The sequence below is a fragment of the Pinus tabuliformis genome, chromosome 5_1 (genome assembly GCF_031772625.1).
Source record: "Pinus tabuliformis cultivar Carrire ecotype Pingquan chromosome 5_1, CPIR1, whole genome shotgun sequence".
NCBI classification, from domain to species: domain Eukaryota; kingdom Viridiplantae; phylum Streptophyta; class Pinopsida; order Pinales; family Pinaceae; genus Pinus; species Pinus tabuliformis.
The window spans coordinates 352628243-352700331 of NC_142305.1; the positions used below are offsets into that span (position 1 = coordinate 352628243).

The 72089-nt window shown below is 34.8% G+C and overlaps 1 protein-coding gene and 1 pseudogene across 1 annotated transcript; both read right to left on the minus strand.

The window, feature by feature from the left end:
- Positions 1-32138: 32138 nt before the first annotated feature.
- Positions 32139-33433, minus strand: LOC149164912 (protein EXORDIUM-like 2 pseudogene; annotated as a pseudogene).
- Positions 33434-34456: 1023 nt separating this feature from the next.
- Positions 34457-34994, minus strand: LOC149164913 (uncharacterized). The gene is made up of 3 exons (XM_089431031.1): positions 34923-34994; positions 34628-34750; positions 34457-34537 (listed from the first exon to the last, which is right to left on the minus strand). The coding sequence occupies exons 2-3, from the start codon at positions 34745-34747 to the stop codon at positions 34457-34459; spliced, it is 201 nt and encodes a 66-aa protein (XP_089287157.1). The 5' UTR covers positions 34748-34750; positions 34923-34994.
- Positions 34995-72089: the final 37095 nt, after the last annotated feature.

A 72089-nucleotide genomic window follows, 5' to 3' on the forward strand; every position in this document is an offset into this window, starting at 1 on the left:
TCCTGCATACGTTATAGTCATATCGTTTCAAATCATGTTTTATTTATGCACTTTATTAATGACGTATTCTTTCGAAGAGATTCCTACGCCTCTCTTTACAATTGTAATTACCAGTTCATCAACTACCGCCAAATGACTTTGAACATTAATAAATAAATGGGACACTCAATATATATATATGATTTTGTTTTTGATGATGTTGATAATGATTAATATCTATTAAAATTTATATAGTTTTTTTTTTTAATTTTAAAAAGATATTAATTTAATAATTTATTTCGATGTTAAAAATAAGTGAGAAAAACATTCTTATATTTCTATAGTTAAGAGAGTGTTTTTCATTTTCAACTTTTTTAGCATTATACAAGTGACAAACTCTTTCATCCTATGACTTTTTTGGAATTGACTAGTGCCAAGTTTCAGATCTGGATTAGATCATTATATTGTTTGCTTTCCATCTTGATGTTTTGAGGGTGTAAAACGTAGAGAATCATCTCACATAACCATTTTTACTGGTGAGGCCCAATTGAGAAATCCAGGTCTAAAACCTTTTGGGGATATTTTAGGCATAAAACAATGCTTTTTAGGGTAAAACTTTGCTACCTTAGTGCCACACTTTTTTTTCCTATTCTACACATGAATATTTCTCCAAAAGTAAGAAAATAGCCTCAATTGGAGTTTGTATGTGAAATTAATGCCACTCAAAAGTTGACCTACCTGTTTTGGCCATCATAATTCAAGAGGATCCCACGTTAGCTCCCATTATTCATGGAAAAGGGGCTATCCATATTATCCTTATGATAAATAATCTAGAAGAGTCCATATTGTAACTCTAATTAAGAGTTGAAGGAGTCACACCTAACCACTAGTAGGCTATCAGGTTGTGTTATAATTCGGCCATGATGAGGAAAAGGCGTTTCATTACTTTTGAGTGCATGCATTTCATAGATGAGTAGAGTAACCAAGAGGCATAGGGAGAGAGCACACAGATAGGATTTGTGCACTATAGTAGCCGACAGGCCATAGGCCTTACTTCTTTGTACTCAAATTCATTTTTTATTTAGAGAAAGAGATCAAACAACCTCTCCTTCTAGATGGGTTTTCTCCTCACAAGGTTTACCAAGTTATATCTTGTGCCACTCATGGTTTTTTGATTTTTTTTTTCATTTTTTTGCATAATTATAACTTGCATGCATACATAATAAATAGTAATTTACGTATTCAAAAATCTAAAGAGAAATAAACAGTCAAAGTGTTGATTTTAGACTTTTAAGTATAATTTTATTAGATCTTGTGATGAACTATCGAGTAGAATATCCACCAAAGTTTACCAATCATACTAGTATTAGAACAAATTAATTTGGGTAATTGTGGATATTTGCAAGGGATCTAGGTCAGTTGACCCAAAAGTCATAAAACCCCAGTCATGACTGACAAATCTCTAAATAACCCCGTGATCCTACAAAGGACAGGTTTTTGTGGTTGTAAGCACAAGTTGCAGATATACAGTATAACTTGAACCTCCTCATGGTAGACCTAACCAAGAAGCTTCAGTTATTCAAAGAATATGGGAATTCTAATGCAGTCGTACAATGGGAGGGAAGAATAGGAAATTGGGAAGAGGAGTCGAAGAAAAAAACACAAAAAAGATCAACCCATTTCGATTGTCGTGAACCATTGGTAGTCCGTATTCAAAATGGAAGTAAAGTTCAATATCAAGTTGTATTAAGGTGAAATTGATGCTTTAGTCACAATTATAAGATTATTTTGGTGTTCATCATATAGAGGAAGAACATAATATTAAATTTTTACGGTTGCAATTAGAAGGTTGTGCCCTGACCCAATGGGAAAGACACACGAAAACCTTGAATGTTATGTACCTCCAGTTATAACCAATTTGTTTTCTTGTTTTATGGACCTAATATCAATAGGATTTCAATATAACAATGTAGTGGAACTACTCTTAACCAAGTTTATTTTCTTATACACATCATCAACAAATACCTTCATACATTTTTTCTTCCTTTTCTAGTTCATCGTTAGCATTCAGAAATTAAACCTTGAGACTTGTTTGTAACACAACTTCCTCAGTGATTCACAAGATACATGATTCATTATATGCCTTTTGTTTGATAATTAGGACTCTAGAGTTAATGTGGTTGTTATGTATTTATACTTATTTTCTAATAAGGAGTAGCATGTTAAAAAGAGCTATATCTATACACATTGGAAAATGGAGTGGATTTGAAAACTTAACCGTGGTTCCCACTTTACTCAACAATTCCTTCGCTAACCACTATATTTTCTTGTGCCTCATTTAATAGATAACCTTGTATGTATTACAATGCAATTCTTCTCCACCATGACTCATGCCCTTGGACTTAGTTTATTTTACATAATGCTTATTCTTAGATCCAATCTGACCCTGCCCTTGCAACATAATACTCTGAGTACATACTAAATGGGACCTTATCCTAGGTGTCATGCATGTAATCTTGGTGTCACTCTATGATTACAGGTGGATGGCACAAATTTGGTAAGGCAAACATATTGTGATGATGGTTTATTGAATGTTTTGGATGGAATGACTACCTTTTCACATCTACCATTTAACATTGTATGCCTCCATAGACCTAGTTTTCCACTACCTCTGAGGGTTTTATTTGGTTAATTCCCTACTACTTTTCTATGTGAATCATGGGGTTTTTGCAATGTGGATAATGGCATTAATTACATAGTAGGTAATGACTATGTACCTATTTCGTTTGATATTGTTACTTAGGGTTTGAAAATTTTCTCTTAAGATTTCCATATTAACGCTAGAAATACAAGCTTGGCTAATCATGCATGTGTTTTTTTTTTATCTTCACATGCATTTTTCCATGGTAACCTGAGTGTATTATTCTTGTACCTCATTTTTTTCGTAGGATTCATAGTCTAATTGATTTACCTGAGATAGGTTTTATCTAAATTACCTTCCCTAATAGTAATTTTTTTATTCTCCTATTCAGTTCTTCTCTATACATAACACGCATTAAAGTTTTAGAGTAGTGTAGTCATAAAATAACCCCTTTTACGGTTAACCTTCTAGGGTTTCTTGACCATGAAAACCTGAGGGTTCATTTCTCAAACCTTTCTTGGTTTTAGTCACAGTTCCTTATTTAATTATTTTAGTATCATGATTATTTCCTTCCGTGTTCTTTTTTTTGTTATTCCATACTCTTTGAGTGAAATGGACTTGTGGGGTATCTGCATGAACATTGACAGGGGATTTACAAGCCCGAAACCCTCGACATTTAAGGTATTAGAATTAAACACATATGCCATTGCATACTTGGATAAATATTTTAGTTACAAAGTTCTATTATAAGATTGAGAGGAGTCATTTTTGGGTCTAATTAGAGTTATGTTCTTGCCACATATTTGTCTTTCCTCTCTTAGAATTTTCATGGTTATAATTCTAATAATTTACTGAAGGTTTTTTCTTCATAAGCACTATGGGTTTTCCCACACTTGAACTCTTTACAAGTTTCACTGGATTCGTAAAGTGATGGAGGAAACTCTTATAATATACTGAGTATTGTATCTTATTATCAGCTCAAATAGTGTGGCCAGCAGTTTCAGACTTTGCTCTAGGTGGAGGCGCACCCATATGCCTGTAGTGTAGGGGGGTACAAGCAATATGAAATCAATTCCCATCACCAACTCTGGCCTCTTGATTTTTGGTGTTTGGAATCGATTTGCAAGTGGTCCCACCCATTATATAGTTTTGATGCATGAAAATTTCAATAATTTTTTGTTGATATGGGTTAATGGTTAATTATTTATTTATTTCTAATTTCTAATTTTGTAACCCCTTCAAGATTATTATTGAAGAATTTCCTCAGAGGAGGAATACCTATTTACCACACAGTTTTAGGCATTGGTAAACACAACTTCATTAAGGTATTTTCACACATAATTCATATTCTCAGTTTCTCCTACTAAGGTTTTTAGGGTCTTCATAATGTTGTTCTATATTTATATAATATGTATTATTAAATGTTTGTTTAACTATTTGCATGTTACTGAAAGGATTTCAAGGCTATAACTAATAGATAATTGAAAAGGTAAGTTTACCTTTAATTTTGATATAATTCAAAATAAACATTGGAATCACATTTGCAACACACAAAATTTTGAGATAACAAATAAGAATCCATCTTTGCATACCACGCTCTAAGTCCCTGCTGAAGGCCATAGAGAGACTTCTTTAGTTTGCATACTAGAGATGAATTTTTCAACTATCCATATGGATGCTCCATGAATATTTCATTCTTGAGATCATCGTGAGAAAAGGAATTATTCACATCCATATGATGCACCTTCCATCCTCTTGATGCTGCAATGGAGAGAGTTAGCTGAATGCAATCCTTTTTGTCCATTCGAGCAAAAGTCTCATCATATTCAACACCATGTACATGTTTAAAACCTTTTGCCACCAACCATGCCTTACATCAACTAACTTGGCCATTGGCTACTTTCTTGGTCTAGTAAACCCACTTACACCTCACAAGTTTACGATTGGAAGGTAGTAGAACTAGGTCCCAAGTCTGGTTCTCAATGAGAGAGTTGTATTCCTCATCTATAGTTTCTTCCCATTTAGGATTCCCAACTTCTTCTCCATAAGTTTGTGGATCAGATGCATGCATCATATAAGCATGCATCGACATGTATTTCTCCATAGCTAAGAGTGCTTGTGGAGCTTCCTCAAACTGAGTTCTAGTGGTACGATCATCTAGGAGATCACTCATGCTGAGCCATTTTTGTTCTAAAGGTGGTCGATAATTTTCTGAAAGTACACAAGGAAATATTATCTCCATGTTCAACAAATAGTGGTCCAATAGGTGTCACAAGAAAGGACTCATCTAGGTCAGAGTAATGATCTGAAATATCATCTACATACTCATCCATTAGTGGTGAGGGTAACTTTGTAACATGCTCATCTGGTGGTTCATGAAAAGCATCTTCTTCAAACTTTACACTCCTTTCTATAAAGAGATATTAAGTGTTGATATCAAGTAATTTTCACCCTTTGAATTAATCAGAATATTCAACAAACATTCATGCCTTTCCCTGAGGCTCCAAAGCATTTCTCTTCTTTGTTGGAATGCGTAGCCATGCTTGAGATTTGAAAATGCATAAATTACTCACTTCAAATTGCATCCAATTCCAAGCCTCAAAAGGTGTTTTTCCAATAACAGATTTATGATGAGATATCTATGGATGTATGAGGCAAAATTGATAGCTTGAACCCATAGTTTTGATGGAACAGATCTTGCATCCAACATGCAATTGGTCCTCTCTTTCAAAGATGTATTCTTCCTCTCGACCTCCCCATTTTGTTGCAAAGTGTAAGGAAATGTATGTTGCAATTGTATTCGTAGTTCATTTCAAATATTTTGGATATATTTGTTGATATATTCTTTCCCATTATTTGTGCAAACGGTTTTGATGTGTTTTTGAGATTTATTTTCCACATGTGCTTTGAAAATACTTAGATGCTGAAAAACTTGAGACTTGTGTTTCAGGAAATATACCCAAGTGCATATAGTATAATAATCTATAAATGACAACACATATCTTACCTTTCTCATTGAGGATACTAGAAATGGACCCATGAGATCATTGTGTACAAGCTCCAAAGATGAAGAGGCTCTCCATTCATTCACCTTCTTGAAATTTTCTTTTGGATGCTTTCCAACACCACATCCATTGCAAACACCATTGGAAAATTCAATGGGAAACAATCATTTAACCATTCATTTCTTTCTAAGTTCTTGCATGTATTTAAAATTCATGCTTAAGTAGCAAAATACAATCTAATTAAGGGACAAAATCAGAAAATGTATATAGACTAGATTGATCGTTTACCTTGCTCGATGCAATTTTCAAGTTGGTTTGCATATGACAAATGCTCACAAAATATGGGGTAAATTCCACTTTCCTTCTAGTGCCTGTGTGTGTCATCTGATACACTGAAATAAGATTCACAAAAGGACTTGGAATATGCAAGACATTCTAAAAAATTCCATCTTCGAATTGCACGTTTCCTTCTGTAATTAATTGCTTCAACTGCATAATTTCCCCCAATGAGAATAGGAGGTCCCGAGTATGCATGTAAATAAGAAAAATATTCATTTGAAGAAGCCATATGATGTGAAGCTTCAGAATTGATACTCCATTCTTGCAATGTAGAATGAAGGACAATCAAACCATGACCATTACCCCTTGTTTCTGATATTTTTCTCTCGTCTTCTTCTTGGCACTTTCTAGAATGTGATGACCAAGATTATTTTGTTGAAGAGTAATTTCCATTAGATCAATAGTATTCTACATTCAAGACGATTTACGATGATAGCCTTCGTTACAATAAGGATACTTGGAGTTTCCTTTCTTTCCCTTCTTACCCTTAGAGATGGAAGAATTATTTGGAGGTTTTGGATTTCCTCCCTTTCCTAGATCTGGATCTCCTTCCTTTCCTTTGTTTTTAGATTGTTGATTTGGTTTCAAGCTTGACTTTCCTTTTTCATGCATGGAAAGTGCATGTGAACTTGAAGACTTTAGTGAACCCATCTTAATGAGCTTATCCTATTGATGAATAAGAGACTCAACAAATGCGTCAAGTTGGGGAATTGTCCATTTATCTACAATTGAAAATCTAACTGTATGAAATGTAGAAACAAAAACAGACTACTCAGGACATAATTTAGAGAAAATAGAAAGCATCAATTGACTTTCCTGTTTGGATTTATCAATCCCGCAATCCTGTAATTGTAGAAGAAATGATGTGAATTTTGTAAAGAAATCCTGAATGTTCTCAAAGTTGTTCAGATCTAAGTAATTTAGCTCATTTTCGAGAATATGAGCCTACGTCTCATCTTGGTTTCCAAATAATTTCTCCAAGGTTTTCTAGACCTAATTTAGAGTATTATATGTTTCGACATGGAAATGTAACACTCCAGATATGTACAACAATAGAAGACCAAAATCTTCGTCCATCTTGTTGTAGTATTTGGATTTGTCAATGGAAAAATTTGATTCATTTTCCGTATTCTCAACTATCTGATAAAAGCCTTTTCTTCTAAGTTGAGGAAAAATCTTTGGCTTCCATTGGAAGTAATTATATGAAGTGACAATAGATGAATATGGGAACTCCATTCTTTCACTTTGCAATTATAGGAACAATTGTAGCAATTCTCTAATATTCATATCCGCAAACCAAATCTCTGAATAATTTCCAATTATTTGATCTTCAAACCTGCAAAATATTGTTCATGCACCTTCTCCAGGCCTCTGTAGCTCCAATAACATGTAAAAGTATTAGATCACATATACAGATCTAGTTGAAGAATAATTGCACAAACTCACAAGAATTGAAAAAGAAAATTGGAATTGAGAAATAATTTGATTACCCAATATTGAATAGAGAATGAATACATAAAGAAACTAAGTTAATTTTAAGTGTATGTGCAATAACCAAGGCTAATTAGATCAAACATATGAATCTAGCTAAATAATAATTGCACAAACTCGCAAGAATTGAAAAAGAAAATTGGACTTGAGAATGAATTTGATTACTCAATATTGATTTGAGAATCAATACATAAAGAAACTAATTTAATCTTAGTTGTACATGCAATAACTAAGGCGAATTAAAGCTAACTAAAGCTAAGTGTGCTTTATGTTTTGTTAATGTGCACATGCACCACATGAAAGCACTAGTGTTAACTAACTAAAGCTAAGTGCACACCACATGTAAGAACTCGAGTTAAATAACTAAAGCCAAGTGCACACCACACGTAAGCACTAGATTTAACTAAATCTAACTAAGTGCACATCACATGCAAGAACTAGAGTTGAATTGAAGCTAATTAAGGCCAACTAGGTGCATGTACACCAACAATACAAAAACTACTTCTTCATATGTACTTCCGATTCATATATTAGACAACTAATGAATCTCCCTTTTATATAGACTGTAGAGGTTTCTAGTAAGAGAGCCAACCTTGATATTTGAACTTTAACTTAAATTTGGATCCAATTCGATCTTTCATGAGGGAAAGATAAATTTGGAAGTTTCTAAATTTTGGGCCAAACCCCCTTCTTCCATTTAGCTTGATTTAGATTTTAATTTATATTTCTTCCATAATTAATAGAACCACAACAAATATTAATTTATAAATTTAATAGAAAAACCCTTGTAGCTTCAAGATTGGACTAATATGCTAGCTAGTGAGCACTTATCATGTCATCTTCTTTTGGGGTTGTTAACCACAAGGCAGGGGAATTGGCCTTGCAAGAGACATATCTTGCAAATCGTGATGAACCACAAAATGTACCATCTACTATTGGAATTTAGTTGAAGAGGATAATCAAATGGAAATGGTTATGAAGGAATATTCACTAATATTCTCTCTCAAAATCTCCATCAAGTGCGTGGCTTGTGTAGTTTTCCACATGCTTTGACAAATCGAGCTTCTGATTTGATGAAAATCCAGAAAAAAATTAAGAGAGTTCAAGCGAAATGTTGGAAAAAATGAAAAAAACATTCAATGATCACCCACTTTGCCATTGGTGGAACCACATACTCCCCTTGTAATCATTTATCCTCTTGACTACATGCCTCCAAATGTTTCCCTATAATTCTCTCCCCATTTGACATCAATGGAAAAATTCCCCCTAAAGAAATGACTTCCTCTAACTACATACCTTTCTCGATTTGATGCTTCCTGCAATAGACTAGCTTAATTTCTCTTATTGGTTCTCTTCCCCTAGTGTGTTATGATCCCATGACTTAACACATATTTTTCTACCTTAATATTTCTACAATCCTCTCCATGACTTGTCAATTTGAAGTGGTTATTCTACTAAAGCTACCCATGATGCTAAATGATGCTCTCACTACTCATGCTATCTATCATTTTTCATGTGTCAACCTATCAAATGATATATCTATGAAGGTGAAATTACTGCTACATAGGCTCCCCTTGTTCGACATTCACCAGAAAGGGAGCCTTCAACAACAAGGCTTAGAACAAGATAGAAACTAGCTCTGTAACTGGATCATCATGAACCTTGACATCTTCTACTGTTGATTTATCAAATCCATTTTGACTTCAAAATCCTAATATCATAGTTACTATGGCATCTTTATTATCCTAATCTACTTGTTGTTTCATTCTTTTCCAAACTTTCTTATATCTGATCTTTGAATTCCCTTACCTAGATGATTCCATCATCTGTTTGCAATCATGAGAAATATTTCCATAGTGATGACATTTGAAGCATTCTATATTGGACTTGACTGACATATAATTTCTGCTGGTATAATTCTTTTTAAATCTATCCTTCGATCTTGCAAGCTTGCTTCTTGGTTTTTTATAATTGACCCTTTTATACATACTGCAATCCCTAGTCATATTCCCAAATTTAGAACATGAATAGAAATAAGCATTAAAATGTTAGGGTACCTAAGAGACATGCATTGTCGAGAATATTTTCTATAAATGTTCCTTCTGGGGGGGGGGGGGGGGGCAGGGAGGGCGGGGCGCAGTCCTTTAATGAATATGGATTTCTTTAGTATTTCTTCTTGGAGCCACAACCTTTTTAACTTTCTTTTGTTCTTGATTTAACCTTTGAGAAAGCTTGTTTTCTATGCTCTGCAAGGTATTGTATCTTACCTCTCCTTTGGATGACAATTATTTAGCATAAACAATACTTTTTTTGATATATGGTGATATTTGGCAACTGAGAATATCATCCAAGGTTTGTGTGCTCTTCATCCTCTTGTTTAGCTTCTCTACTTCAACTCTTAATGATACAATTTCATCTTCTCATTTCATGAAATCCTATTCTTTCTTGTAAATCTGAAACTTATTTTTTTCTTCAATTCTCACAGCCTCTTCAAGATGGATCATCGAACAAGTGTTCTCTTCTTTCAATTGGTGACAAAGGTCTTCTTCATCCTTATACTTTTCTACGAGATGACTCTTTAATTGTGCAATTTCTTATTCCTTTTAATTGATGATATGATCCTTCTTATCAACATCTTGCATTTGTTCCTTAAGCTTGTAAATCTCTACCATAGATACATTAAGTTTCTTTTACTTTTGATTGACTTCTTCCTCGAGCTTGCAATTTTATTCTTCTATGTTCTTCATCTCTTTCAAAGATTGATTAATACATTTTCCATGTCTACTTTCTCTTCCGTCTCTTCTTCCTCATTGTGTGAATCATGCATGTGAGAATCTGCTTGACTCAAATCATGATCATCATCATCTTTGTCTTGACCAACATGACCTTGACCTGCATGAAGATTTTGAATTCTCCCTCCAAGATGTTTGGCATATAAGCATCATCCTACGTTGGATTTCATATAATCTTGAAGGGCACTTAAGATGATACTCATGGATTTGGAATTGTATTTTCTTGATTCATTAGTAGATGTATTCCTAGAAATAACAGAATCCTATACATCATTTCTAATAGGTTGCAAATAGGTTTCTATTTTATCTTTCCAAAATGAAAAACTTGATTAATTCATCAGGGGAATTGGACCAACCTATTTCTCTTTGTCAATCGTAATAGTTTCTAATATAATTTCAATATGAAGAAATTCCTTTGGCTTCTTTAAACACTTGGTGGCTTTCTTCCTTGACTGTCCCATTGTGATTCACTTGAGATCTTCCTTCTAGCTTTTAAGTTGCTCTTTAAGGAACCAACACTGTTACCAATTGTTGGAAATATTGAGAGGGGGGTGCATCGGTATTTCTTACCTTAATTAGTATTTTTAACTTTTCAAAGCATTAAATAGTATTAAAATTAGTTAAACATAAACAATCATTAACACCATTCAACAATTCATAGAGTCAAAACAATAGACACCAGATATTTTTAGGTGGAATCCCTTTTGGGAGAAAAAACACCAAATGCTTCTTAATATTTTTCTTCAAAAGTACATCAATATTAAGCTCCAACTTCCATAATTTTCACCTAAAATTGAGGGAAGCTCCAAAGCCCTCGCTTACGGGCTACAACCTAATGGATGCACCGACGCCATGTTTACCAGCTGCTACTAGAAGGATGCTTCAATCTCATGAAGTTTATCAGGAATGAATCACAATTCATCTTGGTTTCAGCAAGCTTCTCAATGTACTGTCACTTCATACGTGGAAGTATGAAGTAGTGTTTAATTCATTTGAAGTCATCCATCGGTTTCGTGATGTCATCGCATTCGAAAAAATAAAAAACATCAAAACCTTATGTTACTTCAAGCAAAACAAAAAATTTTGTGTAATTTTTAGTACAGTCATGAATAATAGATAAAAATAAATACTATATGTCATTGCTCTGCAATGACATAATAATGGAGAAACGAAATTATGTATCCTGATTTCCGAATAATGGATAAATGAAACCCAAAACACCCCATGCAGATTCTACCAAATCATGGCAATCGATATTTTTTAATACTTTTTGTGCCTTAAAACAGTAAATGTTTAGAACCCCGTGGGCGTGGAGGGAACATGTGTTATTCACATGGTACAATCCACTTCCATTTACAATAAACTATGTTAAGAAACAAGATGCAGTCGCACATTTTTGATATATCACTTGATATCTTTATGACGAGTGAAGCGAAAATGGGTGGTAGACAAATTCCAAGTGGTTTTGTAACATTAAACTACATGACGTGATAGCGTATTTCTAACATAACCCTTTACGGTGTGCATGCAAGTGAATTACGTTTTATATTGGAAATGTCATGGAAGCGATTTTTCAAGGCATCAAAATTTGTTTACGGATAAATTAATATCATGCAATCCTTTACATTGAGTGTGATTTGTAGTGCATGACAAGTCTATGAGAACCTGTGCTTGACACGCGCAGATCTTAAAACTTAAACTCAGTGTACTTATGGCCTTTTGATCAATTTAATATATTTTTATTGCTTATGTGAAACTTCATTGTTGGAGGACCTTTGTACAATGAAGTTTCACACAAGCAACAAGTTCATTTGACATAAATTTCTACTTCCGTGAAATGTTTGTCGAAATTTAATTGAACGTTTGTATTTTCCCAATATCATGCAACCCTTTACATCGTGTGCACTATGTAGACATGTCTATGAGACTTTGTGCCTGACACATGTTGGGATTAAAACCTAAACTCAGTTTACATATGGCCTCTTAATGGGTTTGATACATTCTTATATCTTGTGTGGAAGTTCATTGTGCAGAAGACATCCTTATAATAAATTTCGCGCAAGGAAAACACAAATATTATTTTAAAAAGTGACTTAAAATAATGCAGGAGTTGTTCAACCAATCTCTAGCACAAATAAACATATTCGATGAAGAAAGAAGGCTTTCAATATTCGTTATGGATATTTAAAATAGTGCGGGAGAAGTATCAATTTACATAATTGTAGATTTAAGTGGCATCACATGCTCGTGATGGAAACGACAAAAATTTCACATTTTTTTTAATATCCTCTAATTTACATTTGCATATTACATCAATAATTGATAATTGTTTGCTAATATATAAGTCTGCTAAACTATTTGTTAGACAACTAATCCTTGGGATTAATGTGGGCTTAGTTTTTGTTTTGGTGAGTGGTTAATATAGGCCAAAAGACTCGGAAACTTATTCAACGGTTTCTTGTATGTATTTATATACACACAATGTACAACATTCATGAAATCATTTTTCTATACCATTTTATTTGGTTTCCAATTTTATGTCTAACCTCTTCCATCTGGTCAATGATCCTTGCACATTATTGTTTTCTCCTTATATAAGTCTAAGTTTGGCATGCATATGTATGTAGCACAATTGGATTCTCAATCGCTGAGATACAATAGGCTGACTTTGTCTACATCTAAAAGGAGCTAGAAACAATGGTCCCATCATGTTACTTCTATTGGGGACAAGAAGTGGAAAACCCATATGTTTTTACGGATACAAAATGTGTAATGTAACTTTGTCGGATGCACATGACCATGCACAATATGGCCTCCAAATTTTGGTACATGTATTTAGATTTCCCCTGCAACATGTGGAATAGATTGGTGTTTTGAGCGTGGAAGATATGCACGACTCGGAATCGGTCCTATTTTAAAGGATAAATGTTTGCAGGAACGGGCCGATGTACGCTTTACGTCATTAGGAGTGGAGTTGGTTGGGGTTTTCCTTGATTAATATGTTGAAGTTAATAGAACCAAGGCATATTCTCTCGAAAAGGAACTGCTATGTTAAATATTTCAATTTATCAATTAAATTAGTTTTCTAAACAACATGTTTGTTAAATCTTTAAAGTTGTCATGTTGAATCAAATTTTGTGAGAAACCCCCTCTATTAATTGTTTAATTTTTTATGTTAAATATTTTTTTTATCCAAAAAGGATGTCAGTTTCTGTCAAAGCCACGCGCTACGAACATAATGTTTACTAGTATATTTCTAGCAGGTAATTTCCTAGAGAGGAGTCTAGGATTACACGATATGCAAGCCTACACTGATGTGATAATTGCAATGAAGAAGCAGGAGGGAGTGTGGCTTAACGTATATAGACTCTAAGGGTGATTGTCCCTGGAAGTTGAGTAATGGGTACACCCATTTTCCTAAAAGAGGTCGCGAACTACATTGTGGTGCTTAAGATGCAAGCGTAGACATTACTCAAAGCAGAATAAAAATTATTTAAAATAAATACTGCTACTGGATACCCATTTTCCTAAAAGAGGTTGCATGCTACATCGTGGCGCTTAAGATGAAAGTACGGATAATTATAACACTAGCAGACTGTTACTGAAAGCATAATAAAAAATATTTAAACCAAATACAATGGTTTAACCCACTTTAATTTAACAACATGCAAATTAATTTAATGTGCACAGAGAACTAGGATAACATCTTACGGATCTATTTTCGATTAGGCAGCCCCCCTCGTCTATTGTGGCTGCGGTAGCCAACACCTACTGTGCGACCCAACCGGCTTGAGATAGCCGGATTTTCTAGACCATGCAAGTAATCACGATAATGGTGATTGTATAATGTTCAAGCCACGCACCTTTCGTATATGCTTGGAATGGAAAGATTATTTAGTTGTGCGACGGTATTTGTCCAGGAGTTCAATGTGTAGTACATTGAAATTCCACAGAAGCACTTCTGCACAATGAATGTTTGCAGAATAATTAGTAATTGGAGATTTGGTTGTCACATTTTTTTCATTATTCAGGGATTGCTGTTACACCAAAATTTGCAGGTGTTAGTACACAGATACATTGGTAGATTTAAGCACATGCCACGAAACACACTGGGAGCATTGGATTATCTTTTTATACCACTTGTTGGAGTCACGATTGCCACTACACCAAAACCAGTAGGTGTTAGTAAAGAGACACATCGATAGATTTAAGCACATGCCACTAAACACATGGGAGCGTTGGATTATCCTTCTACACCGCCATTAAAGAGGAGCACAACACGCTAGATTTAAGCACATGCCACGAAACACATGGAAAGCGTTGGATTATCCTTCTACACCGCCATTTAACAAGGAGCACAACACATTCGGCTGCGTAAATGACTTGGGTTGAAAGCTCCACACAAAGAAATATTAATTGGAGATTTTTTTTAGTGACCATGTTCCCCCGCCTAAGTAAATGACTCGCAACCCCGTTAGTTTTGGCATAATTGTGTAGAGCAATACCTTAACAGTGTCACAGCATTCACTAGCAAAATGGCCACTCATAAAATTAGTTTTTTTTTTCCTTTTTAAATAAATTGTTATGCAGTGACAAATACCAAAATTAAAACGTTCTCCACAACGGGAATTACGTCCCATTAGAGGTTGTTGAGCCAAATGAATATTAGAAATAAGATTTCTAGGAAAATAGAAAATCATTTTTGAATTTACGGAAAATAGAAATATTCAACGTTTTTGTGAAACTTTGGTTAAAATTGAAAAGATACACTTTGACCACCAGGCCAATGCTATAGTCCATGGGCATTTTCTCGAAACTTTGGTTAAAATTACAAAAAAAAATTAAAAAATTACAAAGTTAATACATTTTGACCATCAAGATAATACTATGGTCCATAGTTCAAAAATTAGGAAAAAGATTTCAAAAAACTTAGAAAATCATTTTTCAATTTACAAAAATAGAAATATTTAACTTTTTCGAACTTTGATTTAAAAAAAAATAATACAAAGTCAATACATTTGGAGCATAAAATAAATCATAAAACTAATAACCAACATAAATTTATTATAAAAATTGATTCTATTAAATATATATATATATATATATATAAAATTATGTTTCATAATTTTAATTTTAAATTAATAAAATTATTGAGTCCGTCGATTTAGATTTGATGATCTACTATGCCCGAGTTTTGCTCCACTATCCATGGGAACTCACGTTCGTCATATACCACGTGGCTTGCTATTTAACGGCTAGTAGAGAAGCAAGAAACGGCTAATGTTTTGACTGTGCAAACCCCCGCGCAAACGGATGGAATTTCAAATCTAAACCGCCTACTTTGGATGGTTTTTTAATTTTAACGAACAAAGTTTACACGTTAACAATATTTGACCGGCAGTTCACCCCATAACACACAATTTTGACCGGCAGTTCACCCTGTAACTGAAAATTTGTCCGTTTGACCAGCGACTTGAGGATTCACGAGATGCCACTATCTACATGAAAAACACTTTTTTCCGTCTCACTTTCAATCTGTTTCAATACCCAAATTCTAACTTATCGTAACCAAATTGTGGCCATGGAGCTTCGAACATGATATTATCTAAAATGTCGATTAATTTTTGTTGAGAAATCCATTTTTATAAGCGTTGTGCTTTAATAGTTATAATTTTAATATTTATTTTCAAATTGTTTATTAAATTTATCGTTTTATTAAATAAGATATCTTAACTTTTGGTTAAGTATTTTATATTAAATTTTAAAAAAATAAGTACATGAATGTTTTCTGTTTTTTTAGGGCAGTAGCTTGCGAATTGGAAAACCAAAACAATAATAGAGGTTGAAAATAATTTTATAATATTGATTGCAAATGTAATCATTTTTTCACTTAAATTCAAATGATAACTAATAGTAATATATTTTTAGAGATTAACAATCAAATAATGCTATTGTAAAAAATTTGAACAAAACATTGTTTCGTCTGATCATGCCTTGCTATGGGAGAGTCCATCTAGACTGGTGGGTGAGAGTCACATCCAACCATAGAGGGGGTACAAGTAATATTTGCTTGCTTATTGGCTCCAATAAAGACTTTTCTATCTAGCTTCTTCATTTTCTCTATGGAAATGCAAAAAAAAAAAACAAAAACCTCATGCTTAGTGTATGACCACTCAATAGGAACTCTTCTTATAAAAGTTTTGATGTGCCAATATAAGTTTCTTGCATGCATAAAAGAGATCTAGCCAGATAGAGTTGAAGTAACAATTTCAGGATCCCAAGCCTTGTTTCCTTTTCTACATGATGGTGAGGAATATGCCTACAACCCTGATGAACTTTATCTTTAGCCTTGACAATAGTGTGTCAAACCGCTTTTAGAATTACTTCTGCATAATAAGCCATGGCTCATCAGGCTACAACCTAAGCATAAGGTTTCAAGGAGGATGGAGTATGGGCATCTAAGTAGCTCTTTCCCTTATTCCACCTCTACCTCCAGTAGATATTCAATGTCTAGCCATAGAGGGCAGGGAGAGAGTAGAACCAAAGGGCACACTTTCAAACCCTAGAAAAGAGAAGCAAGATGAGTACCTAAACATAGGAAAAGTCACCGCCTTAAAAATGGAAAGTTTAGATTAAGTTGTCTCCCAGATTGAAAGGTTTTGTACTATTCTTAACCCGGGAAACCATATAGAGTTGGGGACATTACAGAAGTTCAGAAGTGGGAGAGGGAATAGGAGAATGACAAGAAGATAAAACCAAACACCAAAAAAAGACTAAGAGGGTGGAAAGGAGCAATCAAACTATAAAACGTAGTTGGTGTGGATTCTGGAAAAATATCAATGTAAAACCAATTGAGACTAGAATTACCTTGAGACCAAAGCATTGTATCTCTGAATTTCAAAGCTATGAACCAAAAAACTAGAATCCACAAAGCTCCATTTTTAACTTATACCTAAATTATACTCAAGAATAAAGACATTCCGTTTAGAGGAGATCCTTTGAGTTGGACACCAAAAGCATAATAACCACCCAAACAATAAAACTAGGAGGTTTGAGATACAATGCCAGAAAATATAAAAATAAAAATAGAAGACCACGTAACACTAAGTTACTTACATAAAACCTTTCATGTTGCATCTTCCATTTGACGATAGAAAAATTTAAATTATCCTTCCATATCCTCGAATTTATCCACCATTCTACATCACAATTCCTTCATTTTTCCATTAAGTCTGAAGCAATTATGCTAGCATTAGGATTGAATTCCATTTCCCTATCTACTTGTCCTTCAAGAGTTGCATTCTTATTGCATTCATGAAATAGACCTCATACACCATCACCTCACAATTTACGATCTAGATACATTGAACTTCACATGCATTTCTCTAGGTGGGTGGCTTACAACCCCCTTCTTTTAATGTCACGGATGTCATATCAAAATGGGGTTCCCACTCTACTTCTAAGCACCCATGGTGGCGAATTAACATTAAAAATAAATTGTTAAAATTTTTTAGGTTTAATAGTTGTAAGCCAATATGAAAGAAAATTTAATATATACTCCATGAGCTAATATAAAAGAAGAGAGATAATAGTGTTAGAATTTATCTATTACTAAATAATAACTAGTCAATGCCATTTATTAGATTTTATTCGTATTAAAAATAATTAATTTATTTTATATTTAACCTTAATTCATAATGTATATTAAATTTTCTATCTTTAATTTTATCAAATATAATTCGATATTATTTATAAAAAATTGTTTTTAATAAAGAATAAGAAGATGATAAAAAAATATTTTTAATAAAGAATAAGAAAATGATAAAAAAAAAAAAAAAAAAAATTAAAATATTTATAAAGCATATAGTGTAATTAATTAAAATAAATATTTAACAAATTAAAATAATTAGTTTAGACATTCATAAAATAAAAAATGTAAAATATATACCGGATTAATGTAGAAGTAAATTTTACAATTTTGAAATATGATAAAAATAATATTTATAATTTAATTTTGTTTTATTTTATTTTAATTAAAAAAAACATTAAATACATGTCTTACATTTTAACAATCATATTTACAATATAGATAATAATAAAAAATTAACATTTATTGTGATTACTTTTTATTATAAAATCTATAAAATAAAATCAATTTTTTTTAATTTGAAAATAAAATTTGCCTTTTTTTTATTCTGGTTAGTTAAAACATTTTGAAAAATAAACTTATTAAAATGCTCTGAAAATTGTATTTAAGATCTATGGAGTTTAAGTATTTCAAAACAAAAGCATTGCCATTTCTACTCCATTCGTGTCAAAATTTTATATATTTTTCCTGGCCAATTTATCATTGTATTTTAGGTTAGGTCCATTACCATGTTTGCTATGTGTTTATGACCATGTTTGCTATGTGTTTATGGGAATTTGTTGTACTTTTATAACTAAAAACGATCTACATAAAGTTTTAATATTTTTTTTTCTTGGGATTTGAATTATTTATAAAACGATATACATAAAGGTTTAATATTTTTTTTCTTCTGGGATTTGAATTATTTATAGTTTATCAATTTTCCCGTACTTGTAATTTATCATTTTATATTTTCTATTTAAAATGAACAATGATATACGTAATAGTATTGATATCTTGAATAGTGACTTATCTGAGTATCTTCGGTATCTTGAATAATGAGATTTTTGAGTATCCTCAATAATTAATGGAGAAATTTCATTTCTAATACATTTTATGTGTCATAGTTCCTTTTGCTATTGTTTGAATTGGGGATAAAAAACATCCTATTTTTGAAGATAATAAGTATATTATTTTAGATAAGTTTTTGACATAGCATTATTATTGGCTATTTGGGAATTAACAATCAGAAATAAATATAATTAAACAATTCCAAGCCATGGACACTAGGATTTTATAATCAAGAAAGTTTTGAAGAATAAATTCTATTCAATTAAATCTTTTTTCTATGTGTTTTTATTATATATAATTGGTCACTTTATATAATTGTAGATAACTATTAATAATTATTTCATAACTAGATATTTTGGTCAAATATCTCTATGAGCCTTTCGAATAATATCGTTATGAATCACTTAACTTGATTCTATGAAATCCTTATCCCTAAGGTCTCTCCTCACTTCCATTTCAAATGCATTCATAAAATTTTATGTGGTGTCTACATCATCAACACATCAAATTGTTTTGATCATATCCTAGAAGTATTTGTTAATCCTTCATACTCTTCCTTAACTATTTTTATTTTTTATTTTTTATTTTTTGTGTAAGGCTAATCTTATTAAAAGAAAAAAATATATATAATTACAAAGAGGCCTCAGCCTCAGCCGTTATCAACGAAGTTCACCAAGAGTATCTAAACTACCTCAAATTTGGGGAAACCAGTTTGCCATAGCAAAAAAAAACATACATATGACCTGGACCCAACACCGAAGAAACCAGAGGAAGTTTTGACACAACACAACTTGATACAACTGAAATTATGACATAACCGCCTATCGTTTAGACAAAAATAAAAAACAACAAGTGATTGGACCAAACCAGTCAGCAGCAGGGACCTGAGTTGGCACTTGGGTGGCAGCGAATGCCACGTGGCTTCACTTGGGTTCATCCTAGTCAGGATTCTCCTTGAAAATGCGACAAGCATATCGATACCAATCCTCGTCCGCCTCCGCCACTCCGCCTTCTGCCACGCCACCTGGTGGCTCCCTCGTAGGAAGAGTGTCGCTCGAACTCCTGGCCATAGCCATCGAAATAGATGCACCAACTAAGCTGCCACCTGGTTGCCTAATGTCTCTAGTGTGTCCTCCTTCGGCATGCAGTCCTCCACGTCGAATTTCCCGACATTCTTCCTTTGGGAGCAGCCCAGCGTCACAACCAATTCCATGATTGCGTTCCTCCTGAAGCTGCGTTTCAGAGTTTCTCACAGGAGCGATGTGCTGCTCATTTTCTTCAGAGAAGATAATGGTAACGTTGGCAGTGATTATAGGCTCGTTCAGGTTGCTTTGGAACCTGAATTGAGTCGAGTGAGGGATCGAGCTAGGGTGCAAAGGAAAAGTGGCTGTATGAAGCCTGAAATCTCTGTGCTCAGCAGATGAACCCTGCACACGACCCCGTCCACTGCGTGTTTGAGGATAATGTCTGTGAGGCGAGCTGGGAGGGGAAAAAATTTCATGGGGAGGAGGTGGTGAGGCAGGTGCGGAGCTCTACGCTACCTGTGGTCGAGCACTACCACCATGGGTACCACCTCTGCGGCTCCTCATTTGGTGACAGACCATATCAATGTGGTGGGAATGGAATTCAGCAGGATAGAATGCCAGGAAGGACATCAGACTATGAACAGAGGGTGACTGGGTAGGATTGAAAGGGCAATGCCTGGAATGGGAATAATGATGCCCATTTCCAAGGTCGATACAGCACAAAAGCCAGCAGCGTCTCTAGGTAACAATCTACTGCAGGGATTTCCAGCATATGGCGGGCAAATGCTGAGGGAAGGAGGGCAGAATGAGGGATTGAAAGGCTCCATGTCAAGGTAAATTGTTTCCGGGTCTCGGCCTGAGGGGCCATTAAATGTAGCATGCAGGCGGGCCTACGTTAGTTTCAGGTGGACTTGGGATGGTGCGCTGGCCACCATCTGGCTGGTCTGAACGCCGTCAATCCGTCGAGTATCCATTAAATGCCTCGGTGGTCACCCACATCCGGGTGTGCTTCTTCCTCCTGTGCCATTTCACTCTTCACCAATTCCTTATATTCCAATAACTGGTGTTTAGTGGCTAGCGTAGAAAGCGAACCTGTATGGAGATCCCTCCCACTTTCCACTCCTATATTAGCCAATAGGTCAGCCACTTTATTTCCATCCCGACGTATGTGCTTGAGATTGACCGCTCTGTTGGAAGAGAGCCAGATTTCAATAAGTTCTAGTCGACTCGCCAATCTCCAACTGTTGCTTACTTTGCTGGATGGTGTTCCCTGCAAAATTTTGTTGACCATATTTATAAGGATCTGCGAATCACCTTCTATAACAAGCGATAAAAAACCATGATTTTGAGCTAGAAGGAGTCCCTGCCATAATCCTTCTAATTGTGCCGAGTTATTAGTGTCCCATCCATTAGAGCCTAAGTAGGATAGAAGGCGAGCCCCCTTATGATCCCTGAATATTCCCCCAAATCCTGTTTTGCCTGGATTCCCTTTTGAGGCTCCATCAAAGTTTAGCTGGATCATGTGATGGGGAGGAGGAAGCCACTTCTCTGGTGTCCTGCTCTTAGCTGGAGTTTTTCCTTTGATTATAATCTCTTGATTCCAGTGAAGGTTCCAGTTTGCCCATATGTTCTATTCCTGAGGGAGGGAGGGAAAGTCCTCCTCATGCCATGTTTGAAGAAGTATTAAAGTTTCCCTGATATTTTGACATACAGTATTCCAAAGAGTTTCCAAGGGCAAGGATTGGTCCTTGAAGATTCGTCGGTTTCTCTCCTTCCATATTGTCCACATGAGAAAGCCCGGAATAAGATTCCATAAGGAGTTTAAAATCTTGCTTTTAAATGGGTTCCGAGCCCATTTACGAACAGTGGATATGATATCTCCTTGTATCTGTCCATCCTTTTGACATCTAAAACTGACTTTTTCCCAGAGCTTGAGCGCTAGTGGACAAGAATGCATAAGATGCTTAGTGGATTCCTCTTCTTGCCTACAGTTGGGACAAATGGAGGGGCTGTGGAAGTTTCTCTTCTAGAGATTATCCCACGTAAGGATTTTGTTTTGACATAAAAGCCATAGAAAGGTGGAAACTTTCGGCCAAAGACTGGGGTCCCAAACATTGTTATAGAGAGAATCTTTAATGGTTTGTTCCTTTATGATGATGTTGTAGGCCTCCCAGGTAGTGAAAGTTCCTTTTTCTTCATAGCCCCATCTAAGAACATTCGTTTTATCTGAATATTGTATTCTTCTTTTCGTTAGTTCTGTACCAAGAATCTGTTGAGTTGAATCCGTTCCATGTCTTAAGATGTGGTCTGTGCGAAGCCATTGCCTATACCCCTGTGTTGTGGAAGAGTGCCAAAAAAGCTTGACTTTGTCAGATCTCTGCATTTCCTGCTCCGGGATTTGATGAGGTAATATCAAGTCTTTTAACTTGGGTTGCTGCTTCCAGGAATCTTCCCAGAACCTTGCTGTGTTGCCATCCTTAACTTCCCAAAAACTGTGCTGTTGAATTAAGATCTTGTGTTGCTTGGCCGCATTTCAGATTAGAGAACCCGAACTAACTTCTAAAATTTAGATTAGTTCTTCTGTAGGTCGATTACTCGCATATTTTGCTGTCCAGAGGGTGGCCCAGGGGGTGAATGGCACGGTAAGCCATTTCCACCAAATGCGAGCACCCATGACCACGTTGCTGTGATAAGGATCTCGAAGTCCAGTTCCACCTGCAAGCTTCGATAGACAAACTGTGTCCCATTTAACCAGAGCCCATTTGCGATTTTGTCCTGAATTTCCCCACAAAAAGGATCACTGGAGATGTTTGATTTCTTTGAGAACCCATTTGGGTGCAGCCAGGATCGAGAAGAGATACAACAACATGGATTGGAGAACCACCTTAATTAAGACTAGACAACTGGCCATATTGAGGGCCCTATGAGTCCAGGAGGAGAGGCGTGCCTCCAGGTTTTCTAAGAGAATCCTCCAAGATGAGTGTTTCAGAGCAAAGTCAGTCATGGGAGTGCCAAGATATTTGGAAGGGAGAGCAGCAATTGTGAATCTAAGAATGTGGGAAATGGAAGCTTGGGTAACAACAGGGGTATTAAAAAAAAAAAATTGGGATTTGGCTTTATTTATTCTTGCACCAGAGGCATCAGAAAAGTCCGTCGATAGAGATTTGAATTGGCGTGCTTCCTGGACTGAAGGATGACCAAAAAGCATGTTTTCATCCACAAATTGCTGGTGGGTGAAAGTAGGGGTATTAGGAAAGGAAAGGCCTCTTAGATGCTATGATTGCAGAACATTTTTAATGCTTCAGCCAAGACCTTCCGCCATAATAACGAAGAGGAAAGGGGAGAGAGGGTCTCCCTGTCTGATTCCCCTTGAAGGATGGGAAGGAGAGGAGGGAATGCCATTGATCAAAATAGAGAAGAAGGAGGAAGATATGAGACTCATTACCCATCTTACCCAAGGGAGAGAGAAACCAATGCCAATTAGAGTCTTTTGAATATACAGCTAGCTTAAGCTATCAAAGGATTTTGAGAGGTCTATTTTAAGGAGCATACCTAAACTTTTGGAGTGCTTCAAGGAGTGGATGATTTTGTGAGTAAGGATGATGCCATCCATAATCTGCCTGCCTTCCACATATCCGGATTGCTCATGCAAGATGAGAAGGGGTAGCAATGATTTGAGTCTTGAGGAAATGATTTTGGAGACGATCTTGTAAATGACATTACACAGGTCAATAGGACGGTATTTGTTAGGGGTACGGGGTTGAGCTTCCTTGGGAATGAGGGCAATGAATGTGGCATTCATGGCTGGAAGCATCCACCGCAAAGTTCTTGATTCCTCAATGACCTGCCAGACTTCCATTTTTATCAGCTCCTAGAAATTGTGGAAAAAATTGGATGTAAAACTATCAGGGCTAGGTGCCTTCCCTTCTTTCAATTGAAGTACTGCATTTTCCACCTCCTGTAAGTCGATTGGCCTGAGTAGGAGTTGATCGTGCTCCTCTATGATGACTTTGGGAATGTTCTTTGTTATTTTTTCTATGGCCAGCGATCCTGTCAATCTGTGGTTCTTGATGAGCTTGCTTGAAGTAGTTGAGAAGTTCGTGTTCGATATCTTCATGTTTTTCCACCTTTACCCCCTGCTCATTTTGGATGTGAGTGATGTTGTTATTCATTCTTCGTTGAATAGTAGTTCGGTGGAAAAAAAATGTGCTTTTTTCTCGTTCCTTTAGCTATCTAATTCTCGATTTTTTTCTCCAGAGCATTTCTTCCTGTTTTTCCCTCTCTGATATATGAGATTCAAGAGACTTTTCTTGTTCTGAAAATTCCTCTGATCTGCCTTCTGTGATGATCCTTTCCTGCAGTCGTTTCATGTCTTGATCGAGAGAAATTTGAGCGTAGAAAATGTTACCAAATGAAGAATGGTTCCATTGTTTTATTTTACTCTTGAGGGTTTTAATCTTCTGTTGAAATTGAAACATTTTTTAACCATTGGGAGGAGAGAAATTATTCCATTCCGAATTTATGAGGTTGATTAAATCTAGATGTGTCATCCAAAAAGCCTCAAAGTGAAATGGCCGATGGGTAGCATTGCCTGGTCGTGACCATTGGAGAGAAATTGGCCAGCGATCAGACCTGAGAGCGGAAATATTGAAGCTGAGAGGTCTCCTCCTAGATGGATTGCATTGTTTGAGAGTAAAAATCTGTCCAGACGAGAAGCAATCTGATGTGAACCTGCTCTTTTATTATTCCAAGTGTAAAGTCCATTATTGAATGGCATGCCAATGAGCCAATTGTTTTGAATGAAATCTTTTAGATTATTACTTTCCTTTTCCAGTCTGTTCCTTTCGCCCCATTTTTCTTCTAGCTTGGTTATCATATTGAAGTTGCCCCCAGCGATCCAGAGCAGATGAGTTCTTTCAGCATTGATTAAAGATAGGGTATTCAGAATGTCTACCTTGTACATAGCCTCCTAGGGAAGGTAGACGTTGGTTAAATGACCGTGTATATTGGTCCCTGTGATGTGGAAAGTAGCTTGAACGAAATACTTGTTTGCATGTATGTTGTTGAGTGTAATGGCATGTGCATCCCAAATGATTGCCAGGCCACTTGAAGCACCAGAGGCATCCACCGTGGCTGCAAGACTACCTGGCAAGAATTTTGCAGCAGTTCGATCCATAGAGGTAGAGTTGCATTTGGTTTCTTACAAAAAAAGGATTTGAGGCTTCTCCTGCTGTATCGTATTTTTAATCAGTTTGCATTTCCCGGACCCATTGAGCCCTCCGATATTCCATGATATTAGCTTCATGATGGAATATTGGGGAGAGAGTTGTAATACTTTGTAAGCTTGGAGTATCTTCCTGACTCCACTAGCATTTCCCCGATGTGGATGGTTCGTTAGAGATCCATTTTCCTTCCTCTCTTTTTGTTGTCTTTGGTAATATTTTTCCTATCCCAAAGACCTCCAGTCTGAATGCCTAGGGATTTTTGCCGTTGTGCCCTTTAGAAGATCACTTCCATATTCTCCAGCTGTCTCTCTGGGATTTTGTCATAATTTTTTGTTTTGCATGCTTGCTCTAGGCCAAGAATATCTAGATCCCCTATATCTATGCTTTCTGGTTCCTCTCCCATGTGTTGGGTATCACTTATTCCTTCTGTTGTTTCCATTGCCATTGTATAAGTAGGCTGCATGTTATCTACCTCCATGCCCTAAGAGTTCCACGTTGGGACTTTACGCAGAGCCAAGGAGGAAAGATCTGTGGGTAGGGTATCTTTTTGGGATTTCTTGGAATCAAAATGGGCAGATTGCTTGTCCATCTTGGGATCCTCCTCTGAGGGGGTTGGGTTTTCAGAGTTATAAACATCTTGGTGGGCTAATGTTTTAAAACTATTGCTCGTAGAAGGCTTGGATGAACTGGCATGAGGCATCTTAGGGTTTGAAGCAGGTTTCTTGTGGATTTTCCTATGATTGGTGACTTTAGTGAAGCCATCCAAATCAGGCTTATCAGAGGTAGAGGGGGTTGAGGGTTTCGGATTTAAAGGACAGTCACGAAACAGATGGCCAAGGGCATGGCATCTCCTGCATCTAAACGAGACATGTTCATAATCTATTAATTGAACCCATTCAAAATCATCATGATAGAGACTTATCGCATCCAAAAGTTCCTTGCTGAGATGTAGATAAACACAGATTCAAGCATATGAAGTGTATCTTCAAAGTTTTGTCTCCTCTGGGATTTTAATGAATTCACAGAGACCATTTCGAATGTCTTGTAAAGACTATTCATCCCAGTATTCCAGAGGGAGTGAGTAGAGACGGATCCAGACTGGTGCCCAACTGAGATCTTCTTTGTCCGGATTAAATCGCTCAACCCAGTCCGTCAGATACAAGCCAACTGCATTGAAGAAATAGGGCCCTCCATCTAGGACTCTGCTTCGGTCCTCTAAGCAGTTAAAGATGGCCGTGAAGAAACCTTTAGGCCCTAGATGCAGGGTTATGTGCCCTTTCAGCTTCCACTTAGCTGCTATCCAACCATACAACGCTTTTTCTATTGACCATGGTCCTATGAATTTGCCTACTAGGGCATGATCTCTCATGTACTGGATCTTAGAATTGATTCGGTGACTTGGGAGCTCTATCTTCAGGCGTTCAGCAACAACCGGCTTACAGGTGGTCGATGTGACTTCGTGATGCTCTTTGTCATCCGTCTTGGCATTTTGTGGATCTATTTCTGCTCAGATCCATTTTGTTCAGTGTATCTGGTACCTTCCTCATGCATTTGAGGAGTTTCATTTTCACTGGGGGGAGGTGCAGCATCCTCCCCCTGGGGGGATTCATGATGTGCGCGACTCTCCTTGTCGTTTATGGTTTATCGTATTGCTGGCGGTAATGACAGTAGTGCAGAGGTTTGTACAGGTATGCCATCGCAGGTTCTTCAGCAACCCTAAATCGCCATTCCACCAGACCACCTTCAGGATCCACATTAGGGCTTCAAGTTAGCCTACTCTTCCTTAACTATTACATATAGTTCCATTCTTATTTCTTTTGGTTTCTTAAATATTTGTTCCTTTAATGGGTCATATCAATCTTCTTCAACATTATTCTTTTAATTGGATCATGTACCTCTAAAACATCATGTTTGTTGAATTCTATATAAAATGGTTACTATCCACTAAAATATATTGGTCATGAGAAATTGTATTAATGGGTTGTCCAGGAAATTTTCTTTAATACATGACTTAACAAAAATTTAATCATAAATGCTCATACATGTATATTTTTCCCCTAAATACTCATTAACCATCAACCTCGATTTTCAGTGGCTTATGCATAGCCATATCTTGGGTAATTTTAGGATTACCCCAAACCATCACATCCTTTGGCTTTTACACATTTATTATTAACCATCACAAGCATCAATAGGATTTAGCTTACTGCAAACCACTAATTAAATTATAAAGTTACTTATTGACATCGTAGCTTCATTTTTCATATCAAATGTTTTTTTTTGTACCATGTGCCAATCAAAAATAATTTATTTGAGTGCGCTTACATTATTACAATCTATATCCATCATCATTTGTCTCAAATACATTAAATTTGATGTGCATTTTCATTTGATCCTAATCTATCCCTTTTACAACATAGGACCATGACCATCTCCTCTTCATCATTAAAAAAAACATTATTCAAGGTGGATCATTAAACTTCATATGGATTTCATTTTCTATAGATTCATTTCAATTTATATATACATCTCAATTATTAAACATATGCATTATTTTGAGCTTTCTTCATTGCTTCATACTTCTTTCCCTTTCTTGCTTTAATCTTTCTTGAATATTCCTTATCCTTATTTCTTTACTATTTGATCTTCAATATTTCCTTTACTTCTTGTTTTTTCTACTTATATGTAGGAGTGTTCCTTTACCATTCTCTATCTTCTTATCTCTCTTTTCCTCTATCACCTTTGTCAAACTATTCTTCTTTCGACACTTGATGAAGAATTTGTCTTCAACCTGCGCTAGATCTTTATTCATATTTCTAATCAAATTTGGTGATTGTGAAGACCAAACTAGATGTTTTTTCGCTATGTGATTTAGGATCCCAAGAAATCAGTAACTGCTACATCCATGAAATATTTGTACTAGGCAGGTCTACTTGAAATGAACACTTCTTGTGGCTCAACCACGAAGTCCTAACCTGAGAACGTCGAGAGAATTGAACCCATGACCTCTCAATAGTAAAAGTATTTTAACGCCAAAGACTCAACGACCTAAAATAACATTTAAGACAAACCATACTAATTATTTTAATAATAAAAATTCAATTTTTCTAACCACACTTCAATTAATAAATTTTATTTTCATAAAAATCCCCCCAAAAATCTTAACCTAACTTTATCATGTTTTAATGATAACTTTCAAAACCTTAAGTAACTTTCACTCGCATAACATAATCTTTAAAATTACATTTTAAGTGTACCAAACCATCACATCGACACCCAACACTACTTTGGTTTACGAAAAACGACAGTGTATTCATGCCTGGACCTTTAGATTTAAAACAAGAATGCATACCATCCAGATAGTCAATAATGCGAACAGATGTTTTTGCACATTAAACTTTGCATACACCATACAACTATCAAAACCTTTTAATGTGATCCATTTTATATAGTATTTACTAGCATTTGCACCAGATGTTGCAAAGGAAACGCCGTAAGGCATAAATTGACAAAAGCAAATAGAGCAAAAAATACTTTGATAAAGAATAAAAATATATTAAACATTGAAATCAATGCCCCATTAACTGGAACCACTTTAGTATATTGCTGGTTTTACCCATAAATTGCAGGCTTTACAAGCTGGAGATCAGATTAAACTTTGAGGAGGTTCAGTAGATTCAATTAAAAACAGTTTAAGGAAGGTAGATAAAGCAAACCCTTTATAATTTACTATGTGATATCTTGTATTATACAGAGATGTTTATTGTTCAGAAGATTAATCCTCTCATGTTATATAGAGATGTTTATTCACAAGATTAATCTTGTGGCAGGACACTGAAAGAGATGATAGAGAGCAGTTATCTCCTGAAGTATGAAATGAGGATTGCTACACTGTTACTTTGAAGTGATGCATGTACTCTAATCCATCCACATCACTAGTTTCGGCAGATAATAGGCATTTTTAAGTGTATTTGAAGAGGACAATGAATTCATGGTGAATTTGATTATGGTGTCTTCTTCCACAATCAAGGATAAAAAAAGTCATTTTTTCAAGCTGCATTCAATTGTCTAGACAAATTTTTAATTCCCTCATTCGTTGTTTTCGTGGAATCACCCTGTTCTTTTATTGCAGGCTTTGACTTTTATAAATGTTGATTAATGGTACTCTATTTTCCATAACATCATGTGATTATCAGGTAATGTTGAAAAATATACAATCTTCTACCACATTCAAGGGCATGGAGAGTCATTTTGTCAAGCTGCACTGACTTGTCTATGCAATTGTTTAGTTCCCTCATTTATTATCTTCATGGAACCACCCTGTTCTTTTATTGGAGACTGACTTTTACAAATGCTGATTAATGGTTTTCTATTTTCCCTAGCATTATGGGACTATCAAGTGATGTTGAAAAATATACAAATAGAAGGAAAACTTCACCATGTTTATGTAAATTTAAAGCACAGGACATATTTAAATGTGAAAATTATTTTTGTTTGTTTGTAGGGTTTAATCTTTATCAGGCTCTAGGTTTAAATTTCTTGGTGAAGGGTTGAGGATTGAAACTCTCCTATGGAACATCCAAACTCGATCAAACATTAGATACTTTTAATGACAACATCATACAATTGAATAGATTATTCTTCCATCCAACATAAAGCTGAACCGAACATGAAATTAGCCCAACCTAAAATCAACCTTCAACTTAATAAAAATATAAATAACAAAATTCAGATAGCTAAGAAGAAAAGGACTACTAAAGAGTGTATAAATAAAAAGGTATTAAAACTCTATAAACTCTATTCAAATAGTGTCTATATTCTAACTTCAAATAGCAAAGTAGCATAATTAATCTGTTCACGTACCTTGGTATCGTTTCTTGCCTCTTGGTTGATTCTTCGGCTTTTACGTTGTGTGGGGGAACATTCGTGGATGTTGTTCACCACATCTACTCTCCTTTCTACTTGACTCGAACCTATGTCTGATGAAATCTTCTTCTATTGGTGTTTTATCTTCTTGAAACATCTTAGTTATCTTGTTTTTCCCCCAGGGCTTGAATTGTTGGACAGATCTTTTCCAAACGAATCCAATCTCATGTTTCTTCCCACATTGTTGGGGTGAGGATAAATGATATATGACTTGAATAATATATATATATATTTTTGCAAAATATATAATTTTTAATAAATTGAAGAAATAAAATTATTATAAAATTTTACAAAACCAACGTAAAAAGATTTGGATGAATTTCAAGGTAAAATGTGCACAGCCGACCTTTCACATGATCCCAAGTAAATGGATTTAGCTAAACATCAAGCAAAAATGTGCACAACAGACCTTCCAAATCTTTGCTCAGAAAACCTGTAAATTTAATCTGTTGAAAGAGCTACTTCGTTCAAAAATAATCAATAGAAGCAACACATGAGGCCATAGGTTCGAATCTCGTAAAGCACCAGTAAAACCCTTTCCTTGAGAATTCATGCGTTCTGCTACAAGTACTCAGAGTCAAAGAAAATAATTGATGGAGAAAATTTTTCAAAACACAGTACGCCTCGTATCCCGTACGCCTATCTCAAACACCTGATATTTCTAGAAGATGAAACTATTTGATGCCAAATGAAATGCCCAAACCGTTTGGGCAACCCTTTTGAATCAATGATCAATGGCTGAAATTGTTGCAATCGTCTAACATATAATCGTGTGGCTTACAAGATGATAAGTAAGCAGAGAGGGGAGTTGATCTCAGAGGGAACGCCAATCAAAACAATAAATAAACAATCTTATTTTTAACCTTTTTATACCCGTTGTGATAGAATAAACCACTCGAAATAAGTAAATAACACCAAAATAATCACAAAACTCAAACATTTTATTGAAATAAATGATTGAATAGCTTTATAACCATAATTAGTTAATTGATTCCTTCATCATTGGGGTGAGGATAAATGATATATGACTTGAATAATATATATATATATATATAGATATATATATTTGCAAAATATATAATTTTTAATAAATTGAAGAAATAAAATTATTATAAAATTTTACAAAACCAACGTAAAAAGATTTGGATGAATTTCAAGGTAAAATGTGCACAACAGACCTTCCAAATCTTTGCTCAGAAAACCTGTAAATTTAATCTGTTGAAAGAGCTACTTCATTCACAAATAATCAATAGAAGCAACACGTGAGGCCACAGGTTCGAATCTCGTAAAGCACCAGTAAAACCCTTTCCTTGAGAATTCATGCCTTCTGCTACAAGTACTCAGACTCAGAGAAAATAATTGACGGAGAAAATTTTTCAAAACATAGTACGCCTCGTATCCTGTACGCCTATTTCAAACACCTGATATTTAGAGAAGATGAAACTATTTGATGCCAAATGAAACGCCCAAACCGTTTGGGCAACCCTTTTGAATCAACAATCAACGGCTGAAATTGTTGCAATCGTCTAACATATAATCATGTGGCTTACAAGATGACAAGTAGGCATAAAGGGGAGTTGATCTCAGAGGGATCGCCTGACGGGGTAATGATCTCAGAGGGAACGCCTTACGGCGTAATTATGGGAAAAAAATATGATTGAATGGATGTGCTATCCTGTTTTTCAAAAGAAAAAAGACTGCATATACAGGGCAGGACACATCTATAGGCATAGCCGATGCCCCTTCTCCGATTCCTAAAAGATAGCTGTGTTCTTTTCTTCCCGTAAAAAAGGTAGCTGTGTATTTCACTGAAAGATAGCTGTGTTTTTGCCTTGCTGAAAGAAAGTATGCGGAAAATGAAACAGTAGATACCGGGAAGATTTTATGTGAAACAGATTGAAATTTTGGTAGACAACTCCCATTTTTTCTATGAAACAAACAAATTGACAAAATAGGTAGTGGGAAAATTTTAAGTGAAACAGATTGAAAGAATGTGTTATAATATATTTTGAAAAGAATAAAAGAATGCATATACAGGACGGGACGCATCTACAGGCATGGTGGATGCCCCTTCTTCCTACGCCTAAATGTAGGCGTGCAATTACAATTACAAAAATGATTATACCAAAGGCTGGCAAGATTTGGTAGTGGGATCCCACATAGCCGGCAGCAGAAATGCCCGTCCATTAACTCCGTGGGAATTGTAGCTCGCCCCACTTATTTTATCCATCAGAAGCTCCCCAGGGAAGCCCGGGTAAGCCCCCTTTCCATATATTCCGGAGCAGGCAGAGACGGCCTCTAAAGGTGCAGCGGCATCCCCTTGGAAGTAGCCGGTATTGAATGGATTGGTGGTTGTTCCTGCCAGAACGGTGGCCATGTTGATGATCATGCCATCAATGCCCACGTCTCCGTTTGGTGCCACCAGGGGAGGAGTCTGGGGTCCGTACATGGGCTGATGAAATGGCCACACGCACTGTCCAGGGCACTGACTCGCAGAATTCCCAACCCACGCGTATGGAATTGGAAGCTGCTCATCATGCTTCTCGGCAGCCTCCTTCCCCTGCAACATTCGGCTTCCTGTACTATTGAGATTGAGAGTGGCATGGAATCCGCAGGAGCTCATGCAGAAACCCTCCACAGTGACATCCTCGGAGGTGAGAACCAAGTACACAGCATTGGCATTTCCGGGTGATTTCCGAGGAGGCAGAGCCCCCGACTTGAGGGCAGCTTCAACCAGAGCAGCAATGTCAGTCCTCTTGAGTGACTTGCCGAGGGAGTATTGTTGGTCCACCTTCTGCTTTCCAAGCATTACAACACTGGATGTGGATGGGGCGGCCTTGTTGTTAGAGTGGGTGCCCTCGTACTTGTGCGTGGTCTTCCACCAAGTGGAGGCGGAGGGCTGATTTGCTTTTCCCTCTGACGTCTTTGCCCCAAGAGATTGTACAAAATCCCCCACAATGGAGCGTTGAACAGGGGTGAACTGCCCATACCAAATCAGATGGAGAGGGATCACCCCACTGGCAGAGAGCAGAGGACCATCATGGTAAGTCAAAACAACAGATGGCTCTTCCACCAACGCAGCAAGTTTCCTGGACTGTCCACCACCAGCAGCGGCGGATGCCCACAATACCGCCATACAAAACACGCCCATTTGCAGGATCACAGTCAGTCGAAGCCGCGAACCACAAGCAGCCATTTGAAGGCAAGCTGATAAAATACCCTGCAACCTTCACTATCACTATGGATCGATCAGAAGAGATCCAAAGGAATCAAACAATGAAGAAAGAAGCTACAATCAAGAAAGAAGTTACTGGTAGGGAAGAAAATACGGTTGTGAGATTGAAGAGCAGAGTAAAGGGATGAGGTTTAAGTAGGGGGGTTGTGGAAGCGAGGACGCGGTTACGCAGAAGGAGGTGGTGACAGCAATGGACAGAGGGGTGCCATGCTGGCCGGCATTACAGATGCCAAATGAAACGCCCAAACCGTTTGGGCAACCCTTTTGAATCAACAATCAACCGCTGAAATTGTTGCAATCGTCTAACATATAATCCTGTGGCTTACAAGATGACAAGTAGGCAGAGAGGGGATCTATAATCCTGTGGCTTACAAGATGACAAGTAGGCAGAGAGGGGAGTTGATCTCAGAGGGAACGCCTTACGGCGTAAAAATCTGGGAATCTGCATAATTCTCATATGACATATAAATATAAATATAAATATTATAAATATAAATATAATATTTATGAAATTATTTTGGAAAATAATTCCCATTTGACATATAAATATAAATATAAATATAATATTTATGAAATTATTTTTGAAAATAGAAGAGTACTGCAAAAACCAAAACCACAATTGCAATAAGCAAAATCTGCATAATTCCCCTATTAAATATATAGCTCCACAAATACATTAAAGAAAAATCTGCATAATTCCCATATTAAATATATAGCTCTACAAATATGTTAAAGAAAAATCTGCATAATTCCCATATTAAATATATAGCTCCACAAATACATTAAAGCAAAATCTGCATAATTCCCCTATTAAATATATAGCTCCTTAATGCAAAAGGAAGGGCAGACATTCCATAATTGCAATATTAAATATATAGCTCCTTAATGCAAAAGAAAGGGGAGACATTCCATAATTGCGAAACTTCTGAGCCTCAAATATTCGGAATCTCATAGCCAGATTCTCAGATTCCAATACATTTGTTTGGAATTATTACCAAATAGTGCATCAAATATTTATTATCCACAAAAAAATTGGGAGAATTATTACAATCTGCCTTCTCAACATAACGCCATAGCATAGCACCGCACCACAGTCGTCATCATTTGTTTTGTTCACCACCCAAGGGGCTCTTTACAGCGTCCATGAAGCTCTGCGTAGTACCCTCCGCCTTGTCCCCCGCCTGCATTAACATCATCCAAACTCAATTAAATCCAATACACTTTCATATTCAATTAATAATTACCTGTTTAATCATGAAATAAAAAACAACCTGTTGGAAGAAAGAGCCAGTTTGTTCTTTGCCCTCTTGGGCTTTTCCCATGATGGACTGACCCATTCCCTTGGTCGCATCAGTCCCTTGAGAAGCCTTCTCCTCAGTCATATCCTTCATCCCCTTCATGATGAAAAATATAAAATACCATCACCAGCAGCAATAACATCAATAACGAATATAAAATACTATCACCAGCAGCAATAACATCAATAGTAATTGATACACTCTAGTCCTTAAAAAAACAGTTCTTTCAAAAATAAATCAAAGGAGTTGAAATATGACCACTAAACACAAAAATTACTTGAGTTGTTTGCTGGGCTTGTTCAGCCTTCTCCTACCCATATTGCTTGCACTGCTCCGCCATCTTTGTTAATAGATCGATCGATTTCTTCAACACTAATACAAGTAATGTAATGCGATCATTTGCGTTGAGAAGAATGAGTAGCAGAGTCCCTTATATATAATGAGGGAGCGGAGCGAGTGAGATGGACATATGTGTCTTCTATGTGATACTGCTTTCAACAAATGTAGCCCAAACTTGAAGTCGTGGCACCCATGCATAGAGATAACAACGGAGACATTAAAGAATACCATTAGCAGACAATGAGGCGCGCTCTGTACAAAATCCCCCACAATGGAGCGTTGAACAGGGGTGAACTGCCCATACCAAATCAGATGGAGAGGAATCACCCCACTGGCAGAGAGCAGAGGACCATCATGGTAAGTCAAAACAACAGATGGCTCTTCCACCAACGCAGCAAGTTTCCTGGACTGTCCACCACCAGCAGTGGCGGATGCCCACAATACCGCCATACAAAACACACCCATCTGCAAGATCACAGTTAGTCGAAGCCGCGAACCACAAGCAACCATTTGAAGGGAAGTTGATAAAATACCCTGTGACCTTCACTATCACTATGGATCGATCAGAAGAGATCCAAAGGAATCAAACAATGAAGAAAGAAGCTACAATCAAGAAAGAAGTTACTGGTAGGGAAGAAAATACGGTTGTGAGATTGAAGAGCAGAGTAAAGGGATGAGGTTTAAGTGGGGGGGTTGTGGAAGCGAGGACGCGGTTACGCAGAAGGAGGTGGTGACAGCAATGGACAGAGGGGTGCCATGCTGGCCGGCATTACAGATGCCAAATGAAACGCCCAAACTGTTTGGGCAACCCTTTGGAATCAACAATCAACGGCTGAAATTGTTGCAATCGTCTAACCTATAATCCTGTGGCTTACAAGATGACAAGTAGGCAGAGAGGGGAGTTGATCTCAGAGGGAACGCCTTACGGCGTAAAAATAATACCTTTTAAATTGCTACGAACAGGAAGCTCCGCTTTCAATATAAAAAGAGAATATGTATGGTTTGTTGAGTGTAGAACGAAAATCAATCAGCAACCAACTAATATACCTTTGCAAAAATCACTGAGCGGACAATGAATATAGCTTGAATATAGCTTCGTTCTGGATAAGAACAAAGTCCACATCTTATCATTTGAAATGAAATCGCAATTACCTCCACGTTGACTATGGAGACTATATTTAAATAATCTTTTAATTTTTTAATATCCACCATTTTTTATATTTTAAAAAGGTAAGAGATCCATCAGAGTTTTTTTTTCATAATTTGTTTTGATTTTCAAAAAAAAAAAAATATTCTTAGATTATTATAGTTTTGTTGAGTTAAAATATTAAGAAAGCTTGTAGTGTGACAAATATTTTGAAAATTAGATCGAATGTGAGTATAATTAAATAATCTTTTAATTTTTTAATATCCACCATTTTTTATATTTTAAAAAGGTAAGAGATCCATCAGAGTTTTTTCATAATTTGTTTTGATTTTCAAAAAGAAGAGAAAAAAACATTCTTAGATTATTATAGTTTTGTTGAGTTAAAAGATTAAGAAAGCTTGTAGTGTGACAAATATTTTGAAAATTAGATCGAATGTGAGTATAAGATGGATAATCTAAGAGAAAGTGATTTTCATCTTCAACTTTCTTAGCATCGCATAAGTGACAAATTCTTTCATCCCATGGCATTTTGGGAATTGACTAGTGCCAAGTTCCACATCTAGATTAGATCATTAGATTGTTTGTCATCCATCTCGATGTTTCTACAGTGTAAAAAGTGGAGGAAAAAGCTCATTGGACCATTTTTATTGCCGAGACCCAATTGGGAAATCGGGGTCTAAAACCTTTTGGGGATAGTTTAGGCATAAAATGACAATTTTTTAGGGTAAAACTTTTCCACCTTAGTTGTACACTTTTTTATCGTATTCTACACATGAAAATATTTCCAAAAGTGCAAGAATAGCCTCAATTGGATTTTGTATGTGAAAGTTATGTCACTGAAAAGTTGACCTGCTTGTTTTCGTCATCACAATTCGAGAGGATCCCACGTTAGCTCCCATTATCCATGGAAAAAGTGTTAGCCATGTTATCATGATGAAAAAGAATCTAGAAGAGTCCATATTGTAACTCTAGTTAAGAGTTGAAGGATTCACACCTAACCATTAACAGACTATCAGGCTGTGTTATAATTCGACCATTATGAAGAAAATGGGTTTCATTACTTTCAAGTGCATGTGTTTCATAGATGAGCAGAGTAGCCAAGGGGCACAGGGAGAGAGCACACAGATAATATTTGTGCACTATAGTAGCCCACAGGCCATAGGCCTTCTTTTTACTCACATTTACTTTCTATTTAGATAAAGAGATCAAACAACCTCACCTTCTAGATGGGTTTTCTCCCGACAAGGTTTACCAAGTTATATCTTGTGCCAATCATGGTTTTTCGAATTTACTTTTTCGTTTTCAAATTTTTGCATAATTATAATGTGCATGCATACATAATAAATAGTAATTTACAGATCCAGAAATCTAAAGAGAAATAAACCCTCAAAGTGTAGATTTTAGATTTTTAAGTATAATTTTGTTAGATCTTGTGACAAACTATCTAGTAGAATATCCACCATAGTTTAATAATCATACTAGTATTATAACCAATTCATTTGGGTGAATTGTGGATACTTGCAAGGGATTTAGGTCGGCTAACACAAACATCATAAAACCCCAATCATGGCTGACGAATATATAAATAACCCCTGTGATCCTATGGAGGAGAGGTTTTTGTGGTTTCCAAGCACAATTTGCAGATATAAACCATAATGTGAACCTCCTCGTGACATCCCTAACCAATAAGATCGAGCTCTTAAGAGAATATGGGGATTCTAATGCAAAGGTCCAATTGTAGGGGAGATCAAGAGATTGGGATGAGGAGTCAAAAATATCAACTCATTTCGATTGTCATGAACCATTGGCAGTCCCAATTCAAAATGGAAGCAAAGGTCGATATCAAGTTGTATTAAGGTGAAATCGATGCTTTAAATCCAAATCACTGGTTGTCACATTTATAAGGCTATTTTAGTGTTCATCATATAGAGGAAGAACATAATATTAATTTTTTGTGATTGTAATTAGAATGTTGTGCCCTGACCTAGTGGGAAAGCCACACAAAAACCTTGAATGTAGTGTACCTCCACTTATAACCATTTTTTTTCTTGTTTTCTTATAGAAAACTTCAACAACTATATTCATACCTTTTTTTTTCTTTCCTCATTCATTGTTAGCATTGAAAAATTAAACCTTGAGATTTCTTTGTAACACAACTTCCTCAATGACTCATAAGATACGTGATTCACTGTATGCTTTTTGATTGATAATTAGGCCACTAGAGTTAATGTGATTGTTATGTATTTACACTTATTTTCTAATAAGGAGTAGCATGTTAAAAAGAGTTATATCTATACACATTGGAAAAAGGAGTGGATTTGAATTCTCAACTGTGGTTCCCACTTTACTCAACAATTCCTTGGCTAACCACTATCTTTTCTTGTGCCTTGTTTAATTAATAACCTTGTATGTATTACAATGCAAGTCTTCTCTGCCATGACTCATGCCCTTGGACTTGGTTTATTTTACATAAGTCTTATTCTTATATCTAATCTAACGCTGCCCTTGCTATGTAATAATTCCGGTATATAATGCATGGGACCTTGGCCTAGGTGTCATGCATGCAATCTTGGTGGTGCTCTATGCTTATAAGTGGATGGGGCAGATTTAGTAAGGCAAACATATTGTGATGATGGTTTATTGAATGTGTTGGATAGAATGACTACCTTTTCGCATCTATCATTTAACATTGTATGCCTCTATATACTTAATTTTCCACCACCTTTAAGTGTTTTCTTTTGTTAATTTCTTACTAATTTTCTATGTGAATCATGGGGGTTTTGCAATGTAGACAATGGCATCAATTCCATAGTAGGTTGATCCAGGTGGCTCCAGAAATGCTCAAAATTCAGAAGTGGCTTTGGAAAATCTCAAAAATAAAATTTATTGGATTGAATTGAAATCGGGGTCATATCAAATATCTCGTCACAATCGTTCCAACGATGCAAATGGAACTTAAATTCTAGCTTGTATGTGTAAGTTTTGGTCAAACTAGGCCGATTGGTAGCCACTAACATGGTGACAATTTGGCATTTCACGGTGACGGTTTTTGGCAGTCAGAAAAGGAGAATTTGTTGCCTAACTAATTTTTCTAACGACCCTAAAAATCCGCTCATGGGTTTTTGAATAAATTATTCTAAAAAAATGAAAAATAAAAATATATTAATGGGGTGGCAGGCCACTAACCCTGCCAACCCCTCATGTATTTTTATATATGGCCATGTCGTTTCAAAGACCATATATATATGGCACCATGTATTAAAATGGACTAGTGGGTTTGAACCCACAATTGATCGGATGGTCGGCGTGCCCAGTGTGGCAACCCAACCCATACGACAACTTTAATATGCTACCAACAATTAACCATAAACCAAACTCATTACAATGCGCCCAATAAAATAATTGTTCGGTATTTAAAATTAGAGTAGCGAGTTTTGAACCCAAATAGCTCCCAAACCACTGGTTACTATTAAACATGCCAACCAATGGGGCAATGCCCCAATTAATAAAAAATCGGCCCAAAACTTAATATAAAAACTCGCCATTTTGCCCAGCAGAGGCGACAAGAATGAAGGAGAACAAAAACGAGTGCACAGAAGGAGTAATTGAATACTGGAACCATGCGCCGAAACCATGATTGGGCACGATTTTCAAGGGAATATCCAGAGAATGTTCTAAGAGAATATTCCATAGAATATTCCTACATCAGAATCATGAGGACTCTAAAAGATTCCCTAAACGCTAAATTTTGACAGTGGCATAACCATATCGACTTTATAATAATTTTTCTCATAATTTCACACGGACCGTAATGGTGAGATCATATTTTACATCTGAGTAGAAGATCTTCAATCAAATTGCAAAGAGGAATCTTTCTGGAATCATGAGGAATCTAAAAGATTCCCTAAGGGCGGATTTTTGAAGTTTCAGAACCAGACCTACTTTATAGTCAAATTAATCAGTTTTTCGAAAGGAACACAATGGTAAACTCAGAATTGTCATCTGAGTAGCTGAAATACATTCAACCAGCAAGAAGGAATATTTGGGGAATCTTTGATATTCCCAAGGGTCCATATTTTGATGGTGTCAGAACGAGGTTGAGTTTACAGTCATTTGACACGATTTCATGCCATGAATTTAACGTTGCAATCCATTCCTTCGACAAATCTATGCATTTTGATGCCATCCTTGAAAGTGGAGGTATATGATGTAGTGACATCATGTCTTTCTTTTGAGATCGCGCCATGAATTCAACATTTCAGTCCATTCCTTAGCAAAGCTATGCATTTTGAGGCCATCCCCGAAAGTGTAGGTATATGATGCAGTGGTGCCATGTTTTTCTTTAGATTTGCTGAGATGACACTTTTGATGTTGAGATCCTTTTTAACCATTATGTTGGAGGATACTTGTATGCCACTTCATGTGAGAATTAGATATCTTCTCATGCTAAAGAAGGGACCATATGAGTGAGATTTCTTGTAGGAGAACGTCTCATGGAGAGACATGCACTCTTGTTGAGGGATTTTATTCTTGTAATGACAAAGAATACACCATGTACTTCATCATCATCTTGCAACATTTAATGAAGCAATCTCCACACTCTTAACACGAGGCCGAGAGATGTAACCCACGCTGGGTGAATTCCGTTATCAATGTGTTTGTGTTCTTTGATTTGATGTTCGTCATTATGTTTCCTCTTATTTAATGTATGTACATGTGTTTTTTCATACTCTTTCACATGTAATTATACTAACATCACATAAGTAAAAGATCTTGGTTAATTTTAGTAGCTGAGAGGATCAAGATCAAATGACTATGTACATATTTCATTCGATATTGTTACTTAGGGTTTGAAAATTTTCTCTTAATTTTTCTATATTATCACTAGAAACACAAGCTGGGATAATCGTGCATACGTTTTTCTTTTTTTTCACAAGCCATTTTCCACGGTAACATGAGTGTATTATACTTGTACCTCATTTTGTTCATAGGATTCATAGTCTAATTAATTTATCTGAGAGAGGATTTATCTAAATTACCTTACCTATTAGTAATTTTTGTATTCTCTTATTCAATTCTTCTCTAGATATAATATTCGTTGGAGTTCAAGAGCAGTGTAGTCACAAAACAAACCATTTTAGGGTTTCCCTTCTAGGGTTTCTTGACCATGAAAACCTGAGTATTCATTTCTCAAACAATTTCTTCGTTTTAGTCATAGTTCCTTATTAATTATTTTAGTATCGTGATTATTTCCTTCAATTTTTTATTTTTATTTTTTTGTTTATTTTATTTTATTTATTTATTTATTTATTTTTATTTATTCCGTACTCCTTCAGCGAAAGAGACTAGTGGGGTCTCTGCATGAATGCTGACAGGGGTTTACGAGCCCGAAACCCTCGACATTTAAGATATTATAATTTAACCCATAGGCCTTTTCATACTATGGGATAAGTATTTTAGTTACAAAGTTCTATTATATGACTAAGAGAAGTCGTTTTTGGATCTAATTAGAGTTCTATTTTTGCCACATCTTTGGATTTCCTCTCTTATTATTTTCATGGTTTTAATTATGAGAATTTACCAAAGTGTTTTTCTTCATAAACACTATGGGGATTCCCACACTTGAACTATTTACAAGTTGTTCTGGATTCGTTAGGTGATGGAGGTAACTCTTACAACCTAGTGAGTATTGTACCTTATTATCAACTCAAATAGTGTGCCGAAGGGTTTCATACTTCACTCTAGGTGGATGCATCACCCACACGCCCATAGTGTAGGAGGATACAAGAAATATGAAAGAAATTCCCATCATCAACTCTGGCCTCGGGAGTTTTGGTGTTTGGAATCAATTTGCAAGTAGTCCCACCCGTGTTCTACTCTTGATGCATTAAAATTTCAATAATTTTTTGTTGATATGGGTTCATGGTTAATTCTTTCTTTATTTAGAATTTCTAATTTGGTAACCCATTTAGGATTATTATTGAAGAATTTACTTAGAGGAGGAATACCTATTTACTACACATTTTTAGGCATGTGGCAAACACAACTACATTCAGGTATTTTCACACATAATTCCTCTTCTCAATTTCTCCTACTAAGGTTTTTAGGTTCTTCATAATTTTGTTCCATATTTCGAGAATATTTGTTATTAAAATGCTTTTTAACTATATGCATGTTATAGAAAGGATTTCAAGCCTATAACTAATAGATAATTCAAAAGGCAAGTTTACCTTTAATTTTAAGATAATTAAAAATAAACATTGGAATCAGATTCACATCATACAAAATTTTGATAAAACAAATAGGAATCCATCTTTTCATACCACGCTCTAGGTGCCTGCTTGAGGCCATAGAGAAACTTCTTTAGTTTGCATACTAGAGATTAATTTTTCATGTATCCCTATGGCTTCTCCATGTATATTTCCTCCTCAAGATCACTGTGAAGAAAGGCATTCTTCACATCCATATGATGCACCTCCCATCCTCTTGTTGCTGCAATGGAGAGAGCTAGCCGAATGGAATCCATTTTTTCCACTAGAGAAAAAGTCTCATCATAGTCAACACCATGTACCTATTGAAAACCTTTTGCCACCAACCATGCCTTATATCGACTAACTTGGCCATATGCTGCTTTCTTGGTCCGATAAACCCACTTGCACTTCACAAGTTTATGATTAGAAGGTAGCAGAACTAGGTCCTAAGTCTGGTTCTCAATGAGAGATTTGCATTCCTCATCCATATTTGCTTCCAATTTAGGATGCCCAACTGCTTCTCAATAAGATTGTGGATTAGATGCATGCATGACTCCATATCTAAGAGTGCTTTTCGAGCTTCCTAAAACTAATTTCTAGTGGAAGGATCATCTAAGAGATCACTCTTTTTGTGCCACTTTTGTGCTAAAGGTGGTCGAGAATCTTCTCAACTACATGAGGAAATATTATCTCGATGTTCAAAATCCAGTGGTCCAATAGCTATCATAGGAAAGGACTCATCTAGATTAGATTTCTTATCTGAAATATCATCTACATACTCATCAATTAATAGCGAGGGAAGATTTGTAATAGGTTGATCTGGTGGTGCATGCAAAGCATATTCTTCAAACTTTACACTCCTTTCGATAAAGAGCTCTTGAGTGTTGATATCAAGCAATATGTACCCTTTGAATTTATCAAGTTATCCAACAAACATGCATGCCTTTCTCTGATGCTCCAATGCCTTTCTCCAAATTTTGAAATGGCTAAATTCAAGTTGCATGCAAGTCCAAGCCTCAAAAGTTGTTTTTCTAGTAACATATTTATGAGGAGATCTATTCTAGATGTATGAGGCACAATTGATGGCTTTGGCCCACAATTTTGATGGAAGAGATATTGCATGCAACATGAAACTATCCATCTCTTTCAAAGATCTATTCTTCCTCTCGACCACCCTGTGTTTCTGCAGAGTGTAAGGAACTATATGTTGCAAGTTTACTCCTACTTCATTACAAATATTTTGGATATATTTTTTGACTTATTCTTTCCCATTATCTGTGCAGAGGATTTTGATGTATTTTCTAGATTGATTTTCTGCATGTGCTTTGAAAAAATGTAGATGTTGAAAAACTTGAGAGTTGAGTTTCAGGAAATAAACCCAAGTGAATCTCATGTAATCATCTATAAATGACAAGACATATCTTGCCTTACTGATTGAAGGTACTGGAAATGGACACATGAGATCAATGTGTACAAGCTCAAAAGGTGAAGAGGCTCTCCATGCATTCCCCTTCTTTAACTTGTCTTCTGCCTACTTTCCAAGAGAAAATACATTACAAAAACCATTTTCAAATTCAGTGGCCCACAATCCTTTAACCATCCCCTGATTGCTAAGTCGTTGCATGTATATGAAATTAAAGTGCCCAAATATCTCGCGCCAAAACCTACTTTCTTCATTTGCATGCGTAAGTAGTGAAATAGATTCTAATTCAGAAGCAAAATCATAAAATTTATACAGACAATATTGATCATTTACCTTTCCATATGCAATTTTTAAGTTGGTTTACATATCACAAAATGCTCATAGAATCCGGGGTAAATTTCGCTTTCCTTCTAGTTCTTATGTGTGTCATCTAATACATTGAAAGAATATTTGCAGAAAGCCTTGGAATATGAAAGACATTCTCAAAACTTTCATCTTTGAATTGAACTCTTCCTTTTGCAGTTACTTCAACTACATAATTGTCCCCCATGAGAATAGGAGGTCCTGAGTATGCATGTAGAGAAGAAAAGATTCATTTTAATAACTCATATGATGTGAAGCTTCTGAATTGATAATCCATTCTTGCGGTGTAGAATGAATGAAAATCAAAGCATCATCATTACCCCTTGTTTCTAATTATTTTTCCTCCATCTTCTTCTTGGCACTTTTTGGAATGTGATGACAAAGATTATTTTGTTGAAGAGTCTTTTCCATTAGATCAATAATATTATTCATGCAAGAGGATTTAGGATGATAGCCTCTATTACAATAAGGGCACTTGGAATTTCCTTTCTTTCCCTTCTTACCCTTTGAGCTGGAAGAATCATTTGGAGGTTTTGGATTTCCTCCCTTTCTTGGATCTGGATCTCTTTCCTGTAGAAAATCTGATGTAGGTTAACCCAATAATGCAATATACATTAAAGCAAAATACTATAACCTACTTCTACTATCAATTTGTGGAAGCTTAAAGATCGAGTTGAACAATATAACCAGAAGAAGAAGAATCAATCGCACAATACACATGAAAATAATTTTGGGGAAAGCCTCAGCTCAAAACCCCACGATATTGTATTATCATACACGGTGGAAATACATAGGAATTATACAAAGCCTTAACTCTCACAGCTAGGTAGCTCTCAGTACAATCCTCATAAATGCTCACAGGCAATCTTGGATTCTCTCTAGCTTTCCTCTCCTCCCTCCAAGCTCATATTTCCTTGCACTGTTCCTTGTAGATGATTTCCATTATCAAGTGGAAGATCCCTTCTACCAAGTGGATGATCCTTCCTCCAAAAATACACAATCTTCAAGGATGATTTCCTTGACTACATGCATGAGTTTTCTTTATAATAAAACACATGTAATTGATAGTACACTGTCCTTCAACATTAATCTCAATTGCGGCTTTCTCAGAATAGACATGCATGAGTTTATGATGAGGGAATCTTCAGTTAACTGGAGTAGCACTAGTTGTGTGCATTAATGCATCAACTCACTGTTAACTCTCTATTAGTTCCTCAAATATTTTGGAAGTAATTTAACTGGACTTAACTTAGAAACTGAGTTAACTAATTACTACTCAAATATAACTCAATATTATCTCCTTAATTCAATGGATAACCCTTGCATGACTTTAGAAAGACTTCTAATTTTGAATTTCTCCAACTAATTAATTTAAGATAAATTAATTAATTATTTCCAAGTAGCTCTTAAGACTAAATTCGATTTTAATTCACAATTTAATTCAAGGAAAAATTAAATTGAAATATTCTTGTTGCCATATTTCAACATTTCCTTTCCTTTTACCATAGATTGTTGATATGGTTTTGAGTTGGAATTTCCTTTTTCATGCATGGAAAGTGCATGTGAATTTGAATAATTTAATGAACCCGTGTTGATGAGCTTATCCTTCTCATGAATAGGATACTCAACAAATGCATCAAGTTTGGAATTTTCCATTTATCTCAAATTTCAAGTCTAACTGTATGAAATGCAGAAACAGAAAAACATATTCAAGACCTAATTTAGACAAAATAGAAAGCATAATATGACTTCCTTGTTTGGATTTATCGATCCTACAATCATGTAATTGTAGAAGTAATGATTTTAATGTCATAAAGAAATCCTGAATGTTCTCAAAGTTGTTTGGATCTAAGGAATTTAGCTCATTTTCGAGAATATGAGCCTGCATCTCATCTTTCTTTTGAAATAAATTCTCCAATATTTTTCACACCTAATTTAGAGTTTTGTATGTGTCCACATGGAAATGCAATGTTGGAGATATGGACAACAATAGAAGACCACAAGCCTTGTCCATCATGTTGAAGTATTTGTATTTTTCAATGACGGAATTTGGTTCAGCTTCTGTATTCACAACTATCCAATACAAGCTTTTGCTTATGAGGTGAAGCAAAATATTTGGCTTCCATTGGAAGTAGTTATACATAGTGAGAATAGATGAAGATGGGAACTCCATTCTTTCACTTTGCAATTGTAGCAACAATTGTAGCAATTTTCTAATATTTTGATCCACAAATCAAATCTCTGAATCATTCCAAATTATTTCATCTTTAAACCCACAAAATATTTTTCATATGCCTTCTCCAGGCCCCTGTAGCTCTCATACCATGTAAAATTATTAGGGAACATATATAGATATAGCTAAAGAATAATTTCACAGAATCACAAGAATTGAAAAAGAAAGTTTGAATTGAGAAAGAATTTGATTACCTAATATTGATTTGAGAATGAATACATAAAGCAACTAAGTTAAGCTTAGTTGTACATGCAATAACTAAGGCTAATTAGAGCACAAATATGAATCTAGTTGAATAATAATGGCACAAACTCATAAGAATTGAAAAAGCAAGTTGGAATTGAGAACCAATTTGATTACTCAATATTCATTTGAGAATCAATACATAAAGAAAATAAGTTAAGCTTAGTTTTACATGCAATTACTAAGGTTAATTAAAACTTACTAAATCTAATTGTGATTTATATTCTGTTAACGTTCACATGCACCATGTGTGGGCACTAGAATTAACTAACTAAATCCATGTGCACACCACATGTAAGAAGTCGAGTTAACTAACTAAAGCCAAGTGAACACCACATGTAAGCAATATATTTAACTAATGCTTACTAAGTGCACATCACATGCAAGAACTAGAGTTGAACTAAAGCTAATTAAGGCTAACTAGGTGCACATATACCAATAATACAAAAAAATACTTCTTCACATATGCTTTCGATTCATATATTGGATAGCTAATGAATCTCCCTTTTATAGAGGTTTTAAAGGTTTCTAGTAAGAGAGCCATCCTTGATATTTGAACTTTAACTTAAATTTGGATCCAATTCAATATTTCAGGAGGGAAAGACAAATTTGGAAGTTTCCAAATTTTAGGCCAAACCCCTTCTTCCGTTTAGGCTGACTTAGATTTGAATTTATATTTCTTCCATAATTAATAGAACCACAACAAATATTAATTTATAAATTTAATAGAAAAACCCTTGTGGCTTCAAGATTGGAGTAATATGCTAGCTAGTGAGAAGTTATCATGTCATGTTCTTTTGGGGTTCTTAATCATGAGGTAGGAGAATTGGCCTTCCAAGATATATATCTTGCAAACTGTGATGAACCAAAAAATGTACCATATACTGTTGGAATTGAAATGAAGTGGAGCACAGCTGGTGATGGTTACTAGGGAAGATTCACTAATCATCACTCTCAAAATATTCATCAAGAGCATGACTTATAGGGTTTTCTTGGGGCTTCGACTAATGGCACTTTCGATTTTATGAAAATCTGGAAAAAAACCAAAATAGTTCAAGGGAAATGTTGCCAACAATGAAAACAAAATTCAATGATCACCCCCTTTATCATTGATGGCACCACATACTCCCCTGAAACCATTGCTCCTTCTCATCGCATGCCTCCAAATGTTTCCCTATAATTCTCTCCCCATTTGACATCAATGGAAAAGGGTTATTCCCCGTAAAGAAATTGCTTCCTCTAATGATATGCCTTTCTCGATTTGATAATTCCTACAATAGACTACCTTAAGTTCTCTTATTGTTTATCTACTCCTAGCTTGTTATGATCCCATGACTTGACACATTTGATTCTACCTTAATCTTTCTACAATCCTCTCCATCACTTGTCAATTTGAAGTTGTTATTCTACTAAATCTACCCATGATGATAAAAGACACTCTGACTTCTAATTCTATCTATCATTTTTCATCTATCAACTTATCAAATGATATATCTCTAAATGTGAAATTACTTCTACATAGGCTCACCTTGTTCAACATTCACCAGACAGGGAGTGTTCAACAACAAGGCTTAGAACAAGATAGAAAATAGCTATGCAGTTGGATCATCATGAACCTTGACATCTTCTATTGTGGATTTATCAAATATTTTTTAACTTCACAAATCCTAAGATCATAGCTACTGGGACATCTTCATTCTCCTAATCTTCTTGTTGTTTCTTTCTTCTCCAAGCTTTCCCTTATATGATCTTTGAATTATCTTTCCTACATGAATCTATCATGTGTCTGCAATCATGAGAAATATTTCCATAGTGATGCCATTTGACACATTCTATATTGGACTTTACTGAGATATAATTTTTGCTGGTATAATTATTTTGAAATCTATCATTCGATCTTGCAAGCTTTCTTCTTGGGTTTTTATAATTAACCTTGTTATACATACTGCAATCCATAACCATATGCCCAAATTTATAACATGAACAAAAATAAACATTAAACATGCTAGGGTACTTGGATGAGATTCCTTGTCAGGAATATTTTCTATAAATGTTCTTTCTTGGAGGGGGGCAGTCCTTTAATGACTCTTGGGTACTTTAGTATTCTTTCTTGGAGCTACAACTTTTTCAACTTTATTTTTTCCTTGATTTGAACTTTGAGGAAGCTTTTTTTCTATGCTCTATAAGGTCTTGGAGCTTACCACTCCCTTGGATGACATTTCTTTAGCATAACTAATATCTATTTTGATACATGGTGATATCTGGCAACTAAGAATATCATCCAAGGTTTGTGTGCTCTTCATCGTCTTGTTCAACTTGTCTAATTCAACTCTTAATGATATAATTTTGTCTTCTCATTTCATGAAATCCATTTCTTTCTTCTAAATATGACAATTATTTTTTTCTTCAATTCTCTTAGCCCCTTCAAGCTGGATCATCAAACAAGTGTTCTCTTCTTTCAATTTGTGACAAAGGTCTTCTTCATCCTTAGACTTTTCTTTTAGATGACTCATTAGATGAGAAATTTCTTGTTCCTTTTAATTGATGATATGATCCTTCTTATCAACATCCTACATTTGTTCCTTAAGTTTGTTAACCATTGCAATAGATACATAAAGTTTCTTTTACTTGTGATCAGCTTCTTCCTTGACCTTACAATTTTCTTCTTCTATGTTCTTCATCTCTTTCAAAGCATTGATTAATACCTTTTCCATGTCTACTTTCTCTTCTTTGTCTTCTTCATCATTGTGAAACTCATTCATATGATAATTTTCTTGAATCAAAGCATGACCATCATCATCTTTGTCTTGACCAAAATTACCTTGACTTGCATGAAGATTTTGAATTCTCTCTCAAAGATATTTGGCAGATGAGAATAATCCTACATTGGATTTCATGGAATCTCACATGGCACTTAAGATGATGCTCATGGCTTTGGAATTGTATTTTCTTAATTCATCACTAGACGTATTCATAGAAATAAAAAAATCCCATACATCATTTCTAATAGCTTGCAAATAGGTTTCTATTTTATCTTTCCAAATTACAAAACTTGATTCATTGATCAGAGGAATTTTACCAACCTATTTCTTTTCGTCAATTGTAATAGGTTCTAAAATAATTTCAATATCAAGAACATCCTTTGGCTTCTTTGAACACTTGGTGGCTTTCCTCATTGACTGTCCCATCTTGATTCACTTAATATCTTCCTTCCATTTTTTAAGTTGCTACTGAAGGAATCAACTCTACTACCAGTTGTTGGAAATACTCGGGGGGGGGGGGGGGGGGGGGGTGTGGTCTGGGGGGTTGAATCAATATTTCTTACTTTAATTAGTATTCTTAACTTTTAAAAGAATTAAATCATATTAGAATTAGTTACACATAAAAAATCATTAATGACATTCAAGAATGCATAGAATCAAGAAAATACATGCCAGAAATTTGTAGGTGGAAACCCTTTTAGGAGAAAACCACCAAATTCTTCTTAGTATTTTTCTTCACTGAAAAGTATATCAATAGGAAGCTCCAACTTCCATCATTTTTAGCTACAAATGAGGTAGGATCCAATGTCGTGGCTTATAGGCTACAACCTAGTGGATTCACGAACACCATGTTTACCAGCTGCTACTAGAAGGATGCTTCAATGCCGAGGTTTACAAGCTATGACCTAAAGGATTCTCCAACACCTTGTTTACCAACTGTTATTAGATGGACTCTCCAATGCCCTGCAAAGACTCCAACCCATCATATAACTACCTTTCGAGCCTGAAGTGTTATTAGGCTTTGACATGGAGGCAGCTACACTCCCATACCTTGCACCACCTTGCTACCCTGAACAGTCGAGAGACAATGTTTCACAATTTTTATATTGGATTCACCTGTGCTCTTAATGATCAAATATAAAAAATCTACTCAACTGTCTCTTTTTGATATAAGTCTAATGCTTTTAACTTCTCAATACATCATGCTCTCTCTACATATCAAAAGAACAACTATTCCTCTTGAATATAAGCTTAAAAATGAATGCAAGTTCCAAAACCCTAGTTGCATCCAATCTCTACTCAGCAAAGTCTGCTTCTACTCAATCATTCCTCATTATCACACTTTGGTAAATCAGGCTGCCAACATAAAATAATTTGTACAAGATGTCAAATTTAGTAGTTATCACAAAATCTGGTATGGCATCATTATGCTTCCAGATCAAAGACTCGGTCAAATGAGGATATGAGGATAGCCTCGCAACATCCTCTTTATACTCACCATAGAATTATATCATTTTATTACAAACACTAATACAATTGTTGCAACTATCTTGACAGTCCTTCCCTCCAAAACACATTAATATCAAATTCTACAACTCAAAAAGACATGCTCCACCAATATCAAACCCCAGAAGTATCTTTTTACATCAACAATAATAGAAAATTTTGGCCTAACATATCTTATATATCAATTCTATTCGAAAAATACTACTAGCATGCTGATCATCCATAAAACATACTCAACCATACAACTTTGTAGTAATTTTGATGACAACAATACATACATGTATATTATTCTTAGCATATTTGTCATAGAAACACTAGAAACATAGGTTGTATCAACAATATATGTTCTAACAAATTACAGCTTAGAGTTTGGTACAACTTTAACAACCCCTATCCTCGACTTGTCAGCTCTATTTGTTACAAACTTTTCAAATCTTATTAATGAAAAACTTCTTTCAGCAGCATTGGTAGCATATACAAGCTTGTCATACAACTTCTCTACTTATGAGAGACTTACAAGTGTTCCCTATTGGATTATTATCTCAATCATCATCACAATCCCTGAAATTCCATTCAACAATGCAACCAATGGCCTCTTCATTGTTTGTCCCGAAGATGTCATAGCTTAAACCATACCTTTGTTGATGCTTCAATATAATTCAATCATGTAGGATGTACCATTTACTACTAGCATATCTTCCAAGCTACTTCAGTGATATAGTTCCAAATAGATAGTGCAATCCAATTCTCAGGATTTTTTCTATAGTGGCTTTAGATGTCAACTACAAAACGATCCTTATTCATGTCCTTTGTAAATAGGTCACATATTTGTCTCAAGCCACGAATAGCCATGGTGAAAAACAATATGCAACATACCTTTTATTGATGATGCCACGGGAATGAGTTTAGGATCAAAAGTGTTTGGCTTGGTTCCCCAATCAACCAAGTCTATAGAAAAAAATTGTTCATTTTTTTTTCAAATAAAATTTCTAAGATGGCATGCCATATTTTTTTTCCAAATCTATTTCATGTCGCAAAGAACATCTGTGAATCCTGATACAATCATTTTTTCAATGCGAATATACACATAAGTATGTCCATGTTTGGTCAATTTAGTGTCATAAATTGCTCTACATAAATTATCAATCCAGGTATCATAAACTGATGAAGTGTAGTGCACTGTTTGTGCTAGATAACCCTTCTTACTTCGTTGGTTTTGTGTTTTATGTTGTTTTGGGGGGTTTTTGATCTTTTAATTCCTAATGATTTACAATGTAATTATCAAAAACTTAAATCTAAATTTCGTAAAATCTAAAATGAAAATAGAGTTTAAGAAAGAAATTTAAATAGAGCTAAGAAAGACTTGGAAGCAAAGCTTAAGCAAGAAATGAAAACAAAGTTCCTATTCCTATTTTACCATTATTTCCAAATCATGACTTTAAAGCTGAAAGTGAAATTTGCAATTGATGTCTAACTAATTACGAAAATAAAACTAAATTAAATACTTAGTTACTCTGCCTCTCAATTTTGGGTGAAAGCCTCCTTGGGATGACATTTGAGGAATTTTGTACTTCATTAATCTAAGAGAAAACAAATATAGAGATGCAACAATAACTCATTGTATAAATGAAATGTTCAACCACTTATTTAAGGATGAATTATCAACTTGAAGGGTTTTTCATAAACATTCATTAACACCATGAGTCAACAAACTAAAAATAAAATGGCGAAGACAATAAATGGCACTGGTCAGTCTAATTGAGAATTTAAACTAGCAAAACAATGAATGAATTAAACTAGATTACATTACTGAGTTTCATCTTCTAAACTAGTGATAAACTAAAAAGAGATCAAGCAAATGGAAGCTACTCTAAATTATGTACACTGTTAATAAGAAAATGATTGAAATTGCATTATAAACATTGTTACCAAGAAAATGATTATAAACACTGTGAAAGAAAATGATGAATTTACAGTTAACAAGAAGAAGAAAAATAAAATCAAATGAAACCTTTTTCAGTGTAGGGGCCCTCTGCAACTGATTAGGCTACACTTTCTCAATCAACTCCAAGAAAACTCCTTCATATTTTCATAAAACATGTGGTCTTCATATTAAAAACAGGGACACAAAATGCCCAGAAATTACAGAGTTTAGAACTTCGATTTCACAATAAAACTATCACTATTACTAGTAACATCTTCGGTCCTTTACATAGGTATTTATAAGAAAAACCATACAACTATTTGTGGAGAACAACATGCTACAACCAAACATGTAGAAGATATATATGCAGAATTTCTTACTTAGCTACTGGAGACATAAATCCAAGACATGGTGGCTATTGGATTTGGTTGTACGAGTGGCTGCTGGAGTCCGTAGGTACATGTAGTTCTTCTGAGTAACGCTTCACATCACTGTGAAACGTGTTAATTAGCCATGAAATAGAGTCCTGTTACCTTTGGTCTCTGTATTTGACTTATCCATTGACCGTAGTCTTATGCAATCTTATTTGTCGACCTGGGCTAAGTGAATAAGACAGGGTCCATGTCACGATGATTTCCAAGCTGCCCATGTAGCTGGTTTCTCTATCTGACACCTGGAACCTGTTAGAGCATGGCTAGCTGTGAAACAGCTGATTAGCTGCAGAATAGGCTGCGTTCCGTAGGTAATATACAAAAATTTATTCAAACAGAAAAACATAAAATCATAACATGTAAATCACTAAATGTCCTTCTCAAGATAGTATATACCGGTCATTGGTGATGAGAATGCACCTTTCTCTGGAAAAACAAAGAAAAGGAATGAGAAGAGTTGCTAGGGAAAGAGTAATTTTGAGGCTCAACAGTCCACATAAAACAACTCACATAGTAGGCTTTTATTATTTTGGTTCATTTCACACATGGTTCTTACAAGTTTCTCCACACAACTAAATTCACAACAACTCTATTGTCCAATGGGTGTTTGAGCAATGATCAAAAAAATCTTATATAAAATTCTATTAATGGCCTTAACCTATGGGTTCATTAGCCAATGGTGTATTAATTGAATATTCCAAACTTAATGATCGAGATCAACGCTAATTCGACTCACTAATGCCAACATATAATTTCAACATAAATATAGGTGTTGAATCACCCATCAGAGATGACACAAGTCTAACATCTTGGCTTCTTGGACAGTGGCATATGAGATTTTCAGTCATGCCTGTAGTCACATTAATTTTCCTTGTCACTGGGTTTGCTTGATACTAATGTATTAATATTTATGAAGGGTTTTCTTTGTCTATGTATAGAAATACCAGGAGAAGCAATGCTCTCATTGTAAACATGTGTTAAACTACTTAAGAATACACCTTCAAGATGTTTTCACCAAGGAAACCTTAAATCTATGGTCAACATAGTTCATCGCATATATTGCTTTAATACAAGATGCTAGACTGTAGATAAGTCATGCATTAGTCTTGAAACCTTAATAATATGTCGAATATTACTTAAAAATAGAAATATAATAGTCCCCTTGAACATCCGAGGAAATCTCAGATAACACATGCCAAAATAGATCAATCTTGTAGCTTTGATATTCACAAATGATGCATTTCAGACCTTGACAATGTCACTAAGAAATGAAGTTATAGGAAATCAAAATATTCTAAAAAATATTTAGGGATATTTTCCCTAAACCCTAGCTAGAAATGAAAACATAAATCCATAAACCTTCACAAGAAATTTGACCTTTCTAAATGTCTTCAATTTCCATAGGGACGCAATTAAATACATAAAATACTTCTTCAAATATGTGTTCAATTCATGTATTGGAGAGATAATGAATCTCCCTTTTACAGAGGTCATACAGTCTTTTAGTAAGAGGTCTAGCCTTGATATTTCAACTTTAATTTAAATTTGGAGCGAATTTGATCTTTTATGAGAGAAAGATAAAATTTGAAGTTTCAATTTTTTTTGTCAAAACTGCTTCTTCCATTTAGACTGATTTAGATTTGAATCTATATTTCCTCCATAATTAATAGAACCAAAACACATATTAATTTACATCTTTAATAGAAAAACCCTTGTGGCTTCTATATTGGAGTAATATGCTAGCTAGTGAGAAGTCACCACATCATTTTTGTTTAGGGTTCTTAACCACAAGGCAGGGGCATTGACCTTCCAAGAGACATATCTTGCAAATCGCAAGGAACCAAGAAACATATCATGTACCACTGGAATCGAAATGACATGGATCATCAATTGGCAATGGTTATGAAGGTAGATTCACTGATCTTCACTCTCAGAATCTTCATCAAGTGCGAGGCTTCTAGGGATTTCTATGGGCCTTAACTAATGGAGCTTCCAATTTGATGACAATGTAGACAAAATTTAAGAGCGTCAAAGGACGATGTTGACATTAATTGAAATACCATTCAACACTTGTAAAGTAGCATAGGTGATTAGTGTCTCCAATAGGTTGTTGTGTATAAAGTAGTATAGGGGATTCACGTCTCCTACAAGTTTATTGTTACAAATTCATGTAATAGTAGGTTAGTTCCTACAAGATATTTTATGTAAATGATTTTTATCGTTTTATCCTCTAAGTATTTCCACATATATCTTGTGTTCCTTGTTCATTTTATGAGATTGGTGTTTTATGATGTTTGACTATATTTAAGTAAGTAAAATTTGTCATTATATTGATTTTTCCCTCCCACGTATAACGATGAATCTAATTTTTTTAGTGTGAAGGTTTTCATTCAACACCCTTCCAAGTCTCTAAGAGACATTTAATAGTGGTAGTATGTCACCCCTTTAGGTATATAATTACTCAAAATAGAACTGTAGGCATTCCCTCTCCTCTATTTTCAATGACAAATACTTTCACCCCTAAATCCATATTTAGGGTGTATCTTAACTTGGATATGCATGAAACCTTACCCGTTTCCACGTGTATTTGGTTGTTGTTGGAGAGAAGATTTCCATATTCATGGGTCTCCTAATTTATAACATTCCTTCCCATGTTGTTTCAATTTTTAGGTTGGAAGTTTGATAATCTACATCTTATATAATGGACCCCATACTTATTTCTCATCACTATGCTAAACCATTCCCTCAGACTCTTAGTTGTTATCATATGTTGGTTAGTCATGAGTATTGCATTCTTGCATTTTTAATTGGCCTCTTATCACACCATGATTAGTAGACCATTTTCATTATCACCATCCACTCATCCACCTATACAGAGAGAAACCAATGGGGATCAATCCCTTCATATATTTTATCCCTGCACTTTCCCCTTCATACAAGCAATTTCATAATTCGGATACCCATCTCCATGTTTGCAGATTCAGCCCCAACATAAGTTTTTGACTAGTTAGAAATTGTACATAGTATCCTTTATAGGATGAAAACAATTCTTTCACCATCAGAGCTGATGGAAAACTTTCTCACCCAATGATAGTCCTAATTTTCCTTGGTTAGAGAATCTATATTTAATCACCTAAACTTTCTTGAGACCACTGATGTCAACCTTTCATGTATCTCAGTGCCTCTTATAGTGGTCCCTAATTACCTACATTAGTTTATATCCATTTGCAGTCCATACACTTTTAGGTACAATTTGGCAAACAAGTTACAACATTTTGGTTTCCTTTCGCACAAGATTACAATATGCTTGACTAGGTTTTGACTACTGCTGGTACTAGTGATCAATTATGCTTCACACAATAGAAGTATCAAGATTCATCTTCATGTCTCTTTTGAATTCTTCCATCATTATCAAAAATTTCACTCATTATAGTTTGGTATTTGTGTCATCTTCAGTCAATTTCTAAGGTTCCTCTCCCCTTAGCAACCACATCTTCATTCTTTTCAACATTAACTCACTTGTTTAAGCAATGAGGTGGTATCTTGAATTTCATTATCCATTATAATGATGAAACTCAATAGAGATACTCATCATATCCCCCTACTTCCATTAGATCTACTTATGTTTGACATTAACACTTATTCACATCGTATTTGGTCTTACCTTGTGATAATTATCTTTCTTAGTTTCAATTGAAGACCTCTGAGACTACTAGTACCCCAGGGGTGATGCATATTTCAACTTCATAGATTAACCTCCTATAGTGATCTCTTGCATTTCAAATAAGATCCCCCAACATATTATAATTTACTATAATCATATTTTGATAAAATCATGAGCATCAAACATGCATGGTTCATTTTTACAAAGAAAATAAATTTTTAATGTTGCTTATTTTTCATGTGGGTTCTTCTTCTTCTTTTCTCCTTTGTCTCTCTCTCCCTCAAGCATCAAGTCATAGTATCAACTACAGGATATAATGACATATTTGAGTTTGACACCTTATCTAATCTCACGTATCACTTGCACAATTGTTGTCAAATCACTCATAAAACCATATTGGTGATCACTAGGGTCATTATTAAAATATCATAATAAAGTGATGCCAGCCTAAGCCGACAATACCCACATTATGAAAATAACATTGCATGTCACTGGTTCCAAGCCTTATCACCAGATCCATGGTGAAAACCTTCTTAAACCAAGGTTTAATGCTCTTAATTAACTTTATTGCGGAAACATTTTATTTGACTATTCAATAGTATGACCCTTCATTAACCTTTATTCAGGACTTTATACACCCTCATAAACATTGATTAATCCTTAAACCTTATTACTTAACACTTCGGTTAATTTCACTATTCGCTCATCTTAATCATACCATGGCTAGACTTTGGTTTAACCCGATTTAACCCAAAATACAATAACCCACTTCATTTATATTATAACCCTTCTATAATTGGAATACACGTAAACACATGTAAACCTTACCTTTTCACCTTTCCACGGCCTTTGCACATTTTCTGATGCTCTCTCATCGTGTTCAATCCTCCACCATTGATTTCACTACACCAGATCAATGGTTGTTGCGTGATCTCCACTCATCCTCTGGAACTCAAATAAATTTAACTCGCATCCATAAACTTCTCAGGTCCACTTAGGCCCAAGCCTTATCGGCTTCAACCTCCACCGTCGATCTTACCTTTTAATCCAAGGGTTGTTGCTCCACCCGATTAACACAACTAATCGGTGATCCTCCACTATTTTATCAAAGCCCACTTGATCCAATGGTTAAAAATGATATTGGGCGAGTCACTTGCACGAAGATTACCTACCTGATAAAGTATTTTTTCTCTCCTCTGACGTCCTATGTGTCGACTGCTTAATGGAATCGGGTGACTCCCCTTATTACCACTTACAACTTTTTCTCCATCTGATAAACAACTTTCTCTTATAAACCCGCCTTTCTTCCTTGATTAACGACCGAGCTTATTGGCTCTCGATGACCATATATCTTCTATCATCGATGGCTACGACGGCTCCTTCGGATTCCTCTTCCACTAACACTTAGGTTAATCTTCGTCGTTCATTTCTTGACTCCATTCTACATGACTTAATACTAGCCGCTTATCACAAATAATCTCATCTGTTGATCTAGCTGATCCAATGGCTCCTATGCACATTTACTCCATTTCTTCTTCCTTCTATTTACTTCGTTTTTACGTCATTTATTCAGTGTTCTTCTATGGTTTCGGGTTTCTTCCAGGGTTCTGGTCTTTCATTGTTCTGCCACACAACTCTCTCCTGAGCTTAACTCTGCATACTCTTTAATCACTATCACTCCCGAACTTCATTTGGATCCTTTGATCGGATTCAACGATCAAACCATGATCCTTCATCCTCACATCTTCTCTGTCTTCTGCCCGAACTCCACCTGCATACATATACTATGTAGAACCTCTAATTCACACACAATTTATCATTCAATTACTCAAACCACACACTTACACAATTTAGGAATTGAATCTCTGTATATCTATATATATATATATATAAACAAATGATTACATAATGAGACTCTCTGTCTCTCTGGCCTGATATTCTAATTAGTGGCCTTTATTTTCCTACCTACTCATAGGCTTACAATCAAACCTCTAACTACTAACTTGACTAATTATCTAACTTAACTATGCCTTTTAGGCTTACATTTGTACAAAAGGATTCTATAACCAATTCCTAGTTTAGATCCATAAGATTCTCAACAAAATCCTAAAATCTCTTCCTTATCTCTAAGAATCCTCTCTAATCCACAAAATCATGAAACGAACTCCTAATCTAAGATTTACAACTAATTCTCAAATCTTTCAATCTCTCAACTATCCTAAATCTCTTATGTTCTCCAACATTCGAGAACATTTACAAATATGCCTCACTATACTTAATTAAATCCCTATTCTAGCTTATCTCATTAAACTCACTCAAAACCTTAATAATTACATTAATTCAACACTTAGGAAACCAACTTCCTTAAAACACAAGACCCCCCTATGACTACTAGAATACAATGATTCTTCAGAGCTAAATGCTCCTGCATCATACTCCCAAAGTAAAAAAGTATTCATGATCTCTTGATCATGTGTCTTCATATGTTGTTGAAAAACCTCCAAGGTCCCAAACTTTAGTTTGTAGTTGTTTGAAAGCTCTACACCTTTGCTGCTACTGTATGTCTGATGTCTTCTGTTTCATCTTGCTCTCCTTGTCAATCAGGTTCAAGTTTTGATTCATCATGCTTCTTGCTACTATCAATCTCCTCCATATGGACTATTTCATCATCAACTGCCATAGTTCTTCAATTTCCATCTCCAGCACGTCCCTGGACTGGTCCATACTCTGCCACTTACTTCTACCTCTTTCTCTTTGTTTCAGGTTGTTGCTGTTGTTCACTAACTCTTCAAACTGTTGTTCTTCTCTTTGAATTTGTCGAATTCTTACTCTTACTCTTACTTTTTCTGCCTCCCTTTCATCCTTATCCTCTTTCATGATTATCTCTTTCTGCATTGGATCCTTACTTTCCAGCATTCTCTCCAGCAATTGAACATCTTTGCTCCATGGATTAAATTCTTCCACAAAATCCTCTTCTACTATCTTTACTTGACTGCTCATTTGTGCCAAATTTCCTCCAACATCTGCAACTAAACCTACACTCACAAAACAATTATTAAAATAAAAAACATAAGGCCTCAGTGCCTCTTCTTCCTTTGGAAACACTTCAGTATGCTGCTCTGATTTCTCCTCTTCTATCAGCACATCAGTCTGCTAATTCAACCTCTTTAAAGAATGCTCTAAAGTACTCTGAAGACTATCAATTAGTCTCCCTTCCACATCATCTGCTCTAATGATGTCTTTCTACTGTTGTCCACTATAGTGAACTCCTTCCTATGCAATCACATTGTCATATTTTGAATTTCCTAGCAAATACTCTAGCAACTCAATTTCTCTGTGACACTTCATAAGTACTTCATCATTACTTATGATTCCTGAATTTATACATAAATTATCTGTTTGAAAATTACAAGGTTCAATAGTCCCAACTGTTGCTTCACATATTAGTTCTTTAGACTGAATTTCATCTCCTTTCACAAGAAATTTTTCCTGTGTTGTCACAGCTTCAAACATTAATGTATTACTAGATTCTTTCTCTTGCAATAATTCACTGCTTTTCTCATTCAAGAGACATTCTCCATCATTCTTTACTTCAGAGTTTTTATCTTCTGTAAGATACTCTTCCATACTTTTGACAGCTTCAAAAGATTGTTCATCCTTTGCAAAACCTGTAATCACATAAAAAATGATGCAGGAGCATCAAGGGCATTTTTTTATTTTGTAAATATGTTAAAAGGGGGTGTGATAATTTTTAATATTTTATTAATTAATTTCAATAAAATAGGAGAAGGTGAGGATTTTTGTAAATATATTTTTATTTAATAAAAGGATATGAGAGAATTTAATTAGTTGAAGGATTTTAGGGATAAAGATCTATCCTTTAGGGATGTTGAGAGATTTAGGGGTTTGTTGAGAAATTGAAGGGATTGAGCATTTAATTAGTTCATTTTTAAAATTGTATAAATTCATCAAGCCTCAAAGGCATGAGAAGGTGTGAGTGAGTGTGAGAAGTGAGCAAGGGTTCTCCTTGGAAGCCTTCGACAGTTTGTAAAAGGGCCATAGATTTGCATATCTGGCCATGAATAGAAAGCTCTTTGTGAATGTTTGTTTTTATATACATATGAGTATGCTGAATTCGATTCTGTATGAACATGTTTGCGTTTAATAAATTTTGAGATATGGTTCTGCACATAGTTGCAGAAATCGATATTATATAACATTGAAATTGCAGTGGTTAGTTGGAATAATAAATCCGTGTGAATTAATGTGTGTTGAGACTCTACACATGAACTGAAGAATCGATGTTATTAATTGCCAGAGGAAAACTGGGTGTGTTGAATAAATCGATTGCTTTTCTGTTTTGATTGGTAGTGAGGGCGCACGGTAGTCATAAAGCTGCATGAAATTACATTGAAAGTCAATGCAGAATTAAATATACATCGGGTGAAGTATGATCTAATCGAAGTAAACCGAGACAGAGTTCTGTTTTAATATTAACGCAGAGTTCTGTTTTAATCATGTCAATTGAAACAGGTTTTTTTACCGGACGTTCTACAAATGAAATGAAGGATCTACTGTGAGGCGGTGTTGAAGAAATTATGTTATAAAGTACCTGGAGTGAATTCTGAATGTGGATGCGTTGAATGTTAAAGTCCACGTGTAGCCTGGAGATGTATTGGTAAGTCGTGGTTTACTGGCTTTTGATTAAATCTGAACTTTATGAAATTGCCATAGTGAAGAATGTAGCGTGAAGCATGAAGGCGCATGTTTGAATGGTTTTAAACTCAACAAAAGACATGCAGTTATTACAGAAATGGGAGATTGATTGAAGGAATAAGCATCTGCACCATTGGCTTTCCTGCTTTATTTGTCTCTATTCTGCATCAGAAGCAGAGGAAACGTTTTTCTCTGAGAAGAAATCATGGTATTTGGCAACACATTGTATCTGCAAAGACAGTGCTTGATATAAGTTGAGTTGAATGGTTTGATTCATAGGAATCGACATCAGTTCTTAAATCAATGTTGGGTTTAGAAATTGCCTTAGAATGAAGGTTAAATCCAATTGACATTTGCTATCAGAATTTGTTCCAGGTTTGGACGCAAATGAATGATCTGTAAAGAGTGTGTGTTGTAGTTGACTTGGAGGAAACGCAGAGACATTCAGATGCAAACTTATGCCATGATGACAACGTTTCAATAAACAGGTATGTTTTATGACAATGGTCTTTTGAAACAGATAAATCTCATGAGTCGAATAGTTCGATTGTTGAAGAATCTGAAGGGCGCAGTCTAGAATGAGTAAGATATAAGCTATAAGCATGAAAATGATTGCCAGACACAGTCTTAATATATGGGCGCCTTTGTTTATGGAGGTTGTTTAAAAATCCGTGTTGTAAAACCATATATGCAGGTTGCTGAAATGAAAAACTTCGAGCTGTTTTGTTAATAAACACTTCGAGCTGTTTGTTGTTTGAAATAAGTTAGTGGGCAGACATATGAGGAATAAGCATCGAAGTTTAAAGGTAAGGGTGCACTCTTTAATTGAATCCAGCCAATATATTTTGAGATTGTTTATGGGAATGTCCGAAGAGTTTCAAGATTTGAATTTGGGATGAAAGGTTTTTATGTGAGATTGAAATGGTAGCAGGGCCGCATCTTTTTATTGAGTTTTGATTTTAAACTCTCGCGTTATAAGAATGAAAGATGGGAGTTGGAATTGAATGAAATTTATTGGTAGAAGATTAAGATGCATTTGTATATTCAGATTGAAAAGCTTTGTTGTCTTGGAATTGGTTTAGATAGAAAGAATTTGAGTTATGAATTGGGTTTAATTCCAAGCATGGTTTTTATAAATCATGAGATTACAACATCATGAAACAAGCTTCCGCAAATTTTAGTGTAAACTCTGGCGTGTATTGAGGTGTATGTTTTATATGCATGGTTGTCGGAGGATCCTGGTATTTGCAGGCCTTGCCTGCGTCAAAAAAGATCAAATTCAACAATATAAGGTTTTTCATTCTCCTGCTATTCTGCATTTGTCAAACAGTTCAGAAAATCATCAATAATTCCTTCTTCTTCACATGTTTCACCTGCAAACATACACAAATTATTAGATTTAAAATCATGTGACCCTTTGACCTCACTTGAAGTTTCAGTCTTCAAGTCTTCATCTTCACCCAGAAATTCACCCTACTCTTATTCAGAAATGGACACTTCCATTTCCAACTCAGCTTCTCTGAGTTCTTCTACTTGGCTCTTCACTTGCCTCTGGTGTAGCCTTCTCTGTAACTTATGCCACTTCACTGACTTTTTCTTCAAGACCCAACCTAGTCTTTGGTTTCCCTCAAGTATCATCCTCAATACATTGAGTTTTTCTTTCATCTCAGCAATATCTTTGTCAATTTCCTCTTGGCTCACCCTCTTGCCATTTACCTTCACATTCTCTTTCTTCACTTTTCTTCTACTGTGGTCTTCCTCAGAACCTCCACTATGACTATCAGTAGTCATCTTCTTCTCCATCTCTATGAGTTCTTCACTCACTCACTATGAGCTGCATTAAATCCTCTGTGACAACAAGTCCTCCCTGCAGCCACTTGCCTCACCAAGCTTTTCTATGTACTTGGTCTTTTGGCAAGCACTTGCTTGTTTGTCTCTCAAACCTCTTTGAGCACTTCTGTTTGCTCCCTCTAGGCTTCAACTCATCTGCACCTTTCAAGAACACAGCTATCTTCTTTATCCAACCTCTGTTGGAATTCCTCAAGGTTCTACCACATTCTACTTTCATTTAGAAACTTTTATCAGCTTCTTTGATCCCTTGGCAATTCTACCCACATCCTCCATGGAATTTCCTTTGTGAGCTGCAACAATACCTCTGCAGAAACAAGTCTCCTTCTTGCTACATATGCCCCACTAAGCTTCTCTCCTCTGAGCTCAAACTGTTAGCATTTCTCTGGTTCTTTCCCCTGGGACCAATTGAGCACTCCTTGCTCTAGGTTGCTGCAATCTTATCACCTTCTTATGCTGCTACATGTGCATCAATATAAATACCACAAACTCTCCAATATTCAAATCAAAATAAAATAAAAAACATATCATGTCACCTTCAAGACCTCTGCATGATCTTGTTCTACCATTCTCCTGCATTTTGAATGGACTATCCTCTATTTCCTAGCATCTGCAAGTTTTGCAACACATTATCTCTGTGTGCCTACTATTTGTCAGATTAGAATATGCTCTTCTCTTACCTACATACACATCTTAAAACATAACTCTGTTCTAAATTTCTCAAAGACCTTTTACACAGAATTTCTTTGTGCTACTTTGAAACCAAATGTTTCAACCACAATTCTGCTTTGATACCGAAATGATGCCAGCCTAAGTTGACAATACCCACATTATGCAAATAACATTTCATGTCACTAGTCCCCAGCCTTATCACCTGATCCATGGTGAAAACCTTCTTAAACCAATGTTTAATGTTCTTAATTAGCTTTATTATGAAAACATTTTATTTTACTATTCAATAGTATGACCCTTCATTAACCTTTATTCGGGACTTTACACACCCTCATAAACTTTTATTAATCCTTAAACCTTATTACTTAACCCTCTCGTTGGTTTCACTATTTGTTCATCTTAATCATACCATGGCTAGACTTTGGTTTAGCCTGATTTAACCCAAAATACATTAACCCACATTATTTATATTATAACCCTCGTATAATATAAATACACATAAACACAAGTAAACCTTACCTTTTCACCTTTCCACGGCCTTTGCACATTTTCTGATGCTCTCTCATCGTGTTCAATCCTCCATCGTTGATTTCACTACACCAGATCAATGGTTGTTGCGTGATCTCCATCATCCTCTAGAACTCAAATAACTTTAACTCGCGTCCATAAACTTCTCGGGTCCATCTATGCCCAAGCCTTATCGGCTTTAACCTCCACTGTCGATATTACCTTTTAATCTGACGGTCGTTGATCCACCCAATCAACACAACTAATTGGTGATCCTCCACCATTTGATCAAAGCCCATTTGATCCGACGGTTAATAATGATATCGGGTGAGCCACTTGCATGAAGATTACATGCCCGCTAAAGCGATTTTTTCATTCCTCTAACGTGCTACGTCTTGACTGCTTAATGGAATCGAGTGACTCCCCCTATTACCACTTACCACTTTTTCTCCATCCAATAAAAAACTTCTACTTATAAACCAACCTTTATTCCTTGATTAACACACAAGCTTATTGGCACCTAATGACCGTAGATCTTCTATCATCGATGGCTACGATGGCTCATCTAGATTCCTCTTCCGCTAACACTTAGGTTAATCTTCGCCGTTCATTTCTTGACTCCATTCTATGCGACTTAATCCTGGCCGCTTATCGCAAACAATCTCGTTTGTTGATCTAGTTGATCCAACGAATCCTATGCACGTTTACTTCATTTCTTCATCCTTTAATTAACTTAGTTTTTATGCTTTTTGGGTTTCTTCCAGGGTTCTGGTATTTTGTTGTTCTGCCACATAACTCTCTCCTAAGCTTAACTCTGCGTACTCTTTAATCATTGTCACTCCCGAACTTCATTTGGATCCTTTGATCGGATTCAACGATCAAAGCATGATCCTTCATCCTCACTTCTTCTCTGTGTTCTTCCTGAACTCCACCTACATATATATACTATGCAGAACCTCTAATTCAGACACAATTTATCATTCGATTACTCAAACCACACACTTACACAATTTAGGAATTGAATCTCTGTATATATATATATATATATATATATCTATATATATATATATATATATATATATATATATATATATATATATATATATATATATATATATATATATATATATATATATATATATATATATAAACAAATGATCACATAATGAAACTCTCTGTCTCTCTAGCCAAATATTCTAATCAGTGGCCTTTGTCTTCCTACCTGCTCGTAGGCTTACAATCAAACCTCTAACTCACACCTCTAACTACTAACTTGACTAACTATCTAACTTAACTATGCATTTTAGGCTTATATTTATACAAAAGGATTCTATAACCAATTCCTGTTTTAGATCCATAAGCTTCTCAACAAAATCCTAAAATCTCTTCCTTATCTCTAAGGATCCTCTCTAATCCACAAAATCATGAAATGAACTCCTAATCTAATATTTACAACTAATTCTCAAATCTTTCAATCTCTCAACTATCCTAAATCTCTTATGTTCTCCAACATTCGAGAACATTTACGAATATGCCTCACTATACTTAATAAAATCCCTATTCTAGCTCCTCTCATTAAAATCACCCAAAACCTTAATAATTACATTAATTCAACACTTAGGAAACCAACTTCCTTAAAACACAAGACCCCCCTATGTCTACTAAAATACAGTGATTCTTCTAAGCTGAATGCTCCTGCATCACAAAGGATACTAATGACTATTAAACATCATTTTATAAAGTAATTAGATTTATTTTTCTTTCTACAAAAGTAATATTTTTTATGTATCACGTATATTACAGTGTTTGTTTTACATGATCCACACAACTAATCTTTCCAGAGCCACATTGATACATAGGAAGTGAAATTTCACCAACATTCAATGCAATAAATATTAAAATCCCACCATATTTGAATTCAAGGTGGTACACCAAGTTTGTTTAGATTCCAATGACATTGGAGAGGAAGTGTACGGTGTATCTAAGATCTCATCATGGATATAAAACTATAATTTGAATTACTTTAATTCACATCATGAATTAATTATAACAAAGTATGAATGCCTATAAATAACATCCATGGGAGAGCATTTAAGAAAGAGGAATTTTAATATTTCTATGCTACAAAAAGTTCCTTCACAAATACCTAAGCTTATCAACATTCACATTGTTACCATCACTTCCATTTATCGGAAGAGCATTGATAATTGGAGAGATTTATCACTTTTTTGAGATTGAGAGAGCCAATTCCAAAGAACATCAAAGGACCTTCCTTATGAGGCATAAGGTAGACTCATCAATTCTACTTCTACATTTTTTGTGTCTTTTTCAATGCCACTAAATTTTCATTCCATTATGAAGAAAAATAATAGTTTACTTCTTAAAAGCATGGTACTATTACTCATTTGATTTTTCCTTTGATTGGGTATTACTTTTATTTTACCAAAAAAATTTGCAGCTTCTCCATAGTTTGACATTAAGTATTGAATTTTATTATTTTATATTAATATTTAAAATTATTTATCTACAAAATGATTGGTTCATGTCTTATTCTATAATGATGGTTAGTGTAGCCTTTGCACAACACAATGCCATGTGGATAAGTGCCTTTATTTTTCTACCATAAATTTTTGATGTAGCAATATTTATTCCATGATTTTTAAATACTTTTAGAATTTTCATTGTTAAGCTTCATAGGAAACCAACAAAAGTGAAAATCCTTGGAAACATCATACTCACTTAAATAACATATTTACCATTAATTACAACCCACCATAATTTAAGAAAATATTTGCATAAAAAATGAAGAACAAGATGTAAATCTTATTAACTTAATTATTTTATGATATTTAAATTACTTTTATAATAATTATTATTAATTAACAAGTTTGAAAATTTATTAGTCAAATTAAATAACTTTATTCGTAAAGAAAATACAATAGCATCAACTCATTAATAATTAAGTGAAAATCGATTCAAATCATATATATATATATATATATATATATATATAGATATAGATATAGATATAGATATAGATATAGATATAGATATAGATATAGATATAGATATAGATATAGATATATATATATATATATATATATATATATATATATATATATATATATATATATATATATATATATATATATATATATTGCATCCTAGCCTAGGCCACACCAGTCCTAAGATGACTGGATTTAGCATGTATCTCCCCTAGCACAGGCACAACAACTTCAGTGAGATTTGATCTTGGTTGCCTTGCTAAGGAGGCTCATCCACAACTAGTTGTGCTAGTGGGACTTGAATTTTATTTAATATATATTAAAAATAGTTATACCCTAAGAAAAAATAATATAGATTCATTTTATTTTATACAAATTATTTAAAAAATGGAAACTAATTGTTTATATTGCCTGAGTATTTATTGTTTATTACAAAATTTGGTTTAGGTGGATGAAAATGAAATTAATTTAAACAAATAAATTAAAATATAGTAAATAATTATATAATTTTATTTAATATCAATAAGAAATGTAAAAAAATTAATAATAATAATAAATTAAGATGGTATCAATTTAAACAATAAATAACTAAGTGAAACTATTTTTAATATTTATAATTTTAAAGGAATATATTCAAATTATCTTTCAAATATATATTTAGGAAGAACAATTATTGTGTTGAAGTCTAGAAATGTCTCTTTTTTACCATCCTTTTTGCCATCACATTTCACCTTTCTATTATTTTTCTACAAAAGCCTCAACATATTAAGGTCAAGATCAATACCTACAAGGTATTAATCATCCATATTTAAATTTTTTGTTTTTAGTGAAGTTATGACAAAAGTATCTTTCAATTACCACATTTTGTATATTCTGTAACTAATATCCATTTCTGCAGTGGAATTCGTTGTTAGCTAGGTTGCAATATTCCAAAAGAATAAAGAAGACTATCAAAAGGTGACATTTGGCTTCCAGATGGTTAACCACCTATTGAGATTGCTTGGAAAGCTAAGCGATATCAGAGATCTTGAAGTCAAAGGCTGAGTCAAACTTGGAAATTGTGTGTTGCAGTAAAACATAGGAAGAAGAGAATAAAGTGAGCTAGGTGCTTAGCTGTTAAAACACAAAATATCCTATGAATTTCTTTTCCAATAGAAAGTCATAAAGAGATTGGACTCTTAGTTATCGATATCATAGGTGTCAAATTTGCTTAGATTTTATCAACTTAAAACTCTTTCAAAGTCATTTTTATCATTTGTATAAATAGCAGTAAGTGAGACAAAGAACACAGTAGTGGAGATTATTTTTATTAAGTTTATAATCATTTTGTGGAAAATTTGATACTTTTTTCTCTTAATATAAATTCTTATTACTTTCTAAATGAGTGCATGAAGAATCGTTGATTGTTAAATTGACCCTGCACTCCAGGAGGCCCCCTTGCGAGCTGTAAGGTTTTGCTTTAGTTTTTCATTATTGTTAGCATTAACGTTTCTTTTAAAATTTACTTGTATCCCTTCTTTTGGTTACACTGATTTTTACAGGTTACTCATAAACCAAGAATACCAAAAATAGTTTACTTATGCTATGTATTTTTCATGTCATTATTTAGTTGTTTTAGCATTCAATTTCAAATTTTCTGAGTCATTTCCTTGTTTACATTTGACTTCTGATATGCTAAACAAGGTACATTTTAGAGGTTGATGCACACATTAGTAATTAGTATTGAGTTATAGTTTCACATTTTAGATTTCATTGTCATTCTCGTTTTGAAGAAGCTTTAGCTTTTTTAAACTAGATTTCATTATCAAGTTTTCGTATTTGTCAATTAGCTTAAAGATTTCTTTTCAGAAAGTAGTGCATAATGAGTTTGATTCCATAGTAGTAGAGTTAAATAGTTTTCTTTCATATTCAATTTTCAAGCATTTCCTTTTCACAGTTAGAATTAAGTGTGGATTTCTGCAATATAGATATGATCTTTTATTTTCAAAATCTTAGCCTAGATAGGACTCTATATTGAAAGAACATGTGCGTTGATTCCCTCCAAATTGTATAAAAAGCATTCATTCATCTTTAAAATTAGTTTCATTCTTCGATCGCTTAATTTACAGAATAAATCATAATATATATGGTGCACATACACTTCACGAGTACACAAACCTTGGTTGACATTTAATGAAGTAAATTAAAGGTAATTAATTCACAAAACATTTTGGCACCATTGTCGAGGAAGTGTATATAAGATTCCATTTCTGTATTTAATTTTAGGATTTTTTAATTTGATAAAATTGAAAAATGATTAAAAACATTTATGCATAGAGAAAGGGATTCTAGGGGTAGATTTATAACTAGAGGTAGAAGTTCAATTCCAACATCACCACTCACTCCACGTAGACCTCGTAGTACCACACCATCCAACCATACTCGTATCCCATCATCGATAGGTAGACATAAACATCCTAAGGTGCATAGATTAGAAATCTAATCTAGGGATTCACCAACCTCTTCTACAGAAGTTGTAGTTGACGAATCTGTATCCCCAACATAAGGAGTACTTTTCCTCTCTTCATTAGGAGAACAACTTCTAGGACAAGAATTAGAGGTGCCTAGTGAATAAGAAGAATAATAACCTTATTTAACATACCATTAGTAGAGAAATCATAAGAAGATCTAGATAATCCTATTATATAACCTTATATTAGCTCTAAAATATCCACAATAGCAGGGGAAGGAGAAGTGCATAATGTAGATGGTGGTGAATTTAGGATTGGAGGGGGAAGAGGTAGAGGAGTAAATATAGGAGGAGGTGGAGGTCAAGTTGGTGGTAGAGGTGGTAGGGGAGAACAAAATCTTTATGGATTTCCCATCTTTGATGAAGATACCACAGCTATAATGAAGAACATCTCACCCTCCATCCTCCCTAATTTCCATGGTTTAAGACATGAGGATCTCTAAACATTTATTTTTGAGTTTGAAGTTCTATGTAAAACTTATGATCATTTACTTGACCCTGAAAAGTTGAAATTGTTTCCAACAACTCTTAAATATGGAGCACTTAAATGGTTTATGGGATTAGGAACACACACAATTAGAACATGGGATGAAATGAAAAATGTGTTATTGGAAAAATACAAGGATTATCGTATGACCTATAACCTCAAACATGAAGTCTTTAAGATGATGCAAAAAGAGGATGAGAGCCTTGAATATCTAGTTGAATGATTTGCTTACAACATCAAAAGAGCTAAGATGTATAATTTGGATGATGAAACACTAAATGATCTTTTGTTAAGATCGATCAGAGATGAATGGATTCATCTTCTTAATTTAATGGGAAAGGGAGATGTCTCATTACTTTAATTTGGAGAAATATGTCATTTATGTAAACTTATTTCTAGGGGTAAATCTAGGACAGGTAAAAATCCAAGAGATCTTGTGATGTCCAGAATTAATAATTCTGCAAGTGGAACAATAAGTAGAGCTGAAATAGGAAATTTGGTTGATAATTTCAAAATAGATATCTTAGGGGGTATTACTGAACAACTAGATACCCTTAATATACAAAACAAGAAAAAACCGAGAATGATGCATTATCTATTTTCTGTCCTAAGTGTAGAAAGAAACATGCCCTAAGAGAATGTCCCCTTGATAGTATATAAATTTCTGGCATATGTACTGAAAACCATATTTAGATTGAAGAAAATTCTAAACCAGTTAGACAACCTCAAAGAATGATGAATCCTAATTTAAGAGAAATTTTTAAGGATGAATTACAAAAATTACTTAATGTGAATTTCATTTATCCAATATCAGATAGTCAATGGGTGTCACCTTTAGTGATTGTTCCTAAGAAAAATGGAAAATGGAGAGTGTGCATTGATTACAGGGAATTAAACAAAGCTACTTTAAAAGATCATTTTCCACTACCTTTTATAGATCAAGTATTAGATACCTTGGCAGGGAAAAAGTATTTTTCATTCTTAGATGGTTTTAGTGGATATAATCAAATCCAACTAGCACCAGAAGATCAAGATAAAACTACTTTTACATGTCCATGGGGAACATATTCCTATAGGGTTCTTCCCTTCAGATTATGTAATGCACCTGCCACATTTCAGAGAGCATTTTTAGGTATTTTTTCTGATCTAATTCATGATTGTGTGGAAGTGTACATGGATGATTTTATTGTGTATGGTGATACTTTTGAAGAAGCAATGGAAAATTTGGAAAACATTCTTGTTAGATGTAATGAGGAAAACTTTTCATTAAGCCATGAGAAATTTTTTATGATGTTCAATGAAGGGATTATTATAGGCCGCCATATTTCAAGTGATGGAATTAAAGTGGATACATCTAAAGTAGTAGTAATTTCTAAAATTTCAATTCTTGTTTGCCAAAGGGATG

What these genes read in the sequence shown, in the direction of transcription:
- LOC149164913 (XM_089431031.1), bottom strand. Translation starts at nt 34,747, where the DNA reads ATGAAGGATATGACTGAGGAGAAGGCTTCTCAAGGGACTGATGCGACC. An exon ending in CTGGCTCTTTCTTCCAACAG is followed by an intron (nt 34,538 to 34,627) that starts GTTGTTTTTTAT and finishes ATGTTAATGCAG; the next exon opens with GCGGGGGACAAGGCGGAGGG.